Here is a 67532-nt window from a genome sequence, read left to right as displayed (position 1 = left end):
GATTTCTGCGTCCGCATGTCATCCAACTCCCGTGGGTCCAGGTTAGCGCGAAGGCTCTCTGAAGATCTTTTCATCATGCCGGAGAAAACCTGTCAGTCTACTCCTAATCAGAAAGAAGTTAAACATAGTGAATCCAACCCTGGAACTTTAAACCCAACTCAAAGTCCTCCTGCAGAAGTGACTGAGAGGACAGAGGTACAGCAGGAGCAGCAGGAGCAGCAGGAGCAGACGCCGCCGCCCGACCCCCCTAAACGTCTTGGTTTCTTCCGCAGACTAAGAGGAGAAAAGCCCAAAAAAGCACCCAAAATGCAAGTCCCCAAAATCCTGATTCAGGACTTTAGTGATGGAACAGGGATGGGGAAGCCGGTCGCAGAAGAGAAGGAGGAGGAGGAGGAGAAACTGAGCTCCAGGGAGAGGAGGAAGAGACGGAGGGAGCAGGAGAGGAGGGAGAAAGAGGAGGAGAAGTTGAGAAAGAAAAAAGAGAAGGAGCAAGAGAGAGAGAGGAGGAAACCACAGACGAGGGGAAAAAGTTTCCAGGCGCAAAGAGAGAAAGGGAGCAGTGATGCGACTGAACCTGCAAAGACGCATAGACATTCTGTTTCTCATGCTGAAGCTTACTTTTGACATCCTTATCAAATCTGGATCCAGAGGGATGAGGAGGTGTTTTACTGAGTGCTTCAGACTTCCACATCCTCTCATTGGCCTTTCTGTTGTGCAATGTCCTAAATATTTGTCATACTTGAACCTTTTCACGTGTAAATAAATAATAAATAATGTTAACATAGTTTGAAAAATATGTTTCTTTTATTTAGGAGCCTTTTTTTGAACCTTGATTACAAACCGAACAGACTTTGAATGAAAATAAACAGGAAGTGCTTCATGTCAAGTTTCACATAATCCCATATTTTAAAGTCCAATAAAACGTTGGAACACACTCACATTAGCTGTCCTGTTGTGTAATGTACACTGTCTTTGCATGTTTTTGCCAAGGAAAAATCCCTGTACAACACTTGTACAGGCCGTTGATTGGGAAAGTAAAAGTTCAACATGTCCATTTCTTTTTTAGTGCTGCAGGTGGCATGTGCGTAACAGTTATATAACACACACTTTAGTCCATGTCTCTCCTCTCATCCATCAGTCCACTGTCACTCTATTTCACTGTTCGTCATCCTCGCTGTCACTGGCCAACACTTCCTGACTCGTCACTGGTTGAGTGGTCATCTGAGACGACGGGGGGAGCACGGATCCAAAGAACAAGGAGCAGAACTGTGAGAGAAAAAAGTCTTTTAAATACAAAAATGCAAGTAATCTCTGCACGTTACATCCAGGAAATTGTTACCAAAAGCCTGACGTGATTTGTATGAATATACTAATGATTTGCTTCATTCAAAGATATCATGTATCATAGATTAATAATCTTGTAATCCCTGTAATGCTGCTCATGGTTTCAACTCCCCACTTATTTAGCCTAAATAAAAAAAATAATAATAATAACAGCATACTGTATCTCCAGAATTAACAAACTGATCCTCAAACTGCTTTCAAAGAGCTAAATAAGATCTGTGAGAATAAACATGATTAGTTTAGCCTGATATCTGCTTGTTAGCCTCAATTAGCAGCATTTGAAGAACAGGGTCCTGGACAAGATGATGCCTTTTGAAATGGATTGCTTTAATGGTCAGTTTGTGATTAAATCAATTCCAGTAGAAACACAATGCTGTATGGAAATGGGAAGCTGTTCAGCTGGTCCCATCTCCTCCTGTTATACATTCATCTTACAGCTTTTGTTTCCATTTGGAGTCTTTAAATGTGTTCATGTGACGACTGAACCGTACCTTCTTATTAGGCGGTCGGCTTGAATCATCCGGCTCTTCTTCCTCTTCATCCTCACTGTGTGGCCTCGTCCTGTGATTGGCCTCAGCTTTCTTTTTTAAACATATGGAATCAGCTAATGGGGGTGTGGGCGGACCTGCAGTTGAGGGACCTGGCGCAATACTGGTATCCATGGCAATGAGGTAGGAGTCCATGTCGTCATTCATGAAGTCATCAGGAGGGGGCGGAGGCAGCTGTGAGTGTGCTCTGAGGAGACAGACGGGAGGAGAAATATGACATGAATGAGGAAGAGATGATTAAAAAAATGTCTGACTCAAAACTGATCTTCACTGACAGCCCACTTTGTGCATGGTCATTATGTCTGAATGGAGTATATCTGCTTATTTACTGTACTGTAAAAAATTAAGAGGTTTCCCCATTCATCCGAATGGCTTCTTTCATCCTGATATCAGGCAGGAAATCTTTTCAATTTAACTTGCAGAGAGGCCACATCAACTGGTGGGTGAAGATACAAATATAGAAAGACACTTTTGTGCTGTCCCTGTTACCCAGAATGGATTGTGCGTTGGAGAAATTAGTTGTACACATTTTCAACATCAAAGTTTGTTTTAAAAAGAGGCTTACTATCCAAATACTTCCTCTCAAGACACTAAATTTACAAAGCTATACCCTAATGTTGCCCCACAATGCCCTAAATGTCATTATTCCCCAGATTCCAAAGGTCATAGGTTTTGGTCAGGCCAATCTCTTTCTAAGGTTTGAACCTGTTTTTTGATTTGCTTTCAGCAAACAATAATGAAACAGTAACTCCAAACTCTCTGAGTTCAATTTTTGGTGTGGTCAGGAACAGGAAAGGGCTTTCTCGCCTCTGTAAAATGCAACTGCATATGCATCACAGTGTGCTCGCCGTGTTATGAAACATACTTCTTATGCTCCTACATTCAGAGGATCTGCGAAGAGATGCTACTGTTTGATTAGGAGAGAGAAAGGTACTTAGTACCTGGAATTGAGAAGAAATATATCAGAACCTGATGATATTATACTACACATGTTAAAAGCCTGACATAAACTGTTTTGGTATCCTCATGACTGTTGACAGGGGCACTGGCTGATAAAGGGTAATGCATGTAACTCTGAAAAGAAAAGAAAAAGAAATACAAGTTGAAGAAATTCTAATTAAAAATATTAATCAGCCCTGTTCCACACGTGTATTACCTAAGCTGATCTGCATTAATGACACATGGAGATTGTGAAAATGTTCAAAATTCACTCGCTCATGTCCAATACATCATACACGCTACATTTATGACAACTATACATTGTAAGATTTCATCTTATTAAACGCTCTCAAGGACTCTAATGTGTCTATTTATGAGCCTTTACTAGATTAGATTAGACTAGATTTTTATTTGTCAATACACAGAAATACAACAAAATTCAATGCACTCAGGTACTGGACTCATAAAAAAAGCATAATAAATAGTAAATAACAAGATACATTCTTATCATCTCATCTCAATAAATAGTAAATAGAAAAGATAAATTCTCATTCTCTCAGCACTTAGTATATTCATGTTATTCATTCACTGTACCATCAACTTAGTGCCATTGTATGCATTAAAACAATACTGTAATTATATAAATATATAAAGTGCAGAGCATTGTGTTAGGTGTGGATGTCCTACTACCAAACATTTAATTAGACTACGGCACAGACCAAATGTGCTACAGCTGGACAGATGTGTTGGCTTGAACACCTGCAGCTTGTAGTCAGAGGATGCCAAAAGTAAACAAGTAAGAGCAGTTGCAGAGGCATCTCTGCACAGTGAGGATTTCCTGTCTGAAATGATGCATGGCAAAACAGTCTAACTTTCCCTTTGTTCTGCCATTTGTCTTTTCAAACACTGACAGACAAGGAAAATTGTCGCTTGTAACATTTTTTTCCCACACATAATTTTATGCAAGCAGTTTTGTTACCGTCTCGTGTTGTTTCTCCGCTGGTTGGGGTCATCAGAGAGCGTGGCCAGCACAAAGTTCCCCTCCAGGACACTGTCTGTTACTGAAAGCACTATAGGGCTGACACACACACGTGCACACACACAATGTAAACATCAGGACATTGTAGTTACACAAAGGATAAACTTACATCTGTATGTGAGTATGCTTACCTGCCCGGTTCATCAAAGTACATAGAAATAGGGAGGCCAGTTGACTCTGCAAACACTAACAAACCCTGGAGGAGAGAAAACGAAAACTCACTTTAAACCTCCCTGATGAGTAAATTAACGCAACGTTTTTATAAATAAAATAAAAAAAGAACAACAATGGCATATTTTTGGTTCTAGTTATCCACATAGTTGAATGTACTAATTGTAAGATGCTTTAGATAAAAAGCATCAACTAAATTAATCCAAAGCGGACTGGAATTGCCCTTTTTTCTGCTTTCCTTCCTGGTAAATGTCCCAATCTTCTCCTTCCTGACTAATCCTCCTGCTCTGATGCTCCATCACCCCTCCCTTTATCCTCTGTCTCACCCGTAACTCCTTCAGACAAAAGGTGACGCTGTTGTGAGCCTGGACGGCAAAATGGTCAAACTCGTCTGAAGCCAAACAGAGCTCTGTCAGCATGGCCTTAGACTGGTCTGAGAGGGAAACAGAAAGAAAAGTATGAATAAATGGAGGCCAAAAGCAAAGATAATTTGCAAGACTAGTTTAGTTAACTTGCAGAGTTTAAAAGACTACCTCTATTAAACAATAAAAGCAAAGACTTCACAGTGCAATTCTGCCTTTCTACCACACAAGGGCACCAATGGGCCCAAATCCATCCTATTTCCTGTTTTTTTATTATTATTTCTACATGTCATTAATAGCAACAGTGTTGCATAGCCAAACCTATCTCCACAGTGCTGGAGAAAGGTCTGGCTGCACCTAACTCTTGTAATTCTTTAAGTCAAATATAATAATAGCAACTTTTTATTTTTGTAATGCAATGGTCTTTTAAATACACCATGTTGCATACAGGCTGTGTGCTATTTGATTTTTGCTATTTTTTTTTTTTTCCTGTTATAACATTTCTTGTATAGACTGAATACATCATGTATTATGACTTTGTAAAACAGTTTATTTAACAGTTTTTTAAAATTTAATTTAGTAGGTTTGTAACCTGCTTCTTCCTCCACGTGGTTCCTGAGCCACATCCGTTCATCACTCACTGACACGGTCACTTCTTCCAGAGACGGAGGAAAGTGTTGGACTGTGTCCACCAGCACCCTGAAGGTCAAAGGATAACAAAAAGTAAGCTGTGAGTGAGAAAAAAAAACCTCACACTGATTGTGGTGTTTGACCAATGTAACAGCGTATTAATGTGATGAGTCAACGCTGCCCTCAATACAGCTTCCTCTCTAACAACAGCTACATAATTTCCCTTAATTACATCCGCCAAGGTGATTATGTTTTCGGTTTGTTCTTTTGTCAGCAGGATTATCGAAAAAATTCTGGCCTGATTTTTATTAACCTTGATGACACATACATAACAAGATAGGCATGGCCTTGGCCGTGCCATTCTGGTTTACCAATATTTATTAATTAAATCAACCCAAAGTAATCCAAAGGTATCTGTGTCATCCTTAAAAAAATATACAGTACAGGCCAAAAGTTTGGACACACCTTCTCATTCAATGCGTTTCCTTTATTTTCATGACTATTGACATTGTAAATTCATCAAAACTATTAATGAACACATGTGGAATTATGTACTTAACAAAAAAGTGTGAAATAACTGAAAACATGTCTTATATTCTAGTAAGCAAAGGGTGGCTACTTTGAGGAATCTAAAATACAAGACATGTTTTCAGTTATTTCACACTTTTTTTGTTAAGTACATAATTCCATATGTGTTCATTAATAGTGTTGATGCCTTCAGTGAGAATATACAATGTAAATAGTCATGAAAATAAAGAAAAACGCATTGAATGAGAAGGTGTGTGTCCAAACTTTTGGCCTGTACTGTAAATATATATGAATATTTTTCAAACGTTAATTACAAGTCAATAGGTAAACCACATACAAGGGGGTAAAAGAGGGTTTAGGGCAGAAAGAGAAAGAAAGACCTGAGCTACTTTTATAACAAAAAACATATAAATATTTCACAGACCTGGGATTGGATCTAAACACATTGGCATAGCTGTCCTTATCAAACACTGCCTGCAAGCTTTCACTGTCCTGGAAAGACAGGTTATGTGTCTTTATGAGGCCTGCAGAGAAAATACCAACACAAACATGTTGAGTACACAGAATACAATGCAATGAATGCATGATGTGCTACAATGACTAAAACATGTGTCAGTATAAATAGGAGGTAATCCTTTCGAAATCATCCATGCAAAGCATTCTCAACCCTCTGAGCAGGAAGTGAAGCACAGATACCGTGTTTGCAGTGCAGGGTGAAGGTGAGGCGGTTTTTCTGCTCGTCCAGCTCGATGTGGCACTTTTCAACCGTCTTCTCCAGAGTCGCTAGAGACCTGAACACGGCCTGCACACTCTGACTCACACATTGGGGAACATTAAAAAAGGAAAAAGTAAATATACACAAGGGGTCAGAACCATGACTATGATAATGTGCTCTAAAATATTCTGGTATTAACCCAATAAAGCTAACACTGAAATGTTGTCAGTTACATTTAAGGACATTAAGACAACTTCAATGTCCTCAAAGTGACCATATTTAGCACAGCACAGTAAAGAATAAACATAAAGATTTAATGAAAACAACAGAGAAAAACAACTAAAGTCCACGATCATTACTCAACAATTTGTTCTAGTTCATACCTTTGAATGATTTATTACCATACCCACATACAACATATAATTATAATAACTAAAGAGATTTGTAAACTAGACAAAGGATTTTATAATCAGGGTTTAAAATATTCAATTTTCAAAGAAAATACTTGCACTGTTGTCCCTTGACAGGCATGCACCTTCTGTTATCTCCTAAATTATAAGTTTTCATGTTCAACAACATTCTTTATATGTGACAATAAAACTACTTGGTGACACATGCTCTAAATTATTGCCATGTACAACCTTTAAAACAAGGAAGCACAGAGGTTTTGCAAAGGTTGCACAAAGACAACAACAGGGTCATACTGTGGTATCAACATGGAAACAGAGCATTTGAAGTTAAGCACAGGGAGAAAACTCTGATTCATTCAATAAGCAGGCTAAGCTTTTACTAATGAATATGGGTTCAGTGATTCCCAATCACAGGTGGTGAAAGTACTGCAGTTGCAGGGGAGTATGTGGCAAGACCTGCAGAGCTCAGCTCATGCCGATACTAATATATATACACATTTATGTTTGGGAGGAGCAAACAGGATTACATCATATACTGTGATTAAGAGCTCATGGAAACTAGTGAGCATAGAGCAGAGATGTCAAAATAGATTGCAAATGAATAAATGGTTGAAACATCCAGCTTCTGCCTCCCAAAATGAAAGTTTACCAAGACTAAACCGGAACACCTCCAGGGTACCTGTGTACCGTATGAAAACAAACGATGTGGTAATATCAAAGGACAGGTGTTGTTGGTGAAGGAATGCTTGAGCTCATCTCAGGAATTTGTCTGCGTACGTCATACAAAAGAAGATTGGGAATCACCGACATGGATGATGATGTATGTTAATGTAATAGGTTCTATAACCTGTATAAAGCATTTCACTAAAGAAACATCTCTTTCTCTCACCACACCTTTATTGCCATTTTGCAGCGGAAGGTGTGTCCGTTGGGGATGGTGTACCTGCACAAGAATTGGGAGGGGAAGTTGGCTTAAAGCTCCCAAATCAAACACAAAAATATGACATTCAGTGACTCACACACTCTCTCTCTCTCTCATACACACACACACACACACACACAGTTTGCACCTGCTGAAGAAGAGTGGTGCGAACAGGAAACAAGCATATGCCGACCGAGAGGAGTTGACAGACCGCAGGGCCAGCTATAAGAGAGAGAGAAAAAGACATAATCAGTACCACTTAGAGACGCACACTGTGCACCAACAGGAAGCAACATATGCATGGCAGGAGGAAGTGGTGATGTGTCTGTGTGAGTGTGTCAGAGCAGCTCACCCCATCCTCCTGAGGCTCCACATACAGCTCATCGCCGATCCTGGACAGGGAGTGGATGGCTTTGGCCAGGACTGGACGGTAAACACACACATACACAAAACAGTTACTAATAACAGCTACGTGTTATCTCATACTGGTGTTCTAGTTAAAGATAGGGTTTAAAAAACAGGAAATGTTTGCTACCTTTCACGTTTCCTCCCGTCACCACGCAGTCCATCCTTTCAGACTAGATACAACTTCACCGTTAAGTTAGCAAACTGGGCTAAAAGTTAGCTCAAACTAGCGGCTAAACATCACCAGGAAGTGAATCAGCGGGGTTTTAATAGTTTTAACACACCGAGCTGAAATCTCTCTAAAGCCGAAAACATTAAGCCGTTTAATTAAAGCTTTACTGTAAAGTTTTATCTTCAGCATCGGCTCGACAACTTGTGTTGTTTACGCCGCCATTACCCGCTTCCTCACTGCTGACCAATCAGAGAGTCGGGAAGTCAAAGGGGCGTGGTCAGAACGAACGCATGCGCAAAAGGCTTCTAAATTGACATGTTACAGCTGTGTGTTTATCAGTAACATGTGGTCAGATGTTTACACTCTGCTTGGTTCAAAATGCATGACTGTGTCTTACTTTTGTTTGGATTAGGTTATTGTGGAGGACAAACAAATGTAATACTGGTAAATTATGATTATTGAAAGTAACAAAGTGCTTGTAATCAAGTTCCGGGTAATTCTTATGTACTTGTGTTTGACTTGTATGTATTTCCATTTAAGGGATTTTATATATGTACTGCTCTATATTTCAGAGGTAGATTCTGTACGTTTTACTTATAGTTACAGATTACTAAGATTTTAAATGCTCCACCTCAACCGGCATAATTAAAATGCTGCTTTCACATGAATTAATTAATTAATAATGATAATATGGTAATATAATATTCATATATAATATTATAGCAATCTGAAAAGGGCCATTTTGAACAATTACTTTTACTTGAACGTATATTTTATAAATTATCATTTCATTTTATTTACAAAAATAATAAAGACCAGTTTTTGTATTTTTATTCCACAAAAAAGAGTTCACAGAGTTTCTGTTAAAGGGGTTGTTCCAAAGGTCATATGGCATTTCATCTTTCTTTCATTCTACAGACATGTAAATAGCAGCTGCTTACTAAAAATGCCCTGTAATTACAATTCAATGGTCACGGTGGGAAAGAAAGAGGGTGTAGGCAGGGAGAGAAATGGGAAGGAAGGAAGGGCAAACCGAAATATGGGCAGAGTCAGAGAGAGAGAGAGAGAGGGAGAGTCACTGTCAATGCATAATTATCTCACCTCACTGGTCTTTCTCGTTGGTCTGCCTCAGTTTGAGGAACGCTGCTGTCCCTCCTCCCATCATCGCTGATTTGACTAAATGTCGGTTGCTGAAGAGGTGTGACTAAAATAACATTAGTACTGAAACCACGGACACTTGGTGAAAGAGAAAAAGACTGAAAAGACACAAGAGGACAACATTCAGGACTAATTTGGCTTAGCTTTGGGCCAAAACAAAAGACAGAGACTGCTGCTGAAACTTTTGTGGATTATGGAGGAGTGGAGGCAGTATGGCCGCGAAACATTCATGAGGAGAATCAGCCTGCACAGAGAAAAAGAAGAATTTCTGCCTTAGAAGTTAAACCGTAAGAAATGGACCTGTCTTAATATTTGTGTTGAGAAACTGGTAATATCATCATGGAGAAAGATTGGAATATAAAAACGGAAGAAAACAACCATCAGAGGTGTCATGATTGACACACAGCTATATTTTCTGTCATGTCTCCAGTTTCTTTTTAAGGCAACACATTACATAAGACTGTGTGGAATACCTCCCTGTTTAGAAGACTATTTTGTTGTCTTGCACTCATTTTTGCCATGCTTTTCTGTGTCTTCTGGATTTGATACACAGCACTTCTGTTCCTAGATGTCTCAGTCAAATAAAGACTCTCAGGCCTTGCTGCAGTCTATGCTGCAGAGACTGAAGCTCCAGCCAGGAAAAGAGGGTCAGGCATACCTGCACACACCTGTATCCACCACAGCTGCTTCCACATGGGGGCAAGACGGAAAAGGAGGAGCCTCCAACTTCCAGAAAGTGAACAGCAAGGACGTAAATGGATTTGAGTTTGGTACTAATGGTGTCAGCTCAAAGGACTTTGGGATCTCTGCTGTGGACAGTAACTTTGGCCTCAAAGGTGGGGAAGTACATCAACCAGATAATGGCAGTGAAGTAGACAAGGGTCTTGTTTCCTTTCCCTCCCAGAAAGACAACATTGATGGTGAGGACAGGGTGTTGGGACAGGCCACTCAGCCTGGGATCACCCCAGCAGGAACAGGGCAGCTGCTTCCTGCCAAATCACTTAAGGATGCTGAAATCACTTCCTTTCAGAGGACTGATGGGGCAAGGGTGAGTTTTGGCAGTTCAGCAACGACAACACACATCCCTAGTAATAAAAATGCTGCCACAAGCGTTGGACAGAGTCAGGACCAGGAGCAGGTCCAGAGTTATACCCCAAAAGAGTATGCATGGGCCTCAAAGCCTACAGATGCAAATCTTGCCAGTCAAGAGAATGAAGTGTTTCATATGGGAAATGGAGGTTTTGGGGCTTTGGCAGAAAGTAAAGACATGCAGATTGTCTCGAGAAGAAACCAGAGATCATCTGAGACTAAAACGAGGAGATGGACTCAGAAGATCAAGGAGAGATGGAGGGACAGGCAGGGCAGTTTTGGCAAAAAGGGAAAAGAAGGAGGGAGAGTCGACCGGAAGAGTGAGCAAGGAACTGAAGCTGTGAGTAGTGCGTTTTTGTTGTTATTATCCATTCTCAAAAATATGAATTGAAAATTGAAACTGAAACTTGTTTAATTCACAGATTTCACCTGAAAACCACCTTCTGAAGACAGAAAATCTCACCAACACATCAAATAAGGAGGAAGAAAGGCCCCTTCTTTCACTCGGTCGCAGCGATCCCAGTAACATCCCTCCTACACACACAGAGGGCGGCACTAATGAGGGATCTCTAAGGTAATCTAATGACAAATTGTCCTAAAAATGTGAAAAAAGGTACACTCAAACCAGCACTGACGTCAGCATTACAGGCTAAATGTTCTCACAGTGAGGTTGTGTTGATCCGTCTCTCAGCGTTACAATGACATGACTAAGATATGTGAAGTATTTTTGAGAAGTTTCCAACCATCGCTGTTATGTTGTTTCGGGCTGATATTTGTGGTCTGATGTGTCAAACACACCCCTGTCACTGACAGCGTCTATCATCAGATATCTGCAGTCTCACTTTCACAGTGTAGTAAGTCTCATGACATTTTAATAACACACAAGTGACAAAGGATAAAGGAGAAGTCTGGAGTTATTCTACATTTTTCTGCCTTAGTCTTTCTATCCGCACATTTCTTCCTATCTTTATTTATTTTAAACACCAACACCAATCCCATTCTTTCTGACTGAAGACCGAAATCTTTTAAAATGATTCAAAAACGTATAGTTTCATTTTTTTTTTTCAAGGTTCAGTATTTTTCTCAAACAGCTGGACACTGTAGTTTTTCCAGAAATATAACTTACAAAGGAGTAAATAGAGCATTTCCTGGGGACTATTTTCAGTTGTGGAATAATACACATGTGGTGTGCTTGTGAGTATTTACAGCAGCAGGACAGTATATGTGACTAACTCAAAACAAACCACAGTGCCCATGTTGGATGTACATGTAGTACTTTAGTTACTATTTACAGCAGCATTAAGGTGTATGTGCTATTCATTTAAACTTAATTAAATTGACTTGACTGTAATTCCTGATTGTGCGGCTGCAATTTTACATGCTTCACTTACTTCACAGCGTTATTTCTCTTGTTTCAGGTCGACCAGTGACTTTGAGTTTGGTCTGGGTTCGTTTAGTTTGCTGGATGAGATCGTCACAGGTCAAGAGTGGGCCAAGTTCCTAAACCCCAGTAATTCTGCTGCCTCAGCCAATCAGAGACCATCAGAACTCCAAATAACGCCGAATCCTCATGATAGAGGTCAGTCATCTGTGAGTGTGAACCAACGTGGAGCTGTGAACAACCAGAGGAGCTTCAGGGGAACTGAGGCATCACCAGATTTAGATTTCAGCATGGCGCAAATATCGCCTGATGCTTTCCAGCCGGTCAGTATGGACGTTATAGAAGGACAACAAACTGCAGTACAGGATGTTCACAGTGAGGTGGACCATTTGGAACCAATGGAGCATGGACGCGCCCGAAGAACTCGTCCATTTGTAAAGGTTAGACCTAAATTATAATGCATCATTTAACATAATTAATTTGATTAAACATAAGCTCCTAATGAATTTTACTTACTCATGAGTTGTTCAACCTGTTTATTTTTTATATACTGCAGCCTGCAGATATTCTGGACAGCTCAGCACTGAGGAGCAGAGTCCAGCTCAGCAGGAAGAGGCAGCATCAGTCAGCTGAGAGGCTGCAGACAGACAAAACAAGTGATGGAACAGAGGCAAACAGAGGTCAGAGCAACTGCATACTCTGCATAATCACGTGTTTCAGCATTTGAGTTGACAGAGGTATGATAGTGTCAGTTATAGCCATGGGTGGATTACTGAACTGGCCTACTAGGCTCAGAGTCTCCTAAGCCAAAAACAAGTGGCTGTAAATAGCTGTGCATTTCTTGTTGCATCATCGTCATTCATGTCAATAAAATAAGTGCTAAAAAGTAGTGATGAAAAACTAGAAGAATAGCCCAAACATTCATCTTGAAGGTGTCACAAGAAAGAAACCACCATGATACATTTTAAATGACTGTTTCACCCTCAGTTTATGTAGTTTATTTAGCTCAAGTTATATCATATTTGTGGTTGAAAGCAGAATATTTTCTTTACGCGCTGTTGGCTTTATTTGAGTGTGCCTGCGCTGTAAATTATGTAATCATGCAAGTCAGTGTCTCTGCCCCGCAGAAAGATGAGTGAAATGCTGTTTTTTAGAAGTTGGAAACTCAACTCTCTTATCTCTCATTTCACAGAGGCGTCCATATCTTCAATGAGCCCAATGAGCAACCACGTGATGGAGGAGACGGGAGAGTCACAACATGATAACCTCGTGCCTCTGTACACCCTCAACTCTCCTCCTCCGCCTCTCTCTCCATTTACTCCTTTCACTCCTGCGCCCCGGGGTGTCCTCAAACACTCCATTTCCCAGGATTCACAGTTCTCCATGGAAACAGTGACAAAAAGGGTAAGTTTAAAAAAAATAATAGATTGTGCATAACACTGCCTCCCTGTGGTATAAACAGAAAATACACCCTACATGCTAATTCTAAGCAGGCTTAATGATATATGACATTAATGAATTACACGCAAAGCATTCATTGCAAAGATAAAAAAAAAACACTTTTTATTTATTTATTCTTATCCGCTCTTTTGCCATTATCTGTTCATCTTTACCTTTCTCTTATTCCTTTCATCATCCTTTGGATCAGAGGCGAGTCGAGGAGAACCGGCGAGTTCATTTCTCAGAGGAGGTGGTGACAATCCCGCCTCCAGAGATGGATATGGATGCTACGGACTCGGAGGAGGACTCAGGAGCAGACGAGGACTCTGTGATAGAGGAGGGTGAGGAGGAGCAGGCATCGATCGAGGAGGTGGCATCGCCAACACGCCGGTCTGTTCTCCCTGCCTGGATACTGGCTCTGAAGAGGAGGAACACAGGCAGGAAGCTCAGATAGGAGCTTTTACTCTCACAGACTTGTCTTTCTTAAAATGAGTTACTTCTGGACACTTAAAATGCTTCTGTGTGTTTTATCATCCCTCTCCACACCACCAAATTATAATTGGTGCCGTGTTGAGATTATTTCAAGTTTTTACAAGTTGTTTTTTTTTTCACCTTCAAAGGGAAACTTTGGTATTTTTAAACCATTTACACAACTATTTTCTACACCTTTGTTTTCACCGTTTCATAATGAGAGTTCTCCTTGAGCAAGACTTGGTTGGACACAACAAACGGACTGGATCAAGTGAAATATAAATAAAATGTTTTATATCTCCTTGGTGTTCTTTTCATACTGTTGTCACTTATAATAACAATCTAAGCCTGTCAGTGACTAAACAAGCACGAAGTTGACGTACATGGACCTGGCACAATTGCAATTACATTGCAGCACTAAGTCAATACTGGATCAATTTCGAAATTGTTGCCCCTATTAGAGACTCAGACATGAATACAGAAATTAATTTAATTCAACAAATTCATCCAGGTTTAAGAATACCAAAGTTTCCTTTAAACAGTTTTTGTCCATGCTCTGGATATATGTACATACACACACACACACACACACACACACACACACACACACACACACACATATATATATATATATATATTATACATCACCAGTGACACATCAGCTGCATATGTTGATTAAATTGGAGTAAGTTTTCTTCCCGCCAGCTTTTATCAGAGATGTTGTTTTCGGTCCCCCCTCCCTCCTTCACTCTCTCACCGGCTCGCAGCAGACTGTCTCTTGGTAATGGCTCCCTGTCCGGCCATCCTGGGAAATTAATCCCAGAGGAGGAAAGAGAGTTGGAGCTGAAGCAGTGGCTGCAGACTATTGGTGGTTTCTGACAGTCTGTTGCTCTCTGGTCAGCTCTTGAAATGTTGAAACCCTGTTTTGAAGCCATTTGCTTGCTGGAGTCAGAGAGACGAAACTATTATCATGGTTTAGGGCTCACATCAGTCAGCACTTAGGATAGTACACACTGACAACAATATCAGCCTCTGTTTAAATTTTTACAGATTGGGCCTGTTTGCTACAGTGATGCTCCCATGTCAGTGGAGCTACAAGACAAACATTAAAGGAACAATTTGACCTTTGACCCAATTTGTCACAATTTGACAATTTGGCTTGTATGAGAGCTGCACAGCTCTCATACAGGCATCTCTTCTGTCCTAAAGGGAAAATTTCCACCTTTTATGTGGATGTCCAATCAGTGTTGATGGTAAATGTAGTCCACTGAAACAATAAATCCCTCAGTGTGTAATATATATTGGCTGCTGCCTACATGTACCAGGATGCATTGCACTCAAGCTTCTGACGCCCATTCAAAACATTTTTAGTATGTATTTCAGTGGTGGAATGTAACTAAGTACATTTAGTCAAGTACTGTACTTAAGTACAATTTTGAGGTACTACTTTACTTGAGTTTATCCATTTTATATTAATTCATACTTCTACTCCACTTAATTTTAGAGGCAAATATTGTACTTTTTACTAAATTTAGATGCCAGCTTTAGTTACTTTTCACTCAGGTAGAGATTTAACATAAAGTTAAAGTGATTAGACATTTTTTAAAAAGGAGGAAAAACTAGCTAAATTAAAATGCTAGTTACATAAATGAATCAATACAAATAATCTAATAACATATTTAGAATATATAAAACAATCTGAGTGGGTCCATTCTGCATAATAAGTACTTTTGCTTTTGATATTTTAAGTACGTTTTGATGCTGATACTTTTGTACTTTTACTTAAGTTTTGAATGCAGGACTTTTACTTGTAGTGGAGTCATTTCACAGTGTGGTATTAGTACTTTTACTTAAGTAAGAGATCTGAATACGTCTTCCACCACTGACGTATTGTAACGTCTTTCCAAAGCTGGAAGTCCAGGATTGAAAAACTTGGCTTGAGTCCACAAACCAGTGGGAGACGTCACAATAATCTTTTACATCAGTCTTTGCATTTACCATCAACACTAATTGAACATCCACATAAAAGGTGACATATTTCTTTAAAGTTACCGTCCTATGGAAAACCACAACATATTTCTCTTAATAACATCCTCCAGCTACCTCATTGCCCCAGTCACATTAATTTTTAATTCTTCTAAATGGGGATCATCTGAAGAAATAACATTTTCTTCTTTAGAAGACAGAAAACTATTTTTTCATTCTGTCTGTAGACAAGCTGCAGCTTTGCTTCAAAGAGGCAACATTTAGAGAGATAGAGTACTTTAAGGCGCTGTGTATCATATTCTATCATTTCCATTACACGCATTATACTGATTTGTGTGATTGAATTAGTACATCAAACTTTGTGGCTAACTGCTGTCAATTCCTCTGCGGCCTCCCTTCACAGCTATCTCCTCTCGTAAGTCACTGTCAGAGCCATTAAGAGGCTCTTTAGCTGATGTATTAGTGCCCTATTCACAGTTTCTAGTGGAACAGAGAGCATGTACAGCATGTGTGAGACAGAGAAGAATACACAAATGTCTGAGATGCAAAAATGTGGGAGTAAACCAGAGAACTAAAAACAGGAAAAGAGAATCATAATATCACTTGGGATTAGAAAAAAAGAAAAAGATGAAGTACAAGAATCCATTAGTCTGTACTGTAACATCTACTGTGCATCATCTGCCAGAAGTGGACTAATAATGGCCCATTTGTAAACCTCAAACCACACACACACACATTTACCCCACTGCAGCCCCCTCTCATACCATACACACACACACACACACACACACACACACACACACACGTGTCATTATTAACCGTGTCTTTATACCATTACAAAACTCTTCAGTGCTATTATTTGTGCAGGGCGGATAAGAAGAGCGGTTGGTGAGAGTGTGAACATGACAAGAAAGAGAAATTCTCCAAAATGTTATGCAAATAGTTTATTATCAGCACTGTTTTTTGTGTATTAAACATGTTTTTTTTGGCTTGTTCGAGCAAAGCTAACAGGAAATGAGAAGGGGGTTTATTCAGCTTTAATATTTTTGGCTGAAAAACAGGAGGTTGCAGTTTATTGTAGCTCTAAAATGTCTTGTAAAATGAAACTGCTTACAATAAAATAACATGTTTACTACTTTATGTTTCCCTCTGAGTTTAATGGCTGTAGTATTAACTAAGCTCTACCTTAATGGGGAAGAGTTGGCCTTTCACTGAGTTTCATCTTTAATCTTTCTCAGGAGAACTTTGCTTGAGTTCTGCAAACCAGGAGCCTCCAGTTATTCTCATGAGCTAAGTGCCATTTTTATTGTCTTCTGACTCGCACTTTTACAGTTGCAAAATTACTATTGTCCTTTTTCAAACATGTTTAAAGCAATACAATGTCTGTAATTTTTTAATTTCATAGAATTGAAAGAACCAAAGCTCTAAAAAAAGAGGTCTTCAATCAGATTTTCATCCCAAGGCAGTACAGATGAAACAAAAGGGAATAAAATTAACCGGTCCGCAACTTGTTAGTATTTAATTGTATTTATTAATATGTATTTTATTCATACAGGGGAAACACAGGGAGACTACTGACCTTTTTTGAAATTTATTTATTTATTTTTACAAGTGAAGCAATATTAGAGAGAAAAAAATAAATAATACTTAAAGCATTAAAAATGACAAAGGCCTACACGGCCAGGATTAATGTTTTACATTTCGGCAAACATTTTACATTTCGGCAAACCACATAGTTACATTTACATTTACATGTAGTCATTTCGCGTACGCTTTTATCCAAAGCGACTTACAGGAAAAATGGGGAACAATCAAAGTATAGTGCAATAAGAGCCATTAGTGCAGCAATAAGTGCTAGTGACAATTCTTTGAGGAGTAGAAGTAGTTACTCTGAATTATAATCAACAAACAATACTTGTTGAATATGAACGGTTCTGAACCATTGTGATGTGACGAGTGATGCTTTCAACCGGTTGCAAACACATGACATCCGGAAGACATTGTAAACGTGATGATCGCTCTTTAGCAGTTTAAAAACTGATTAATTAAGGTTAGGCACCAAAACTTTGGTACGGTTACAAAAAAACAACTTCCAAAAATGGGGTATGAAACCAGTCTGGATTGTTTGGTGCCATCCCAACAGCAGATGTACACTCACTGGCTACTTTATTAGGAACACCCGTTCAACTGCTCATTACCGCAGGTATCTAATCAGCCAATCACATGGCAGCTCAATGCATTAAGACATGTAGACATGGTGCATTGTGAGTATTTCAGAAACTGCTACTGGGATTTTTTCCTACACAACCATCTCTAGGGTTTACAGAGAATGGTCTGGAAAAGAGAAAATATCCAGTGAGGGCCAGTCCTCCTTGTTGATGCCAGAGGTCAGAGGAGAATGGTCAGACTGGTTGGAGATGATAGAAAGGCAACAGTAATTCATATAACCGTTATAACCAAGGTATGCAGAAGACCATCTCTGAACACACAACATGTCCAACCTTGAAGCAGATGAGCAGCAAAATACCACATCGCTATTTTATTAGGTACACCTTGCTAGCTAATAAAGTGGCCGGTGAGTGTATACGGCTTTGAACAAACACATAACACATATTTTTCATCACCAGACAACAAAAGTGTTTTAGATCAACATATCTGTGGTTTGCAGAAATGTAAAAAATATTTGCTGAAACCGGGCTGGCCTACAAGGCAGGGAATATTTTCCAAAGGTAGCAATGTTTATTGTTAAAATTATAACAAATGTGTTGGTACGTGTTCATCAACATTTCCTGTACGAGCACGGCGTGCAGTTTGTTGCATTTGTTCTATTCTATAGGACTTTTTTCTTTTTGGTATTGGAAGAGGTACTGATTATTGTTTTTTTCTTAAGCTAGTATTTGATTAAAGTTTAACATTCTGGTATCATGACAACCTTACCGCAAAATCCTGATAATCAGAAAAGGCATAAAGAATCTTGTCACAAGACAAAAAGGGAAAGAGTTGGAGAGGAAAGTCCATTTCTTCATGTCGTCGTCAGTCAGATAGGTTGGTCAGAGGCAGCGAGGGAAATGGCTCCGGAGTCGTAGGAGCTTTTGATACCTGGTTGGAGTGACAGCTGGCTGCCTGGGCTCTGAGCAAGAGATGCTTCTATCTGAGCACTCGACACCTGGATGGACACAAGGATGAAGAAAGTCTGTGATGGAGCTTCGACAGGAAAACTGGATTCAGTGCTCTGCCATCAGTGTCTATACTGTATGCAACTGTATCATATAAACAGACATTACCTCTTCAAACTTCTTGGCTTTGTACTGATCCGCCCCTTTCAAGAAGTTCAGGAGGATAATGTCACAGAGAACAGTACCCTGCCAACACGGATAAGAAGAAAAGTGTTATCAAAGCCGACAGCAAAAAGGTAAAAAAACTTGTATATCATCTTTGGTCTGTTCACAAATTCCTACCAGTCCAACAGAGGTGAAGGCAGCAACCAAGCTGATCAGTGTTGGGATTGTGTCAAACTTTCCTGCCTGGAAGAGACAGAGTCAGTTAACTTAACACCACAGACAGTGGGCCACAAGGTTATTATAGTTAACGGAAACTAATGAAGTAACGAAAACTAGAATTGAAAAAACATTTTTGTTAACTGAAATAAAAATAAAAACGAGAGTTTTTATGAAAACGATAACTAACTGAAACTGTATTTTGTGATTACAAAACTAACGAAAATGTCCTTTGTTTTCGTCTTTTTCAACTTTTTTCATACGTAAATCTTTTTGGTTGATATGAAATCTATTTCATCTATTTGGTTTTATGACTTAATAAACTTATTGGGGCTGAGATGGATCAGACAAAGGAAATAAAGGAAACATTTATTGTGACCTTATTGAACCTGGCACCCAACAAATACCCTATTACAAAAAAACTAAAACTAAGCATTTTACAAAAAATAAAAAACTAATTAAAACTAGCAAACTCACTCTTAAAACGAATTAAAACTAACTGAATTTGAAAACAAAAATTTACAATGAAATTAAAACTAAAACTAATGAAAAATGCAAAACTGTTATAACCTTGGTGGGCCATAGTCCCAATCACACTTGTGTGAACCAAGTGGGACACAATAACAACTGTATAACTTTCCAGCAGTTGAAAGTATTGTTTCCTTTACATTACACAAGAGATGTATGTTGTAATGATGTTATGAGGTTTTGTTTGTGCGACTGCATGTGTGAAGTGGGCGGGGTTTGTTAGATGTGCAGTTAATCCTTTGATTTTATTACACTTCACTTACTTGATTGTCAGGACTGGTGCACCTTGTCGGTTACAAGTTACATGTTAAATGTTAGCATAGTGTTCGAACAAATTGATGTTACATGAATAATTGAAAACTTACATTCAGCATTTCTGTGTTTTGTGTTCATATTTCAGGTTTACAACCTAACAAGGGGTCTAAATAACTTTCTGTCCATCGAGCTAACCACTGACTATGAGTATCGGTAGGATGGTGTGTGGATGTTTGTTGTGCGTGTTTATGCAATAAACGTAAAAAGAAAGATCTGAGTTGTATCTGGCGTACTTTTCCTGATATCCCTTCCAGATGGGAGTTTGCTAAACACTAATAGTAATTTAGTAAAAATCTGGACAACAACCATGTTGCAAAAAATGTCAAGTGCAACCTCTAAAAAAAAAAAGAAAAATATAAAAAATACAATTTTAACTTATTTATACACACATGCTTCTGCAGGGTGCCACAGTTTCACACAGCTCACCTTGCCAGTGACCATGACATCAAAGCGGATTGCGTATGCTTTGTGAAGTGTCCGAAACTCAGTCCCATTCTCTGTCTTGAAATATTTAGCAAATCTGCACTCAAAGAGATAAAAAAAGAGGCCAATGGATGAAAAGAAATAGAAAGCTAATGAGTACACATCAAGAAGATCAGCCTCCCTACCTGAAGTTGTAGCCTTTGGAGACGGCATTCTTGGCAAATGGTGCATCCAGTCGTGTGAATGAATACCTGGGTACACATTTCTCAATGTCCAGGTCCAGGTTACACTTCCACTCAATGTTTATTCCTATTTCTCCACCCTGAAAAAGAAGGATGAGGAGAAGAGAGACGCACCTTGAGGCTATCTGGTGGTAAATGAGAGAGTACTGTTCAGAATTTAGCTTTTCATTTGCTCAACCTACAGCTTGGATTAATCAGGGTTAGTTTGCACCAGAAAGTAGTACAGTGAAAATAATCAAAAGTGTCATTAAAAAATAAATGTTTCTAAACTGCTGAGGATTGTAACTGTAATTTTGTGCGCCGTGGAACATGATTAAAAGTTACAAAAGAGGAATTTTGTCATTTTAAACTGATGTGACCAGACTAAAGTGAGGCAGGGGAAACTGTAAACTTTATTTAAATTAAATTAAATTAAAACAGTACCACCCTCTTCCTATTTCCACACATGTCAACAAAACTGTCTCTCTGTGAGTAGTTTCCTGTGCAGTTGCAATATATTTCAGCCACTAGGATGAAAAGTGAAAGAAATTTTGATGAGGAAGAGGAAAGAGGAAAAGATGAACAAGACCTTATCTGCCAGTGCAGATATGTTCTGCCCGGTGTACTTCAGCACGTCCCCCACACGAAAGATGGGGCAGGAGGGGTTGGTTTCCCGGTCGTAGTTGCATCTCTTGATCATGTCACTAGTCATTTTACTGGGAAAGTTTCCTCTGAATGACAATGATTAGAAAAAGGAGCATGTGTGCAGTTTAAGTGTGCAATCGCAGATTTTACACATTTTCTTTTCAGCTGCTTAAATTTGAGAATGTGTGTGTATGCAGATGTGTGTGTGACCTACCTGGTGACATCGAAGAGTGGGAAGCGAACGCTGTTTTTGATGAAGATGGTGAAGTTGTTCACATCTAGCATTGGTTCTCTGTGCAGGATGTTGACAGAAAAAGGAGGCGTGAGGATGACAATGGAGGCCTTCAATGAGGGAAGTGTTGTCTGATGTACAAGCTTGTGTGTGTGTGCATGTGTGTGTGTGTTTGTTTGTGTGTGTGTGTGTGTGTGTGTGTGTGTGTGTGTGTGTGTGTGTGTGTGTGTGTGAATCGTACATTGTAACTTCGTCATTTTCAGCTGGACACCATCCATAAATCTCACATCGACCGTCTGTGCTGTTGTAAGGCCGAATGCAAACACCTGTTATCACCCCTGATGTGTCAGACAGAAAAAAATAAGAGTTAAAACTGATGTCAGTTTACCAGCAACTCCTGTGTTCTGCGAGGTAACTACTTATTAACTTATTTTGTTTATCGATTCTGGTGGCTTTGAAAAAGGCATAAATAAAATATTCTAAATATATTGTAATAATCTAAATATAGCGCACACTTAAACTGATATTGATATTTTTCAAATTTTGATTCCAAAACAGTTACAACGTTGTCCAAAATATAAAATAAAAAAAATAGAATGTGATATATTCAATGGAGAACTGTACAAATACATACAGTCATGGAAAAATTATTAGACCAATCTTGTTTTCTTCAATTTCTTGTTCATTTTAATGCCTGGTACAACTAAAGGTACATTTGTTTGGACAAATATAACGATAACAACAAAAATAGAGTTTCAGAGTTTAATTTAAGAGCCATTTTTCATGTTTTTTTTAATAAGGATTTTGGTTATCATCAAGAAAACCATGGTAAATAGCTAGATATCAGCTCTTAAATTAAACTCTTGTGAGCTATTTTTGTTATTATCACTATATTTGTCCAAACAAATGTGCCTTTAGTTATACCAGGCATTAAAATGAACAAGAAATTGAAAAAAACAATGGTCTAATAATTTCTTCTATGACTGTATGTTATGTACAATCTGATTAACTTTTTTTTTGTCAGTATACACACTGAATTCTAAAGTTGATTTATTCTGTTTTTATAAGCGGGAATCATCAGTGTTTGTAGGAGCATGATATCAAGCGTAGTTTAAATAGTTTGCTTCTACATTTTCAGGTTACATCTTTAGTATTGACGTGAAAGTTTCTCTTTAAGGAATTAAACTCACCGTTGGACAGGACGCTGCCTAAATGCTTGGTGCAGTCTGCGTCTGTGGTGCATTTAAACTTTCTCCCAAGCTGAAACACACACAAACTTAAAATGTGACATCAACCATATGTTTAACCCTTTTTTAAATTCCATCCATTCACAGGTACAGTAAAATATTTCAGTGAAACACATGGTCATACAGTAACCTGCATGAGTGCTAGTCGTTCATTTCAGTCATCCTGATCCTGACTGTGATCCTGATGCCATTATAAAGTGGAAATTTAATGAGAATAACTGCCCTGTTTTATTTGCAGACTTGTTACTATAAAGGCCTTTTAAGATGACAGAAAGGAGAGCAGAAGGTTAAACTATTAGCAACATTTTCTCTCCATTCGGAAATGCTTCACTGATTTTATTTTATTGTGTTTGTTGTCAGGCTCTCTTTCAAATAAGTCTTTCTTCCATTTTTTTGGTTGGTTTACTGTAGGTGCTTCTCAAAATCAAGGAAGGAACCTCAAACAACTAAATTTTAAGGATACTACATCACTGTTGGGAATGGCAGGAGCAAGTCTGATATTGGCAAATATTAAATATTAAAATCAATATCTAATAATAATATTTAACAGTAATATAATTATTAATGTTAATTAAATGATTAATAATCAGTTATTAATATTGGGGCACCACCCTGTGAACAGGGACCAATAACCAAACTGTGAAAGATAGTCTCATAAAAGGGGTGTTCACTATAAAGAAATATCAATATTCTAAACTATTAATAATTATAATAGGAACATTGAAAGGTGAAATTCAAGCACTGTCCTTCACAACCAGCTGTTATTACAACATCACTGACACCCGCCAAATGATGTCCGATGTCAAGGGTCCTGAGAATTCAACCGAGGACAGGGTCCTTCTTTCTGTACATTTTCAAGGATGCTAGTATGTATCCTCAGGGCTCCTTATGCACCCATAATACTTTGCGCACAATGGTCTCCCAGGAGTACAGGAGAAAAGGGCGACCTGCGAAACGTCTACACTGGTGGTGCAGTATACTATTTATTAAAAAAGATATTATAAAATAAATTTTAAAAAAGTATTTCTTCCTCCATTTCAACAAAAATGTTGAAAAACACTGATGTGAAAACCAGATCCTTGTTGTATACTTGTTTTTAAATTGTTGCGCTGAACTGAATGTAGGACCTGTCTAATTACACACATCTGCAAGCAATGATTGGAAAAGTCTTCTGCCTCTGTAGGAACCAACTCACGAGGACCTGTATATCAAGGAAGCATCCTTGACTTTGATAAGCACCAACTTTAGGCAGTTGTTTCTGCCAATGTATTCGGCTTTCACCATCTGAAGGAACGTGCAAGCACATCTGCATTTGTAGAACGACCAATCGGAGCTCTGTGGTTGGCCAAAGTCTAGTTTTCTCTCAGACCACTTGAATTACAACATGCTGAATTGGTATTATCAAAATCTTCCAATGACACCAAAAATATTTATAAGTTGAAAGAAATGGTTGCATTTCAGTTATGACTGGAGTTATTTGACGTTAGACTAGTAAAATCCTGTACACAACTAAAATACAATAAATATAGACGCATAAAGAAAGCATTTGCAGAGGGCTTTAAAACAAGGTTTTAAGAAGTGATTTAAAAGATGTTCTTACATCAACAAGTACAGGGGTGAGGAAAGTGTTAAATTGCACTGAAGCTGACTGGAACCAATGATTTGAATAAGTCCTTACCTCAGGACATCTGTCTTGAAACTGATTTTCTGTGATGATGATCTTGGTCATGATGCAGAAGACACCTGCACCCTGAAACACAGCAGAGCGTTCATGCTCGACTGTATTATTGTATAATGCAATGGTCAACAAACCAAACCAACAAACTAAAGAACACATAATCACAGTGTCTGGATCAGCAAAGATAGTTCATTGAAAGCAGTGTTTGCATTAAAAGGTCAAAGGTCATGCTTATTTTTTGTGGGGACGTGAACCTCGGGTTATCAGGGTCACACACCTGTTGGGGGAAGACATAGTCGGCCACATCCATCACACGGTTGTTATGAACACCGAAGCCTTTTACTTTGGTCATCACGGAGGACTCGATGGCGGTGTCGATCGACTGATACGCTTTCTCGTGGATGAAGACCCAGCTGCAGGGCACAAATGATGAACAGCAGGTCAAAAGTTATATCAGATTCAGCTGTAAAATTTGTTTTTAAGAAAAAAAGAGGCTATGATGTAACCCATAGTCTAAAAACACATTTAACATTTTTTTTATTTCAGTTCAGCATTATGCACATTTTACGCTCACATGTAGGCGGCAGGATAGAAGATGAAATGAGACAAAAAGAGGAAAAATATTCTGTGTGAAAAAAGTAATGATTGCTGTTCCAGACAAATGTATGTAATATTTTCAGTTTTTAAAACTTTTACTTTTTACAATACATTGTTTTTTTTGCATTAGGAAATAGTTAAAAATCAATTTTAACTTGCAGCAAATGAATTATTTATTTCATTCAGATGGTAAAACATCTTGTATCTAGAAAAACTTTCAGAACAGTGTGAAGTGTGAGCTACTCTACATCACTGTCCAGAACACGGTGGTTGTCTCCACAGAAACCGCCAAAAACCTTGGCGTAACTCTTGACAAACAACTGTCCCTCTCCACAAACATCACCACCACCACCAGATCTTGCAGATTCTTGCTGCATAACATCAGGAGAATCCGCCCGTTTCTCACCCAGAAGGCAGCTCAGGTCCTGGTCCAGGCGCTGGTCATCTCACGCCTGGACTACTGCAACTCCCTCATGGCAGGTCTGACTGCCAAAGCCATCCGACCTCTACAACTCATCCAGAATGCAGCTGCTCGATTGGTCTTCAATCTCCCCAAATTTTCACACACAACACCCCTCCTCCGCTCCCTCCACTGGCTACCGGTGGCTGCACGGATACATTTCAAGACTCTAGCTCTGGTGTACTCCGCTGCTAACGGTTCAGGTCCTACTTACATCCAGGACCTTGTCAAACTCTACACCCCTGCCCGTCCTCTACACTCTGCATCAGCCAAACAGCTGGCGACTCCCACCCTGCGTGGGTCAACTCGCCTCAAAACCACTTCCAGACTTTTCTCTGTCTTGGCTCCCAAATGGTGGAACGAGCTCCCCACCGACATCAGGACCTCAGACAGCCTGTACATCTTCCGCCGCAGGCTGAAGACCTATCTCTTCCAACAATACCTCGGTTAAGTCATGGTCACCTAACATATATATTTAAAAAATAAAATTAAAAAAAGCTCTTATTCTTTTCTTTTCTCTTCTTTTCTTCTTTAACATATAGCACTCCTTTAGCGATGACAGTTGGCTCTTAAAGTTATGTACCTGTGGTCTATGTCTAGTACCATCAGGTTGAATGCACTTATTGTAAGTCGCTTTGGACAAAAGTGTCAGCTAGATGACATGTAATGTAATGTAATGTAATGTAAAAGTGTCTTACATCTCACAGATGGCCTTACTTTTACCTTTTTATTCTTTAAATTGAATGCTTGACTTTTAAACATAATGGTAAAACGCAAGAGGCACCAACTGGTGCATGAGATACTTTTATTCAACACAGTAAAGATAAACATAGGAATTTATTGTTTAAAACATAATTAAAGAGGTTTTATTATCTATAAATATGGCTTATCTTATTTATAGAATATTATTCAAACAAGTGAAATGACATTTTTTTGTTTCATAAAATATTAAAAATGAATGTTACCAAATGGTTTAAGATTGACATTATAAAAAATTATTTACATTTTTTACATTTTGCCTGCAGCTTTCTGATCTAAGGTACATTTTGGTGATTAAACTTATGTACAATTTTGAATGCAGGACACTGTAATGGAGTTTTTTTTTTATATTGTTGAATTGTTATTCTTACGTAAGTGAAAAGTCTGAGCAATTCCTTCACTGCTCGTATCACAGATTTTTTTGCAGCACTTAACTTTACTGTATAACTGCACGTCTCCAGATAATCTCTACTAGAGATTAAAATGTTTTAGAACATATTTTGTGCTCCAACAGTAACTAACTTGGTACATTTACTTTTCTGCAGTCTGCTGTGAATGCATGACTTTTACTATAATGGAGTATTTTTTACATTGATGTGTTGCTACACTTACTTGATTAAAACTGTCAAACTTTTTTGAGGGAATGTCAGAGTCTAAAATTAAAGTAAAAACTGAACATAAATGTGGCGACTAGATATTTGAAAAATGTAAAGGGTTTTCACATGAACTATTCCTTCTAACGGTAGTTCCAGGGGAAACTGAGAACCGGGGGATTTAAAAAGATAACAATAACAACAATAACAAACATTACTGACCCGACAAAATATGAGATGATGAGCACTTGTACGACCCGGTTGATGATGCCCACGGACCAGCTCTTGACCACCACAGACTTGGTGGTCTCGTAGGTGAAAAAGTCAGTAACGCAGCCCCACACCATGCCCATGGCTGCTTGTCAGGATAAGTCAGAAAGAGACAGACGATGGGTGGGATCCTCCTAAAACTGAGAGAAACTCCTGTCCAGCCTCAACAGGTGCCTCCAGAGAAGTGGGGAGGTAAAACTGTAGCTCCTGATTCCGATGAGAGAGATGTGGTCTTTATTTTTGCGTTGGTCGTGTCTTGCACTCACTTGGTGTGGCCTGTGTTCATCTGCTTCTCTGCATATTTAACGGTCAGAGCTCACTGTCTCTCTCCTCTTTGTTTCATTGGTTTATGACACAAACTGGACCTCCCCTTCCTGATCCCTAATGAGCATGAGGACAATGTGAAAGTGTGCTTCTGTCCCTCCCTCACCCTCTTCCTTCCTCCACCACAAATCCCCACGTCCCATGCCACCTCTCTCTCACCATCATCCATTTTCATTTACCCAAGACAGGTTCCTGAGTGTTTTCTTTTAACATTTCTTGGATGCTTTTATCAGATCTCTTTATTCTTCTGTCCGTGTTAGTGACTCAGAGGGAATCTAACCCTCAAACCTGCGCTTTTCACTCACAGGAGACAACAACTTAAGCTGTTTAACAGCAGCAAGCTGTAAAACAAAAATCATTTGTGCATTGCACTACACTGTAATAAATTATTCTGTAGTCATTTAATTTTACTGAATATATTTGATAAAATGTATTAAATATAAATGCGTCCTTGATTTTGAGGCAGTTGTTTAAGTAACTTTAATATAAAAATGTTTGAGATAGAATCTACTTATTTTGATCACATTAAATAGAATCTTTGTGTATGTAATTCTAAATCAAGAGAATTTTGAATGAAAACAACACAATAGAATTAGTCCTTTTCTATTTTATTCTTACTGACCGCCAGAAGCGGTGTTTTCATCACTGGATATTCCATCTCGCGCATGCGCAGGTCGAGTAGTTATACCAACAAAGTCACCTGTGACCCCTGGATGACCCGGGAACATCTATAAGTTTCGGTGTCACCAGAGGATCTGTTCCTTCTATCTTCTCGCGATTGCGGATTGTATGAATGCAGGTCATACACATATTCTAATAATCTATAATCGGCTCGTCGCTGATAACTTTGTAACCCAAGGGTTGGTGCTTCGGACGTCATCTGTCCACCAGAGGCTGCTGTTTTGGAACGTCAACAGCTGCGATGCCGCCGTGCCGGCTCGTGTGTCCGCTTACCGTCAGCACTCGGCTAGGTGTGGTGTGTACTGCATGCTTGATCATTGCTCTGCCGACGGGTGTTTTCGCCTAGTCGTGGGCGTGCGTGTGCAAGTAAGTACGTGCGATCATAGCCTGTTTGCTAGCCTTCGGATAGCACGGTTGTTAGCGCTACTCTCCCTGCTGTGGGCGGTTGTCTCTCGCACCGGGACTTTGGTGCTCTCGCTGTAACCCGGTTGCGTTTATTCATTTCTGAACCTGGGCTAGTATGTTCGCTAGACCGCCTTGTGTTACATTTTTGCTACACAGTGCTGGTTGTACGACGGCTGTGTGCGGTTCTCTCTCAGGCTCACAAGGCAGTCTAGCGAACACACTAGCCTAGGTTCAGAAATTAATAAATACGCAACTGGGCTAAAGCGAGAGCACCAAAGTCCCTACCTGCTCATGGACTTCCTGAAGGGAATCAGTCCTTCCTACCAAAGCGGTTATCCCCCCGACAGGTGAACCAATCGGTAGAGCTGGAGGCTTTCAGTCCCCCAGGCTCACCAGGGGGAGCAGACATGACTTCGGACCTGTTGTGCCCGGCATGGGCACTTAAGGCATATGTGGAAAGGACCACCAACCTACGCAGGACAGACAACCTCTTCATATGTCATGGAGGCTACAGTAAGGGGGATGCTCAGTCTTAACAGAGACTCTCCCACTGGGTTGTGAATGTGGTCTTGCACACTTATAGCACACAGAGGCTTCATGTACCCGGGAAGGTTAAGTGCCATTCTGCCAGGAATGTAGCTGCATCATGGGCTGCGTTGAAGGGGGTTCCTCTTCAAGACATCTGTACTGCTGCTACCTGGTCTTTGTTGTGCACATTTGCTCAATTCTACAGAGTAAATGTTGCTGCTCCTCATCCTGGGTCGACTGCTGTCCTGTCGACAGCTTCAAGCCCCTAGGTGGTCGGTATCCTCGTGACCTTTTTGGAAAAAGTCATCCAGTGCTGAAAGCACCGCCTCTGGCGGTCAGTAAGAATGTAAGAATGTAACTACGGTTCTATGAATTCTGGATGACCGCCAGTTCTCTGTCACTCGGATCTCTCAGTTTCGCGAGAAGATCCAGTTGGAACAGATCCTCTGGTGACACCGGAACTTATAGATGTTCCCAGGTCATCCAGGGGTCACAGGTGACTTTGTTGGTATAACTACTCGACCTGCGCATGCGCGAGATGGAATATCCAGTGCTGAAAACACCGCCTCTGGCGGTCATCCAGAATTCATAGAACCGTAGTTACATACGTAACTCTCGTTTTAATTGACACTTAACACTTCCTGTTAAGTTGTTATTACCTCAACTTGTAACGTAGTTAGATTTAATAAATAATATTGCATGCAATCTGTTGCCTCAATTTTATTGAGTAGCTATTGTTTATCTTTTTTTACAGTGTACCTTATTATGTGTTTGCTATATTTATTGGTTTATTTCACAGCGGGCTCTTAAACAGGCATGAAAAGAACAGCTAGCAGATGAACCGAGAAACAAACAAGACTAACAAATTGGAATTATCTCTTTTTATTTAGCTCTTTGATTTACAAGCACATATAAAGAGGTCAGATTATAACCAAAGAGGTAAATCAGCCAGACTAATACACTGGACAAGATATATCAGTATCTCTGTATTTGTCAACTCATTACTTGTATGAAATTGCAATACAAAATGCCAAATATTATTTAAAAATTTAGAAATAGCACTGTTATTACATGGTTTATCCACCAGGAAGCACTGACAAGTTTATCTTTAAACTGAAAAATGTTACTTATCAAAAACGTATGTGCATTTATGACAATTTTTTTAAATACAAAATTTGGGATATTGCTGTCTAATTGTGTTACATGTTTATTCTGACTCATTAATTTTTTTTTTATTCTTAGGTCTACAAACAGGCCAGGTTGGAAATGAACCTGGACCAAGTTAATCTGAGAGCAAGTTTCATGAAAGTAGCTGTGAAAACTTCTGAAAATATCGGAACTTCAAATGTAACCACTCAAACAAATACAAATGTTCAATGTGCCTCCATTAAACATAATTTTATTCATTAATGTACAGTAACAGAACAGAAAAAAATATATGAGTACAGGGTCCTATAGGAGGCTTGAAGCACTGTAATAAATTACAAACTGTGTTATTGACAACTGTGCAATAATTGCGACATATGATACCACCACTTCTCAACACACTCACAAGCACCATCAGCATTACTGCCTTTCACATCAGAGATAATGTAATGAAGCAATGACAGTGTGTGTGTGTGTGTGTGTGTGTCTGTGTGTGTGTCTGTGTCTGAGTCTGTGTGTAGATGTATGTGCCTAGAGACTTTGTCATTTCTTAAGTGGGTCCATTATGTTTGTGGTCAATTATTGGTAATCTAATACAAGACAAGATAAACACACATGCTCAAGCTTTCAGGATGCATGTGACTGTAACATTTACCACAAAGACCGTGAGCATTCCTGTAATGGTCAACGACACTGAAACATATACATCTACTAATTAGAGACACCATTCATCAGATGTCTAGATCTGTGTAGGTACAGACGAGTGTTAGGAGGAAGTGGACGATTTTTGATGGATTACTTTGTGAAAGGGGAAACCATCGTAAAAGTGATCATCATTCAAGAGGAAGGGATCCATGCAAACACATTCACACTCAATCTGTTGACCGCTACACTTAGGACATGCCAGCACACAAACATCCCAACGTCACGTGAACACAACCTCACACATAAACAGCTACATGACTTATTTTTGGCTCTATCAGATGGCAACGACGGTCAGTCAACCAATTTGGTTTAAACTGAAATATCCCAACAATTATTTGATGGATTTCCATGAGAATCTGTACAGACTTTAGTGTTGTTCTGTGGATGAATCTAGCAGATATTGGTGACTTCCTGACTTTATCTTTACCGGCATCATCAGGTCAGAGTTTTTAATGAAATACCTCAACATTTACAAGCAAAACTGGCAATATATAAAAATAAATAAAAATATGAAATAATGAGTTGATTTCAACAAATTACTGCAGGAATAACAACGCATCATAGAAAAGCAGCAGATTATTCGCCCTCTTTTATGCCGATTGACCCCAACTGCACTAAACATACAACTCTCCACAGTAGATTTGGATGCAGAAAGTGGACAATAAAACGTTAATTGGTCCAGTGAAGGAAAATCTACAATCTGAAAAACGTTCAGATGGAATTGTTGATTGTTGACTGTGCAATTTCCACACTTAGGAATATTTGTACCATCGATGTACCTCAAGCCTGAAGGATCAGCTCAAGGACAAGCAACCGTAGGTCTCCCTGATGCTGTCAGAACATATCTTTGAGGGTACAATCAATGGTGGAAAAGGAAAAATTATTGTAAGAAACATATAACTGACAAAAAACACAAGGGGTTATTCTGAGGACATCCAGTCAGTGTTACTGCAACAGGATGTGCAGGAAGAGTATCTTATCATCAAACCAACACCAGCCAAGTAGAAGTCAACCACACATCCGGGAGTGTTGTGCTCTTAAAAACCACCCTGCTCGACCCTAATATAGCAGCCCTTTTACAAACCGCTGTGTACTTAGACCTCGGCTTACGTTTCCAACCACTGTCTCTGCAACATGCAGTAATGCCACCATCCAACTTCCCGTGATAACAAACACTCCCAAACCACCCAGCCTGGTTAAATGGGACTGAGGTAAGACACCATAGTGGATATGAATCCTACGAGACAGCTGAGATCTCCCTGAGCTGCAGTAGAAAGGTGGACACCTTCATGTTGTTAAAACAGCAAAATGCAGAAATGAGTACTTGTGCAGTGAGTTTTAAAAAATATAGGCAACAGTCAGTCTGCCTGGATTTTAGTCAGTGAAATTATAGCTTGGTAAGCTACTTCAGGCTGAAAGAAGTTACTTTACGGTAATGCTACACACATCAGCCCCGTCTGCTGTTTTTACATTGTATGGATTGCACACAAGCTTGTTGGTTGATGTGCCAATTAACATGTCAATAGTTGTGGTCCTCAGAAGCAAAATAAGTCAATATTTCGCCTCCCTGTGTGTTGTTATGATGATCCAACTCCATGGGTGAGCAGGCTCGACAAAGTCCGGGTTTCTTCTTCAGGCTCTGTGCAAGTCCTCATAAAAGGAGGCATTTGGAGCGTCATTTCACTGAACGGATCACGTTCTGCCCACAAAAAACAATATTGTTTCTGCAAATAAGAGTTAATTTATTCACTGTCAATGACACTGTTTATTTCTAACGTGAAAGTGGCTGTAAAGCTATATTCACCTTACACTGATGCAGCAGATTTAAACATTATTCTCAAGATCTGCATTTAGGTCCGACACTGTCCTATCATGAAGGTTACATTAAAATCTATTAGCTGTAATTAAAACGGACCTAGCAAATCAGGACCAAGCTTAACACATAATGTGATGTTATGGTTACGCATTTCATATGCAGGTCAACATCTTACTGATTAACAATATATCAAAATACCATGTTAACCCACTAATCTCACATCGTGGTAGAGCCCTCTTAAGCGTTAGGGTTTAGCAGTGTCCAGTTCTTCTTAATGGCATAAGAGGCTGTAAAGAGCTCAGTAAAGTTGCCTCTGGTAGTTATTGGTTTTGATGCTTTTCTGAATAATTGATGTTCCAGAAGAGGACTCTTGACCCATCGGCGCCGCCGACTGAAGCTTCTGCCTGTGGGTGCTCAAAACAGTTGACCGGCCTTCCCCCACGTCCGAGGTAAATCCTCTGCAATAACCACACAGGCCTACATGTCTTGTTGATACATGGACTTGGAAAAAGTACTCAAACGCATTTGTTTCTGTACCCTGGAAATTACAAGCAACAACGAACTTTCACACACATACGTCTCGCTTCAAAATCCCTAATAAGAATCAGTTCTGACAATTTCTTTGTTTCTTCCTGACACCTCCCCTTCAGTTAATCTGGCCACGTGGATCGGATATGGGCAGAGTTTCAGGATGTGTAACTAGGGAGAGTTTGCTATAATGTCTGTGTTTATGAATTTAGCATGGGCCACGAAAAACCCACAGAATCAGCACCAATGCCTTGACCCAGATGAAGTCAGTCACTTACGCGACATGGTTTGGTTTGAATAAAACCTTTTTTTGTTTTAGTTTATCAATTCTCACCCACTAAATGTATTACTAGTGGGGCGGCATAGCTAACCTATTGTTCATTTTGTGATAAAAGCACCAAATTTGGTACATATATAGCTTAATATATTTAGAAAAAGACTGGATATTGGGCCATCGCATATTCGTACTCTGATGACCATGGTGGCCATTTTGGAAAATGGCAGCCAGCTGTTACAAGTAGATAGAACCTGGGCTACCTCCAAGCTGTTGTTCACATGTTTTCAACACCACAAATATTTAATACATAAGGGTTCAAGTGAAAATAAGTTTAATGACAATGTGAAACAATCAAAAAAACAAAACAAGTAAATGCAACTAAATGGGGAGATTGCCTCTGCATGTTACAGTAATAAATGGAACCCCTTGGTGTTCCGATGTTCCGCCTGCGGTACATTGGAATGATCGGCCAGCCGGCGGGCTCACGGGGCTGTAGCGGGCTTAATTTTCACATCATATATATCTATATCTATATCTATATATATATATATATATATATATATGTGTGTGTGTGTGTGTGTATATATACATATCTATATCTATATCTATATAGATATATATATATACATATATATACATACATCTATATATGTGTATATATATATATATATATATATATATGGAATCCAGTTGACGTAATAAGGCTGCAAAGTGAGGCTATTTTTATTTTTTTTTGCTAGGGCAATTTAACATGACGATTTTCAAAGTGGTCTGGACATGCCATCTCAACGAATGGGCTCTCTGGGTTCCCACGAGTCTCCTCTTTACAGACAGGTCTACTTTATGCTGATAACATGTAGTTTAAGGCAAAAACCCCATTGTTTTTTTCATGCATTAACATTTTCTTGTACTTTGTTGTTTTCTTGAACTGTATGTGAATATTTGTGCACATTGGGTTCCCTAAACAGGCTTTAAATTACATAAGCTAGCTATCACTGGAAAGCTGAGATCCTTGTGGTTCCAGTGAGCCCACTTTAATTCATGTCGGATGATGTCAGTTCCCATAAAAGCCCATGAGGGAATTTCTTGAATCTTGACCTCACTGTATAAAATGAGCTACTGTGACCTCTGGGGTAATCACAGCATCATGAAGGGCTTTCAGAAGTTGTTTATATCATAAAAAATGTTCATTTTGTGATAAAAAGAAATAAGAAAACAAATAAAGAAAGAAAACAAATTTGGCAGATGTGTTCATAGATATATTGGGAACAAAACTGGTTATTGGGCCATCACAAATTCAGACCCTGACTGCCGTGGGGCTGAGGGTTTCTCAGCACCACTAAGAACATAAGTGATATCCAATCATTGAAAATACAGAAATCTCCAGAATGACTAATGACTAATGACTTTTCTGTTGTTCCAAAGCTCTTGGTGTATTGATGTAATATTCTAAAGGGTTTTTGATCATTTTTATACATTGCTGATATTAGAAAAATGTCCAATTCAGCAACAAATATGTGTAAAACATGGTATCACTTTAATCACAAAATTGCTGCAACGACTTATGGGACATAGTTCAGCATGAAAATGCCTAGACTTCAGAAAGCAAAATATTTTATTCTGAACCCAAATAAACATTAATAGGTTTATATCTTATAAACCTATTAATGTTTGTTCACAGTGCTGAGCTGCATCTCAAATTAATCTTCAGGTTCACAGCTTTCAGATTATGTACACCACTTTTATGTGGCATTTACTTACTGATACAATGGTGCGGGAACTTGAAGCGGTTTTAACTGTAGCACCTGCAAGTACAGTTGCGTATTAACAGTCTATGGTATTAACATAGGCCATGTTACACTGTTGTAGTAAATGTAGTGACACCATTATGAACACTATTAGTTATTTGAAAACACCAGTTGAACACTAAAATGTTCCTGCTTTCAACATTCACTACCAAATTTTGCTTTTTAACATCAATGTAAAAAATTGTACATTGCAATGATATAGAGGATAAATAAAGATAAATATATGAATGTACCATGTCCCAGTTTTCACCACAATTAAAATAATAATTGAATATATAAAAACATCTTTTCTGTGCTTAATCAATGTATCATTGTCATAACTGTTGCTTGTGGCTGGACTGTTGATGCAGGTACAGATTGTGAGGTCGATCATGTTTGCTAGCAAGTGGGGGCGTATTCGGCTTACTGTTCAGTAATGCCCCAAAAGTGGATTCATGATTTCTATTCCAAACTCCCCTCTGAGACAGTTAGCGCCAGAGAGAGATGCAGAAACTTCACTTGACAGTAGCACCAGCAGTACCTCGGAGATCTGTGCCAGTAGGCCCACAGCTCCAGGGCTGATTTGGTCACCTTTGTTTGTAAACAATATAGGAGACTATTTCATATATTTATGTGAACAAAAAAATGATAAACACATTTTCATTTGTCTTCCTTGTCATACGTTCAGCAGGTGTGTACAGACTAGGCTATTTATTAGATAATTGATCCTCTTAATTTTGTTCTCAAAGTGCACCAGAGTGGTGCATTTCACTTTAAAATGTTCAAAGAATTTGACCCCTGTAGAGTCTCTGAGGCCCACAGCCCCCCCTCCCAGAAAACAGTTCCAACGTCCCTGTAGCCACAGGTGATCTGTACCTTTAATACTCAAATTGGAAGTGTTTTAAGTTGAATGGGGATGTCTGTAAACATGCAAAATATAGTGAATACATAACACATATATAAGTGAGTAATTACTTTTAAAAATAATCTACCTCATTTGCACCATCTGACAAAAAACCCCCCCAAAAATATAAGTTTTTACTGATTAATGGCACTATACAATCACATTAATTTATGAGATGACCAATTACTTTGTAAAAGTCTGTAAAAAGTGTGAGTATTTAATTTGTTCTTAGGGTTATAGGATCTAGATTATGTCCATTATAGCATGTGGGCCCATTGTGAAAGGAATGTTTAACCAACTGCTGGTAGCAATTTAAAAAAACGGCTGCCACGGCAACCAGGGTCTGAATTTGTGATGGCCCAATATCCAGTTTTGTTTCCAATATAATCAACACATCTGCCAAATTTGGTTGCCTCCCCACTATACAAGGTTCATACTTTGTAAGCGTAACATCCAAGCACTTTCACAGTACCTTCACTGCATACATTTGGTAAATAAAAAACAATCTTGCCAAACCTTGATTCGACATGCAACTTAATTAGTATCTGCCATTAAAAAACATTTAAAGCTGCAGGTTTCCGTATCATCTATCTCATTCAACAGCATGACACAAAAAGTTGCATGTAAAATACAAAACAAAAAGCAACCAGTGACTTTATTTAAAAATGATTCATTTATTCATTCAAGCCTGAAAACATGACATGGTAAAACACACAAAAAAACACTTAACTGTGGTTTTCAAATGCTCTACACAGAAGGAACAAATCATCGTAGCATCTGTTCCTCTCCGTCTTATCCACATTTAATCAACTAATAACTCCTATACTCCTCAGTGCTATAAAACTACAACCATCCCCGTGGGTAAGATGACAAAAACCCTTCAAGAATTTTCGGAAAGACAGTACACCACCGTTACACTGCGCTGTCAGCAAGAAAACCCATTCGAAAACCAGATCTTTCGTGAGCTTGTTTGTCACGGCGTGTTTGTATTCTTAAAGAAAAACATGTAGAAGTAAAGAAAATTCAACTCAAGTTTGTTGATTTGTCTGTCTGTCCATTTGTGTGAGATCAACATAGAGTATAAATGCTTGGTCCTTGGTTTGTGTGTCAGATGAGCAAAAGTGTGTATGTTTAGTCTGAGTCTTCCTCTGAGCTGGCAGGGGTGGACACAGCCTCTTCCTCCTCTTCCTCTGATTCCTGGTTCAAAAAATATAAAGCAAATGAGTAAATGTACCCGTGTACTGTGTAACAAAGAAAATATGGATTTTATTCCCTCTGTAATATCAACATTAAAATGCTGTTTTTTTTTATATTTCATATTTAAAAAAACAAAAACTATTCACTGTATACCATTGAATATACCTATGAGATTGTATTAAACCCTTAAATATTATCAGTATCAGCCTGGGAACAGCTGTATCACACACACGAGAAATTTCACTGACTTTCAGATCTAAAAACGCTCAACTAACAAGAATTAATATTAGCCACGCAGTCACTCTTTCCCTCTCTAGCTCTTACTTCTTCTTGACTTCTCCACTTCTCTTTTTGTGTGGAGTTGTGGTAAAAAAGTATTTTCTGGACTTTTCCTTTTCCTCTGCAGCTGCCTCCCATGATCAGACCTGTCGGCTCACTTATTTATTAAGCGATCTCTCTCTCACTCGGCCTCCTACCGTTAGTCAATCTGGACGTCCATATTATTTCCAACATAAAAATGTGTTTGCATCTATTTATCGGTTTTACGTCAAGTTATGCATTTAAATGTACCAATTAAAAAACAAACATTTGATACAATTTATGTTTCAAAACATGTTATTTGCTTATTTATTTATTTATTTACTTCCTTTTTACCTTTTTATATTTATTTTGTAAAAATGGAACTGATGAATTTTTGAATTGATGAATTTTTGTATTTATAAATGTATTTATTAGTTTGTATTTATGTACTTCTGTATATTTTTTTTGCCTAATATTTGTAGCATTGTAACATTGTAGCCTAATAAATTGTTTATTAAACAGAAAAACATGACTAGAAGTTGCAGGGCGGGTTGCAGGGCGGACTACTGAGAGAATTCCGGCATGATGACGTTTAATATCCTTGACAACCACTGTAGTTCCATTTAGCCACTTGTTAGCAAGCAACCACCTTTTTTAGGACACATAAAAACTTTCCCAGTGGGGGGGATTTACTAACATATTTTATGTTGTACAACAAAACACAAACATCTCTTCAGCTTGTGTCAACCACAGAACCTATTTCGGTGCATCTAACCAAAAAAAAAAAAAATAAAAAAAAAAATCCTCATTGAGTTTCAAAGGTTAGACTCAAGGGAGCTAAAATGCTAATCTAGGACATTACTGTGGCGTCCTAGCCTAGGTGTACCCATACTGCCTTGCACGCTCTAATTTAATTTCGAACCCGCAGGCAGTCTGGCAACTACGGCCGTTTCTTAGAAATGAGCATTTTAGTCTCAAAGTAGAGATGTCTAGCTAGTCCTGCTATGTAAACATTAATTTCTGTTGCTCTACATACGTCATCTGGTATAACTGATACGATTGGCTAAGAGCTACGTACAGACGCTTTTGATAGACATTCATAGCGCCCAATAAACTGTTCTGGAGGATCGTAAACCACGCCTCCTCTACGGAGAAATGAATTGCTGGTTTCCAGACTAATCTCATTTGTGATTAGTCTGGCGTTAGCCAGGCTAGTGGCGTCCTATACTGTCCAATTACTAGAATTTAAAAGGTCACCTGATATTCAGTCAGAACCAAGAAGTTTCATTGACCATCATATACGAGCAAATAAACCACCACTTTATGTCGCTCTATGACTCAGAACAATCTCTGTATTGATCTGTAAAATCAATGGAAACAACGTTGCACCATGATCGTTTATCATTTAAAAAAAAGTATATGACAGACACTCACGCATTACAGGGAGTGATGTCTGAATGTTGTGGTGACCATAGACTGAATAATGTTAATGGATGCTGCTGCAGCCCATCTGAGCTTCATAATTACCTTCTTTGCCTTCTTTCTCTTGGACTTGCTCTTGTGGTCAGAGTCTGACGAACTCTCGCTGGTCTCGATGAACTCTTTACTCTTGAAGCTGTCGTTGCCTCCTCCCCGCTCCTTGTCCTTGTCTCCCCCAGCGGACTTCCTTTTCTTCTCGTCCTTCTTACCTGAGGATTTTTTACTCTCTCTAAAGGGGCAAGGGTGGGGAGAAAAGAACACACAGATATTTAAGAACAATTGGAATACTATCAAGGAAAAAAAACAACAAATGGGAGTTGCAAGCCTTACTTCTTGGAACTTGAGGTTGCTACTCCGCCACCGCTCTCTTTATATTCTTTCTTTGCTTTGTCATACTGCCTCTTTGCTTCTCCTGCTTTTGTATCCCACTCCTGAAGGAAACAGGTGTAACGTAAAGGAATAAAGAAAAGATCATTGGAAAAAATGAATAAAGACCAGGACTGGGTTTTCTGAGATACTGCATTTCAAAACGGTTTCATGTCCCCTTTCTTTCAATAATTTGCCAAACAAAATGCATTTAGTTTGATATGCATGTTTGCAAGCCAAAAACTACTGCATATTCTACATTACCTAACATAAGCTCCCTTCTGACAATTGTGAAAAACATTAAATTGGGTTCGTTTTCCATTTTCAATAACATTAAGCTAGAAGTACCGCCTTGCAGTTCTATGCCTTCATCAGCCAGCCAAGCTGCAGTTAACATCTGCCTGTCGAGACTCATATGTAGCTATAACAGTGTATATGAATGTTGCTGCAAAGAAGCTACACATTCTAAAAAGTGGGTCTTTTACACACATCTTCAACCCGCAGCAGAGAAGGTCTTTACAATCACCACAGTTTCAAAGTGGAAACCCAAGATTAGTTCCACCACTTCAGTATCTTATGAAATGTGAATTAATTCGCAATCTTCCTGTGGTTGCTGAGTCATTGTGTTGAATATTTACCAGGAAAAGCTTTTTGCAGAGCATTATGTTGTCACAGTGAATTTGACCTTTGACCCTTTTTTAAATATAAATGTCATCACTTCCTCTTTTATCCTTCTAGACATTTGTGAGAATTTATTTTTTATAATTAGCTTAAGAACGTATTTTCACCTTTGACTTCCAAAATGTATCTGAGTCTAACTGGACTCCTGTGCCAAATTCGAGGAAATTAACATTGAACATCTCGTGTTGTGAGAACAGAGTAGTAAAACTTAAGACAATGCTCTCTTCTCCTCCTCACTCACCTCCTTCTCATCTTTGCCCAGCTGTCTCCACATCTCTCCGGCCTTCTTGGAGATCTCTGTGATGGAGATACCCGGGTTCTCTGACTTGATTCTCTCGCGGCTGGAGTTGAGCCACAGCATGTAGGCACTCATCGGCCTCTTGGGCCCGCCGGTATCTTTCTGCTTCTTCTTCTACTCAGAGTGATGGAAGACAGGGAATATGAAAAAGAAAAGTAAGTGCAATTATACAGGTTTATACTGTGCATCTGTTTGCAATACTAGAGGCAAAAACTAACACTGATGAATCTTCTCTTTTTCTAACCCTTTCTCCTGTCCGACCTGCTCTCACCTCTTTGCGGGGTTTCCTCTCTTTTTTCTCCTTCACCACTTTGACTTTCTTGGGCTTCTTCTTCTTTGCGCTATCGTCATCACTATCGTCCCCGTCTTCGCTGCTGTCGCTCGCTGAGGCATTGCTGTCGTACCTGATTGTTGGAGGTGCAGAACAGGAAAGGAAGGTTAGCTGAATAAAAGAAGCCCCATTGGAAGAAAACATGATGAATAGACTCACTCAAATTTAAGAAAAAGTCACTTACTCTTCTGCAATGTCATCATCTTCTTCTCCTGGGTTAAACGACTCATCTGAAGAGTGAAACGGGACAGAAAATCAAACCTACTGATGTTCTGATCCTAACATGTATTATATGTCATACTGTGACTGATACTCACCGCTCTCGGCATCCGATTCATCGGTGTCGTTGCCCTCCTCTCTGATCTTGCCCTCAGCCTTCATCCTCTCCAGGTAGGCATCGTGCTGGTCTTCATCAGAGTCACTGTACTCGTCAATTTTACCCTTCATGCCCTGAAAGTAAACTGCAAGGTTACAACCAAAAAAAACAAAACAATATTGCCCAAAACACAACATATCCACTGGAGAGTCTTCCATGACAAATGACACATTATACAATCAGGCTTCGATTAATCAGTGCTCTCATAAATGACACATCATTTAGTCAATGAAATATAAGAAGATACGGAAAAATGCCAATCACAATTTCACTGAGACCAAAGTGCAAATTCAAGTTGCTTGTTATTTCCAAACAATCCAGAAACTACAAATATTGAAAAGTATTAACATATTCCACATACTTGTGTAAGTGTTAATATATGTTAATACTTTTCAATATTTGTGGTATTTGGGACATTTGACTTAATAATATAGTCTGTTTTCCTTCCATTGACTAAATGATTATGTAACAAATAAATAAAAACACACACACCATGTTGGGTTGGATTTCATGATTTGTAAGCTTAAAAACACCTCATGTATGACCATCTTCGTAGTCTTCATTTTTATCTCTCTTACTGTTTTGCGTGATGCTCGTTCATCAGAGTGGTCCGAGTCAGATTCTGTAAACTCTCTTAAGTGCACCACCTTTTAGTAAATAACAAATAGCTACCTGATGAGTGACATCTGATGTTTGTGAACAGGAGCACTTTTGCTAGATTGGGTTATCAGAATAATGCAGCCTTTGATTTTCTATACAATGCTACTCTTTATGTGTGCCAAGTTTCTCGAACATAAGATGTCACCCAAGAATAAAAAGAGGAATTTCCAACCACTGCATTGTCGCTCAGCAGGTGAAAACACAAGCTGTGTTTCCATAAATGTATTCATGTGCATTTTAAAGCATTAAAGCATAACCCAAAATACAACTTTCTTTTTGCGCTCCCTTGAAGTGTTAAATAGAATATGTGAACACCTGTGCTGCAGAAGTTCTGACTAACATGCCGTTTCAGCTGGCTGCATCTTCCTGGATATTCCTACAATGCATTTAATAATGATTTCTTTGACAGCATGAAACTGGCTGGCATGAAAGAACAATTAACACTTGCCAAATTGAAACAAATTCCTGATGACCTCTGTCCATTTTTCTATCATACTTTGGTAGATGGCCAAGGCAACTTGTTCCGTTTCCAGTTTCCAACCTCTACTTCTTTTATTCTGTTTAGCAGCGGATTAAAGCTTGCATAAAAAGAAAGCATTTTACCCCTTCAATGTCTGACCAAACTACACTTTGCGTAGCCAAGTTCATTTGCTCCAAACCAGTTGATGGGAGCGTGATATGGACTGGTGTAATACTCAAATGGGAGGAGACGCAACATTTGTTAAATGCAATATGTGTCAAATACCTACATATTCTACAGATTTAAGAAAAAAATCTCTGTAATGTACAGATCTTTACCATACAGTACAGGCCAAAAGTTTGGACACACACCTTCTCATTCAATGCGTTTTCTTTATTTTCATGACTATTTACATTGTAGATTCTCACTGAAGGCATCAAAACTATGAATGAACACATATGGAATTATGTACTTAACAAAAAAAGTGTGAAATAACTGAAAACAGGTCTTGTATTTTAGATTCCTCAAAGTAACCACCCTTTGCTTACTAGAATATAAGACATGTTTTCAGTTATTTCACACTTTTTTGTTAAGTACATAATTCCACATGTGTTCATTAATAGTTTTGATGAATTTACAATGTCAATAGTCATGAAAATAAAGGAAACGCATTGAATGAGAAGGCGTGTCCAAACTTTTGGCCTGTACTGTATATCACACAGTGATCATTTTCAAATGATGATGTTAGAATGATCATTCCTTCCAAAATCATGAATCATAGTGCGATTGAAATACCAGTCAAATAATTGCAATTAGATTTTTTTCACCCAAAATCATGCATTTCAAAATTTTGCTTTGCAAATTTCTTGTTAATTGAATGGAAACACGACTGCAGCATCACTGTATTGTTATGTTATCTTATCTTCAACCAAAACCAGACAGTTTTCTTCTCCTCCCACATGGTCTTTACCGTCTCCATGCATATATATTTGAGTCTGCCAGAGGATTGACAGGCAACACATCAGGGAGGATCTTATTCACACACCAACAGGAAATGGAGAGCAGGCCCATTCATTTTCATTGACCTGCTCGGCTGACCCTGTCACCATGGCAACAGATGGCCTTGTTACCAGAGAAACCAAGCTGGTGCTCAGACCGAGTTGTCAGACAGACGGGAACTTGTATCTGTCAACAGACAGCATTAAAGCAATCAGCACTGCCTGTATTAGGCAGCGGTCTTCATGCCGACAGCTGTGTCGAGTGTTAAAGCACACCAAAAGCCCCCGGGCCGCACATTAGTCAGCATGATGCAAACAAACGCACACATACTCACTTAGTTATCACACTCCTTCAACCCTCCCATGTCCCATGATTAGTTACAAATGAGATTTATCAGGCTTTAACACAGTATTGATAACCTCCAACCAAAAATCAAGATGATAGGAAACAATCCTCGGTAACGCACACACACAGCGGCACGCCATGCAAGCAGAAATCACTCCACACCGATAAAAATCAAGTGTCTAGTTCACACGTGACGCCCATGACCATACCCACCTTCTTCTACAGAGGTACAAGGACAGACACAGAGGAGAAGGGCAACAAGCATCAATATCTGGGATGGAACTCTGACAAAAACTCTAAACATGTAATTTCTTGCTTGAAAACGGTTTAAATGATTTACCTCTTTGAATCCTCTGTTCTTGATGTTGAGCTTCTTGGCGTTAACGAAGTCAAACAGTTTGCCGTACTCTTCTCTAAAGGAAAAGAGAAAAGACTGGGGTTATTATTGTGGCTGAAATTCAGGATATAACTTTAGGGCTGGATGATATGATCAAAAAGCTGCATCTCAATAAAAGTGGATGCAACTTTATGTATTTTCATCTGCACATTACATTTCTTTTCTCATGCTCCCTTACGTTATAGGTGTTTATGACCCATTTAGTTTGTGGCATCCTCACCTTTCAATGCTGCTGAAGGTGTACTGATTTCCCTGCTTGGTTTCGATCTCAAAGTCGAAGGATCGCGTTGTGGTGGTGCCTCGGGCGAAGTTGACGCAGGAGATCTCCTCGAAGCGCAGGTGCACAGGGGGCTTGTGGACGTAGATGAAGCCCCTTTCCAGGGGGTAGAGGAGGCCTGAAGAAGCCTTGTAGGAACAGGTGATGCACTGAGCGCCAGAGTGACTGTGGAGGAATGAGGCACCTTTACCAGGATTTACTTTACTAAACAAGAAAATGTTTCCCATATGTGTCCATAAGGTGCTTACCCCTGGAAGTTTCCAGGCACGGTGATCTTGCGATTGACCAGGGCTTTCATCACCCTGCTGACCATCTCATACAGAGACCCAGACATGTTTTTACTTAGTTTGCCCTCAAAACGGCGCTCCACATCCTCCCTGTTAGACACACAGAAGATGATACAGGTTTACCAAATTGTAATGAAACAGCTGATATTAGTGAGCAACAAGCCAAAGAACAGAACTGATGTACTGTCAACTCATCTAAATGACTCGTCCAGACCATTGCTTCCCCCTAGTGGATACACGCTTTTTGTATTTTGCCAGTGTGACATGGAAACTTGCTCAAACCGGTAACAAATTAGACAAAAGATGAACAAAATTAACATTAAAACAAGATGTTTGAAATTTAAATGTGGTACACGTTTTTGGTTGTTTTTTGTTTCTTCTTAAAGACTAGAAGATAAATAAATGGTAATAACAATGATGTGGATAAGTTATTTCAATAACTTATGAAATGACAAAGTCAAATAAAAATAAATACATATTTTCAAAAACAGTTATAATGGATACATGATGTACAACATGACAAAGTGACCTGTGGTATTATTAACTGTCTGTAGCTCATGGAGCCCATAAACTCATGATGTCCTTCCCAGTCACATACTCACTCGCTCATGTTGAGGGTGAGGCTGAGGTCCTCTTCCTTGGAGAAGAGCAGGATGAGAAAGTGATAACGTGTCTGACCCTGCTTGATGGGGGGATCCAGACTGATCTATAAAGACAAAACAATATCGAGAAACGTGAGAAAAATGTGAGAAGGAACGAGAGGAACATCAAGGCAAAAAAAGAGGGACAGACGAGACACAAAGGTCCAACTCACCACAAAGAACATCTGCCTCTGATCCTTGTGTGGCAGCAGGAATAGACGGAGGACGGTGGTGTAGGGAATCTTGTAGTCAAAGGTCTTACCATGGAGGTGAAGGAAAGTCGGGTAGATACGGATATCGTATCTGAGGAACACAGAGAAAAAAGAACAGTCCAATTATAGTTGAATGGTGAAAACATCAGCACTGTAGTTAAGGGAGGTGAGTATTAACTCTGTCATGTTCAACATTTAACTACCACTGTGGCTTCTCATGCCAACAATAAATTAAATAATTTAAGTGCAACGCTTTGAATAAATCACCCACCAAACAGTTGTGTGTAGAGCTGGGCAATCTATCCATAATATATTGATATGAGACGTCATATTGTCTTAGATTTTGGATATTTTATTATCATAAGTGACGCCCTTTTTTTTTTAAAGGTAAAATATAAGTGTATATAAGTGTAAATACTTAGTGAAAGCATCCATAGTCAACCATACAATATCGCCAGAAGATCAATATCAAGTTATTTGGTCAAAAATCGAGCGAGTTGATTTTCTCCAAATCACCTAGCTCTAGTTAATGTGTTACATACATTTTAGGGTTATTTTTCAATTGATGGGATGAAATTAATGAGAAAATCTGTGAGTGACTTTTTTGTGTTGATTTCCTACCTTCCTCTGGGTGTAAGACACTGCAGCTCTTTGAAGATACACACAGCGTCTCCTGTGGCCTGGATCACATCAGCCTTAGACAACACGTTCTCTGCAAACGCCTGTTGGAAAAAAAACACACACTTTTAGTACAATTATCACACAATTATCAACACAGTTTTTTAAGCACCTTATGGAGAAAGAACTTGAAGTAGAAAAGGAAGTAGCCCATCCTTGCTCACCTCCACAGGGTCTTGTCGTTCGTCAGACTGGCTGGGCGGGACGTAGAATCGGACCTCCATGAGAGAGACCTCGGTGTCGTCATTCTGGTGAAACTCCAGTGTGACTTCGTTCTTCCCCGTGGCGCACTGGGACACGTTGGACAGTGGGACCTCAAACGCTGTACTTTCATTTACTTCAAATGATAGCAGCGGCCCTGTGGAGGGAGGGAGAAACAAGAAAACTTGGCGTCAGTGGCAACTTATTTTTATAATCTTTAAAAGTCTATTTTGTTTTCACCGAGGTGCCTTTTAGTTAAAAGCTAACAAACATCAGTTTCTTCTTGCATTTAATACTTTTTACATTTTATAAATAAATAGTTTAATGAATTGAGAAAGTAATCTTCAGATAAACTGATGATGAAAGTAATTTAGCATGCATTCCTGCCTTGACCCCAAAACTAATCTTGCAGCAGCCTGCTGGTGAGGACATTTGAGTTGTGTTTTTGTATCTTTACCTGAGAACTTGGCTGTACCCCAGTTCCATCCCTTCACACACATGTCCTTCTCCGACAGCTCCACCTTGTAGTTGACCTTAAAAAACTCAGAGATCTTCTCAAAGTCCTGATGAAAAAAAGGTAAGAGGGGGGGGGACAGAGAGGTGGGGAGGCACGATGTAAAGCAGAAGACGAAGTTGACAGGAGAGGAAGTGATGAAAACAAGAGGAGGAAATAAATGAAAATGAGAAAGGCTTCAGGTTAGAGAGGCAGTAACATACTGGCACTGCATGGGTCATGGTTAGAAAAAAAAACACGCTCCAAAAAGAGTGAGGGGATGGAGGGCTAATTAATCACGACGCAATTATAACCGCGCCCGCCGCTGAGGCCTCTTGGGAACACTGGAGGTGAATGTAATCCATCTGCCCTCTCTGTCCTCCTCCCCTCCACACTGCCGCTGACAATCAGCCTGTTTATTTATCCTGCAGGCCCGCTTACAACTAGAAAGGACACACACACAGTCACACGGCGACAAACACACAGGCACCGTCTCAGTAATACACACACATGTGGAAGTGATTGCGGTGTACGAGTGTGTGCAGGGTAGAGACTCTGTGGGAAACAGAGTTTACGCACCTGGATATCTGCCTGTCCATAAGGTTATTACAGCCAATTAGAGCCCAGAGAGTCAGCGCACATATGTGTGTGTGTCCATCACTGTGTTTGTTAGCCTGGATTAAGGCATTGTTTAGATAAGAGAGCATGTGTGAGCAGATGTGTAAAAGCATAAAAAAAAAAAAAAAAAAAGTTTGTACAGAAATGGCCTGTTTTTGTTGAGTGAATGTGTGCATATGTGTTCATTCCCAGTGTGCTCATCAGGCCTGCTGAGTGTTTCTCTACTCCTCATTACAGTTTTGGCAGATTTGTTGTTGTTCAGCTCATTTAATCATAATAAACACAGACCCCCCACTACCTACCACGGGGACACACACACACACACAGTCATTCTTGCCCAACATACCCGTCTGTCTTTTATTACAACATTTTTCAACAATGCTCTCTCAACAACCTTCAACCACACATTTGTGAAAAAACTATGAATGTATCAAGAAAAACTTGATAATCTGTTCCCGCTTACACATTTTTTTGGCCTGTAGAGCCTTGAACTTCCTGCCGCCTCCCCACACACACAAATGGCATAAAATAATTGAATAATCTTTAAGAAGACTTCATGATAAGACCTAATGAATCAAATTCAAAAGTATACAAAAAGTTATGTTGCATCTTTTGTGACCAGCACTGCTCTTGAGAGCTTGATCAATATTCACTGACCAAATAAAGATGGGTATTTACTTGCAAACATGACAGTAAATATCGCAGATATTAGCTTGAGTTTCAGCACTGACACAAATACAAAACATTTTCTATTTCCAGCACACAACTGCTTACCTGCCAGAGCATTCCCCAAAGAATTTAAAATAAGTGTTTTCTAAAAATGCTACTGAGATGACTGCCAGAATTCAGTGCAGTCTGCATGTCAGAGCAAAAACCATTTTATTGATTATGATAATAGCTTTCTTTACATTTTTTTAACTGAATTATTGACTTGTAGTTTAATTGTTTTGCGGTTCAATACCAAGCCATATAACCAAGATGCAACCACAACAGGCAGCTGTGACCAAAAAATGACACACTCTCAATTCAAACAAAGAAGTCTTTGGCCAGTAACAAACTACACATATAAGCAGCATAAACAGTAAAGATGATCCTCTAGTAGACATAACAGCCTCTCCGGCAGAGATTCATCGCCTTGTTCAAGGACATTTCAGACGGACATTTCAGACGGACAGATGCATTAAAGCTCCTGTACACCTCGCCAGCAGCTAAACCTCCAGCCAACTCCCGATTACTGACACTGACTGCAGGATAATAAACAATGACATCACACCCTGTGCTCTGGGATGAGAGGATCCATCTCCAAAAAAGTATGCTGATTAACCCCAGGAGACGCCACCGCTCACAGCCACAGATTCCAGATTATACCCGCTCCTCCATCCCAGTTTTTTACTTGCGTGCTGACATTCTCCATACACTCCAAGCAGCAGGGGAAAGAAAAAAAAATAGGGTGATAAAAAACAAACACAACCACAATTTTTTTTCTTGTCTGTCTTCTGAGCCAAATTGTTTCAGTGGATTGATATAAACACTGACTCACATGAGCCGATGATTACACTGTTTATGGAACACACATGCTAGCACTGGTTTCCCTCATTAATCCCATTAGGAGCTGTAGAGAGAAGAGCCGACACACTCGCATATTTTTGATAGCAACACACATTCACTCAAGAGGTGGCCTTTTCGCAAGATGGTAGCGTTTTTCTGTGGAAATGTCAGACACGCGATGGGAGTTGTTTATCGGCAGTCCCCTTGCTTGTGTTACATCCCTTGTCATAAACACAGAGCTGAACAAACTGGCAGTGTGTGTCCGTCAGTAATATTCCACTGTTGCGTTGTTCTCTTTCTGAGTAAGGTAACAATTATTTCCCAGAAACAGAGAAATACAACCAGGGAGAATGTAGTCCGTTTAGGTATCAGACTGAAGCTTAAGAGCCTATTCTTAAATACTGTAAAACCACTGATTCATCAAAAACACACTTACTGTGTCCCTGAAGCCGTCATATTTGTAGACATGTCCTGAGCTGGTGCTCAGCTTGATGCCGTGACCTAAACACACTCGTCTCCACTGGGCGAGGTTGAGCTCTCCAGCTGGGATGTTGTCCACCTTCCCCGTCTTGCTGCTCTTATAAACCACATTCTGTTTGCTAAAACGCAGCCGCCCGTCATTCTGCAGCAACAAATGGAAGAGATACAGACACAGGACTTGTGTTAAATGATGGAGTGAAAGCCCAGAGAAAGAGTTTGCTTATAATAAGGCTGTAAAGAAATCGATTATTTAACTGACAAAGACTTACCAGACATATCTGATGATAGATTCATTGATTCTAAAGCAAAAATTCTCCAACTTCACTAGTACCAATTTCTCAAATGTGAACATATTCTGATTTTCCAAGTTTCTATATTGATAATAAAGTTAGCCTTGGTTTTTGGACTGCTGGTCAGGCAAAACAAATCATTTGTAGTCAACAATTTGGGCTAGGCTCTAGGCCACGGACTACTTATGGAAATATATATGTGCATGACTCCTAAATGATAACAGATTTTAGTTTTTACATATTTTGTCAACGTCGTAGCCTCACAACCATGCCACATAGAGTCAAGAAACTGAGATCAAATTTGCGGCAAAGTTTGAAGGTAGGTATGGTCCAAGCAAGGGCTCCAGAAAAATGGGAGTAAAGGGTAGAAAGTACCCCATCAATGGCCCAATATAGTTTCTATTTCAACATTGTGGGTCTTTTTAGTATTTGTAGTAGTACAGCGCCAGATCGTAAAGCATAATAGTTATGTTTTTAATGACAACTGTCTTTATAAATCTATGATAAAGCTGAATAAATAATAAATAAAGAGGATATCAGTGTGTATATTGATAACATTTTGAGCTGTCTTCGTATACGGTTCTTCTCCACACATCAGTTTAGAGAGCAGAGGTAGCTGATGAGGATACTCACCCAGGAGCCCTTCACCTCTTGGTAGATCTCGTTGAACTCCAGTGTGTCTCCCATCTCTGCTACAGGCGACAACTGATGCTCTACAGACAAAAGAAAATGCATTAGATGGAACTAAACATCCACAAGGCTTATATCAAGTACTTTATTATTTGTTTGGAGCATGAAGCTCATCTTATCCATAAAACGCTGATTGCATCAATGCTACTGGTAGTTTGAGCTCCTGGTGCTGATGAAAACTTTATGGGTAGTAAACGAGTCACTGAAGAGAGAGGGAAACCTGCCGTCTTGTTAATACTAAACACAGCGCCATATTTATTAAAGTTAATTTCTGTTTTTCTTTTGGATATTCACATTTCCAACTAACGCCAGCTAATGTTAAGTGAACGTTAACTCTATGGAGTCTGGGGCTATTTTGTCCATTTGTGAATCCTTTTTATCCTGCCTGTATACACCACTTAAAAATGTTTAAATGCCATGTTGGTCTATTTTTTTCAGCACAACCTCACCTATATGACTTGCTAATTGTTTTTTCATCCTGACTTACTGGATCACCAGTTTGAACCCAAAAGAAACAAAGAAAAGCCACCATAAAATGTGATTTTGAACCAGGTTTTGTTTTTTGTTTTTACTTCCAAAGCACTATCATGCTCAATGAAGAATTTGAAATGTTTCAAATGTGAAAATATGTTGCAAATATAACATATAAGAGGGTTATATCCAGTTCTATAATTTTATAGAAAATATATTTGACCTAGTCTCCAGTTTTACTTGGTATATCATCATCAAACTGAAACTGGCCTTATGGAGTTTACAGCCAGAACTTAAGAGGTAAATTTACAGTAGGGCCTCTAGCTGCTTTGTTTTCTAGTCTGGATGTCATGAAGAAGTCATGCTTTGGTGCTTTTGGAGACTCCAGAGGGTTAAAGGAACGTTAAAGTGTTCTCAGATTAAACAACCGGGGAGAGTTGTAAGCTAACGTTAGCAAACAGTTGGCTGTTAGCCTTCAATAAAAAACAGTTTCACGAGCATTTCAATCGTTATTAACCCTGCGATATACATCCGTTATAAACAGTTAGTTCCAAATGTTCAGTCCAAAACAATAAAAACGATTAGAAACAGCCATGCTGCGCCACTAACAATAGCTAGGCTAACTTAAACCGCACAAGGTGCGCTTCTTTTTAATATCGTTGTTGCACTGAGTTCGACTATTTAAATGCAACAAGCGACACGCGCTCCAGCACCGCCCCAGCACAGACACAGCGTATAGCAAATCAAGCGCTACAGTAGAGCTAGGCCGGTGGAAAGAAATCAAATGAAATTCTGAGTTAATTTTGCAAACGGGACAGTCAAAAAATATGCGTAGGCGGTATATACCCACATTTACCTGCAAATATCTCAAAGTGAGTATCTAACAAGCGATAAAATGCAGTTTTAAAACTTCATGTCTTACTGTCAATGTGATGAGCAGCTTCGCCTGTTTCCCGCGTGTAGCATCGGCAGCTAGCCTTACGTCACAGGAAAGAGTAAGGGATGTTTGTATTTACTTCCGGTTTGGCGAAATGCTTTTATTTTCATCATCATCTCCATTAAATAATTTAATTTGACAAGATGGACATATTCTGTACAGCTGTTTGTGTTATACTTGAACTATCCAGTTGGTCATTGCAATTCCTCTGTGAAAAAAGAAAATTATTGCAGAGAGCTCATGCAAGGCAGAACAGACTGCAGTGACCGCTCATCACCACTAGATGGCACACAACACATCTCATTAAATAGGCGAGTTGAATTTATTTTATTGTCAAATTGAAGAAACTGTACTGAACACATAGTACACCAGTACAGGGGAAGCATATCTCTAATGGTTTATTTATGAAAGTGAAAGGTGGATGTTACACAGGCAAAACTGCTTAAATGTACTTATTTACAATGCCTAAATATGTATTTATTCATTCATTTAGATTTTTAAATTGCATGATGCAGAGCAGACCCTGGATAAGAATAAATAGGATGCTTATGGTCAGATTAATTTGCTAGGAGTATTGGGACAAAATACTAAAATTATACAGTTTGAACCCATAAACCCCTCTGTTTCTCCCACACTCCTAGTAGAGTGTGCAGTTTTTCTACTAGGCTCTATATTTGGTGGATAGAAATTTGATCAAACAATTTAATTTAAGAAATTGTTACATGCCGTGACAGCACAAAACTGAGATAAACACATTGATCTTTTCAGAATGGGGCCTCATTATATTAGATCGTCATCCCTTTAGGGCCTTATGTAAAATGATAAAACTCCCTAAAAAAAATGAAAACATATTTAATAAATAAATAAATAAATAGTTCAGGGCAAATTGACAATCAACAGTGATGCCTCTACTTGAATCTCTCCCCTCGTGCGCGCGCACAAACCTGCGCGCTCCACGCTGCTGCTGGTATGCTGAGTGGCAGCTGGAGGTGAGAGAAGAAGATCACTTTAATCCAAGTGTCAATAAAAAACTTAAACCCGAGGAATGAGGTGAGAAGACAGGAGACGCAGTGGAGCAGGCAAACACTTGTCTTTATCCTCTCCCCTTTCATAGAAACAGACAGAAAAACAGACGGAATATTCCCTTGTAGGGACTCAGTGTACATGCTCCATTGATAACTTGTGTCGTAACTGTATCGCAGTTTATGGGAGGCCTCGAAATTTATAGGCCCTAGTGTAAAATTCCTGTCGACAACTATTCACATGGCTGCTCTATGATTTTTTTTCAACCGTTTATTGTTGGGCTGAGGGTTTTTTGCCGTAGCTATAGAGTTCCTTAATATTTGAAAGTTTTCAGTCAAAATGTATATTAATTATTTTAAGATTACGTCGGGCCTTTTATGTGTAAAGGCGAGGAAAATGATAATTGCTCTTAATTTTTAATTGAGTTTTTTTTTTTTATTTAGCCATAAAGGCCCATGACTAATAAAGTATTAATGGAGAATTAAAACAATTTACCCTATGTAAAAACCAAGGCGAGCAAACACCAGATACGTTGTGGAGGAATAAAGTCAAGAGAGAAGTAATTCCTTGTTTCCTGGATGATTTGAGGGTCGCAGGGTTGCCGGGTTGCCGGGTCCTGCTGGCCCGCACTGATCTGATCCAGCCGGACTTACACCATATTAAAGAGGAGCAGATTAAAGATCAAACGACCGCAGTCAGGTTGCGTTCAGGAGGAGGACAAGCGGAGGGAGACAGAGATGAGTTGTGACAAGTCCCGTGGTTCAGAGGCTCTGTCAAGTTGAGCTGTGATGCGTCAACCCGGTGAATCACCGGCAGCACCGAGGAGGAGGAGGACACAAGAGGAGAGATGGGAAGGTGGGGAGGAAAAGGAGAAAGGGGTAGAAGAAGAGGAGGAGGAGGTAGGCTACAAAAAGGCTCCGCCGTCAGTCAGTCTGTCACACAGACCACACACACCAAGCCAGCGGAGCGTCAATATTTCAACTCCATCAGTTTATATAATCAATACATCCATTTGTAGGATTAAATCGACATCACCTGCATTTTTTTAACTTTATCTCCAACAGAGTGGTGTGAGGGTGGAGAGAAAAAGTTTTTAGAGCGCGAATTGATCTACAACAGGAGAGGAGACTTTATCATCGGTTTATTTCAGCTCTTAAATTCACCACTGGATGAATTTTTGACAGCGAGCTGAAAGGAATAAAAGGACTGGGAGAAAAAATGACAAAGTTTTGCCGAGGTAAGTCAATTTAAAAAGAAGTTTAAAAAAAAAAACTAAAAAAAAAAACTTTGGACTACTTTTTTATTTTCATCATCTGTCCCGCTTCGGGCTATTATTATGCAGTAGCAATTTTCTTGTCATTCGTGTGATTTATTTTCTTGCAAATCAAATTAATAGGCTACCGTAAGTTGTGTAAAATGTGAATGCTGAATATTAACCCGTTTTATTTCTGTTTCTGCAAACTTTCAAAATAGCTTTAATCACATCACGTGTTTTAATTGTGCAGGTAAAACTAAATCACCTAATGATAATATTTTCCTATGTTTGAGAAATTATTTTTTTAAGCCTTCAAAGAAAGAAATAACAACATTTTAAAAAGTTGTATTAATTTGTGTTTTTTAAATATCCCAAATTAGTTGGCAATTAATAATCTCTTTAGGTTATAAAGATTTTTGATGAATCAACAGAAGGGTTTGGTGGCTCATCAGCAAACCTCAAAGGTCAAAGAAATAATTGACACAGAAAAAATGAAATACGGAATGGGCTTGCTCAACACAGAGGCAAACTTTTATTCATTTTTTAGATTTTTTTTGTCATGTATTCCTCGAAGAAATTTGAAGGCTGTGTGAGAGGAATGTGAGATTAACAGACCTCAAAGAGAGCGAGAGAAGAGAGAGAGTAAAAAGACTGAAAGAAAGTGTGAGTGTGTGTAAAGTAGAGAGGGGGGGGGGGGGGGGGGGGTGATGGAGGGTGGCTCTTATTCACAGTAAAAAATGACAGAGGTTGAGGGGGTCAGAGGCAGCTAAAGCCCCTGTCTAGTTAGCTGTCACCGATATGAGAAAGTACATGATTCACGTTAGTCAGGGTGTGAGAGCACACACGCACACACACACACACACACACACACACACACACACACGCTTCCCCCTGGGACGGCTGGTGCGGCTGCTGCTTCATGTCTATGAAGGAAAGGAAAAGGAGGTGAAAGAGAGACAGTACTGAAAAATGATGCGCTAAAGAAAACTTTACCAAGTTCCTCTCTTCCTCCCTCTCTCACCCTCCTCACCCGGTCTTGGTGGTCACACCATGAGGCCAAATTTACTGATGGCTGGTCGGTTCACATGATGTGACCACCGCGACAGAATATACCACAGAGCTCCTCATCTATGTCCCTTAGAATAATATAAAGTAGTCTTGTTTTACACTTCTGCAGTCTTGGTTATGTGAAAGAGCACAAGAGAAGACGCATGAGAAGATATTAGACTTCTAAAAAAATAATTGCACCATCAAGATAGAATACCCATAAAACAGTGCAACTGCCATTAACTTGAAACAAACTCAAATTAAGAGAGAAGGGTTCATTTTATGTGTATTTCACAACACACACACACACACACACACACACACACACACACACACACATATCAAGACCATTGTGAAGTAAAGATTTTATATCATGATAGATTAATATGAAAACTTTGCATGGACCGCCCAGGCAGAGTGCCACAGACCCCTGGGGGTCCCTGGACCCCACTTTGAGAATGTCTGGCCTACGGGAAGAGAGCTGAGTGCAGAACAAACTGTTGCTCCCTCTGATACTCAGAGCAAATAAATACACAGAAGGCTTAGCTGTCAAAGAACACAACGCATTTGACATACACACAAACACATGTCCACATTTCACACGTTCACATTTAAAAAAAAAAAGAGATATTCTTCTCTCTCTCTGCAACAGGAGGCAACAAGAAATCAATGTTGTTTTTTTCCTTTTGTTATAAACTAACGTCAGATATCGATATTTTTTATTAAAACACACAGCTGCTCTTAATGGATTCCTCTGTCAGTTTGACTAAGAGTCACAACTTCACGAGCCTTTGTACATTTTAACCTCAGAACTTTTCTGCTTTCTACCAGTTCAGCTTTTTGCCGGTTTCAGGCTTTTTTACATTGAAATGATTGCACACGTGGACGTGGACAAGTTGCAGTAAGTGTGTGTATGTGTGTTTGTGCATAAGGACTTATAGCATTGTTGTACATTGTTTTATTTGAGTGGTCAAATTCTGAGAAAATGACAACACAGTGCAGTGAATTAATACAAAATGTTAAACTTTTTAGAGATATATTTCTTCTGCAATCACACCGATATTGCAACATATTGTAAATTACTGCCTTGCAATGTATCAAGTATCGCAGAATCGATGTATCATGATACAATCACCATTGTGGGCAACTTATTGTGATAATATCGTATTGAGAGTCTGTGTTTCCAACACACATGCACACACACACACACACACACAGACATGGCCTGTTATTGCAGAGAGGGTTGAATTAGTGTCGGTGTGTTTCACATAAAAGCGTTAGTGTGTGTTAGACCAGTGAGCTCAAACACACCCACCAATAGGAGGAAACAAAGGAAGAGTGAAAAGAGAGAGAGACAAAGAGGGAGAGAGAGAGAGAGAGAGAGAGAGCAGGGGATGTGGAAAAGAGACAAAAGTGAACCTTTAACATCTTTTGATTCGCTCAGCGCCATCCTCAATTCTTCACGGTATATATATGGATGTCAGGAGGATTTGTGGAGGTGGGGGGAGGCTGTGTGTGTGTGTTGCGGGTGAGAGAGAGTAAAGAGAGGTAGAGACAGATAAAAGTAAATAGAGTGAGAGAGAGAGAGAGGGAGAAGGAGAGAGGAACTGGCGGTAGAGGGGTTAATGCAGTGCAGATTCCCGATTGACAGAAGTTAGCAGCACCCAGAGGGAAAGAGAGAGGAGAGAGTAGGGGGGAATGATATAAAATGAGTCGGTCACGCTTTGAACAGTTACACATGCTGTTTACATTTTTCCCAAATTAACATGGCCCCTCGCTTCAGAAAACTCTCCTTCTCTCTCTCCCCTCCACCAACTCCTTTTCCTCTCCCTCCTTCCTTTCAAATCCTCTCTTCCTTCTACCCTCTGTCTCTATCCTTCAAGACCCCAAAATATCTTTCCTCACTCTCCAGATCCAAATCCCTAATACCAAATTGTAAGAATACTATTAGATACGGCCCCTTATTCCAAACTTTACTCTAAGTGCATTCAAAGTGACTCATTATGTAAAAAGAACTGCCCCTGTTACTGATGGATCAATATGTGACCAGCATTTTAATGTGTTTAAGTTTTTATAAACTCTCTAGTATAAATGGGTGTATAACAATGCATCGTATATTTTAAATTCTCATTTTATATGAATAAAATCTTAATTTGATGAGTAACTACCTGTCAAATAAATATAGTGGAGTAAAAAGTAAGATTTCTGCCTCTGAAATATAGTTGAAGGAAGTACACAGCAAATACACAAATAAGATGACGAGCAGCCGCTAAATTTAAAGACGATATGTTGACACAATGAATTTAATAATTATATATATAATATAATAATATAATATAATAATAATAAAGACCCTGATGTACCTAAATAAAATGACTAGTAGAACAAGTGATAAATATAAAATCAACAATTTGACAATTAGCAAGGACAAAAAGATTACATTTTTAAAAAGACTTACAATACCACAGCCACTAACAAATGTTTTTAAAAATAATTAATCTGACAATTTTTTTGGTCAATTTATTGATCAGATAGTTGGTCCACAATGTTAGATAATATGACAGAAAAGCCCAAAAATGTCGACCTAATATCCAATATATTCAGTTTACTATAAAAGAAAAAAAAAAGCAGCTGCAGCAAATCCTCTAATTTCTAGAGCTCCAACGAGATCTATCTTCCATTTTTGCTTGAAAAATGACGACGAATCCATTATCAGAATAGTTGCTGATTCATTTTCTGTCGCCTGACTATTTATTGGCCAGTAATTTCAGCTCTATGCTTTCCCCCGGCGCTGCCAGAGCTCTGCTAAAGTGCATTACTGTGTTACTTTTAACTGCTGCTTGCTCTTAAAAGCAGTGACAGAGCAGAGGCCATGAAATTCATTAGCGCGTTCTTGTCTGATTCTATTTTGAGGAATTGTTTAAGAGAAAACCATGAGGTGGAGATGGGAAGTAGCCGGGGTGAGGGGTGGGGGTTTAAGAGGTAAATTAAAAACCGAAGGTCTGAAAAAGGGGAAGGAGGCAGTGAAAGATGTAGATGGAGAGAACGAGTGGAGCCAATTAGTGAAAGGAAGAGAGGGGAACAATAATTAGGGAGAGAAAGGAAGGAGACTTTAAAATAGAGGTTTGATGTTTCAGGAAGATTTAGGGAGAGAGGGGGACAGATGAAGCGACAACAAAATTGAAACCAAACATGGCGATAAAGCTGGGAGCGCCTGGAATCCACTGATTTTAAAAAAAATAAAAAGGGAATGGATGGATTGGCTTATAAGGTGAAGAGGGAGAGACATAAGAAGGCGAAACAAACAGAGGACGCCGAGTTTACGACTAGTGAGAAATAGTTTCACAGAGTTTCTGGGCATAAACAAAATTTTTATTGGATTTTTTTTTCTAAGTTGTTTTCTTTTAGGTTTGTTTTTGGGTCATTGATGTTGTTTGGCAACCCCAGCGTGTGTCCGGTGCCAAGTGGATCAATTTGAAATTCACTATGAACAAACTTCAGAAGGAGTCTCATGGGACGAGAGATGGGAGAAGTATGTGTGTTTGTGCATGACTATGTGTGCGTGTTTGTTTATATGTATTTATTCAGGATAATGTGTGCGTGTACATGGGTCTCCAGTGCACAATCTGGACACATGTGTGTGCACGTTTGTGTGTGTTGAGTTAGTAAAGGAATGCACATTTGATTGAGTACAGACTGCATATAAATCTGGCCTTTAACTGTACACAGACACACAACACCGACCCTGACCCCAGACTGTCAAACCCCCTTTACCCCCACTCACCCAACGCGTGTCTCTGTCAACCTCCACTGTGGCTTTATCCCCCACATCATCAGCCCACAGATATGTGCCCGTGGCGACCTGAACAGGTGTGTTTACGTTTAGGGTTTGAGTCTTACGATAGAAGGCAGAAATGCCACCAGGTACTGTGTAGCAGAATGAATTAAAAAACTATGCAAGAGACAAACAGCTCCTCTGAGTTTGGCTTTGATGGGTCTTTTCTGTCAACAAAGCCACAATGAGCCTCCGGCTTTGACTCCGACACGTCAACTACATAACAAGAAATATGCAAAACAAGTCAGAGGACGGGTGCATGTTCTCAGAGAGACACTTGTGAGGTTAAAAAATAGGTAACAAAAAGTAACTAAATATACGAATAATCAAAGTTATCACATGTTCTAGTGATATTGAATTGATTTTATTTAAAGATTGCGAGAGAATAATTGTTGACATGGGAAAAAGATCTCTGATGAAAATATTCTGTACTACACTTACCAGATTTTTGAAAATTCATTTTCAACCATTTCCCACAGCCTTCTTCGTCAAACGTGAATCTGTCAGGTGGTGCCAGGTGTCACTGCAACTCTGATCTGGATGGCACATAATCAAACTACAGAACAAGACTCTAAAGATACAACATAAAACTCTGGGAAAAGCTACTAAGTAAACCTCAAGTTTATAGTCGGAGTCACAGTGTAGGCATATTGGAAGGATAGTAAAACCTACTTCTTGCTGTGATGTTACCTAATTTAATAAGCCTAAATTAGTCACAGTTTTGTTGTTGTTTTTGTCATAACAGTGGCTTTTTCCTTTAACAATGTGCATAAGTAGCTAATATAGAGACGGAGACTGCGCTCAGATCGTAATCACATTACTTTTTATTAAGTCTTGATAGAAAAGAAACACATTAAAAACACATGAGTAAATCAGATTAACAGGGGGATGTGTCTGTATTGTCTGATTTCAGACTTTTGGATCAGTCCACTCCACCAAGTTACTGACTTAACTTTGAAAAAAAACAAACAATGGCAACCGCTATAAACAAGATAGACACTGCTATCAAGGCTGTAATGTCTACTCAATATCATCCGACATCATAGTTTGTTCTTACTTTGCTTCGCTCAACACTTAAAACACTGTCAAAACCAGGAATATCAAGGGTAGGGAATATTAAAAAAAACCTCCCTCTCCAAAAGCATTTAGAGTGGAGGCAATGTCTGATTGAAGATGGAAACAGACTGTAACAAGTAAGTCAAAAATTCTGTTTGATATCAGGCAATTGTCTGCAGACTCTGGGATTGAATTTAAATCTATTATAAAAATCACTCACATTACATTTAACGAGCATATAGCATGAAACACGGCTGGGAACATCAGCAACTTCTGCATGCAGCAGAGAGGTGCTGCAGAGTGACTAGACAACATTCATGTATGAGGAGTGAGAGGGTGTCGCCTGCAGCAAGTTGTTTTGATTCTGAAAAACACACCACAGATGATGTTTCAACTTTTTGTTCCAAAATCCGACTGCATGGCTTGATTAATGTTAAATCTTGTCAAAGTCTTACAATGTATGCTCACCAAAAGTATGGCATGACACACTGCAGTCATCCTAATCAATGGAAAAAAACATTGTAAATAAACATCTTAATTGACCGGATTCTAACATCTCGTACATTCTGATGTTTCCTTTCTGTTTAAGACCTCTTTCAAGTGGTTAGAGCGATGAAGGGCAACTTCTTCTGGCACTGGAGCTAGTTTTTCCTGGACCAGACTGGAGAGATTAACTTGCACATGGTTTTCCCACAATACCAAATTCTGTTTAAGTGCTTGTTTAAAACCTCAAATGGTGGTGCATGTTGGGAAAGATGAAATACTAGTCCTCTTGGATGGAAGACACCCACAAACTCTGAGTCACTGGTTTACCAAAACACCGTCTGGAGTCTAAATGTCAAGTGTGTACAAGGCTCCTTTTGCCCCTAAACACAACCATGTGCCCCAAAATTCAACTCTGAACCCTGACCTTGTGCTGGTGTTTATTTTTGACCTATTAGGAGCTCAGAAGCTCTGGCGCCCAAACCTCATGTTGAGCTCTGTATCGCACATGGCAGCCAGACTGCAGAGTGCCACATCTGACTGTGAACAAACCTGATATATAAAAATATGATCTGTTGTGAATAATGGAGCTCCCCTGTGCGTGCGTGTGTGTAAATCCTAATAGGTATGTGTGTAGAGATTCACACACACATAAGTGCACAGGGGCAGGTCATGGTCGGCCGTTGCAGGGAACCCCTGTGTTGCTGTAACGCAATCCTCCCACGGAGAATGTTCTGGTTTCAACCCTGCCCTGCGGAGTGTGCTTCCACTGCCAGGTACACAGCCCCAAGCCTGCAGGGCTCCCCTTGAAGTCGGGCTGTATGCCGACTATAGTGTAGTTGCTCAATGTAATATTATATAACAACAACATGGCTCAGGGTTTAAGTTATCTCAGTTTACATGTACAAAAGAGCGGCTGTTTTAAGCCACAGCGGAGGATGCTTTTTTACATGTCAACGCTCAATCAAAACAACAAGAGGCTTTCATGTCTGGCAATCATCTCCGAGCATGTGGCTGCAGACAAAAGAAAACGGTTTGGAACAGTTTGGGTTGATTTTTGCCAAGGAAACTTTTCTTTCTCCTCTCCAGCCTTTTTTTTTTGGTACCTGTTTATTCATTCTGAATGTGACCCTTTTGTGTGCGTCCTCTTCCTCCAGGGCTGTTTACTCTGCGATGTCGTGTTGATTTCAGGGTGTTTTGATGCTAATGGAGGATGTGAGGTGGGAGGAGCCCGTGGCTTGATGAGCTCCAAATGTTCAGGCGTCGATGAAAGATGCTTATTGCTTCTGACAGGTGATGAGGCTTTTGCGGTCGAAGAGATCGGAGAAGACTTGGTTGACGGGGGTTGTCCTAGTTGACTGATTTCAAGGTGTGTGTGGGAGCATGTGGGAGTTGCCAGGCCAAACTACAGTGTTTTAGAAAATAGTCTGGGAGGAAGCTTTGATGTGAAGCCGACAAACTCAGGGTCAACAGGTAAAGGAAGAGTTACCTGCTATGAAGGAGGCTGTTTTTTCCTTTTTATATCAGGGAGTTGTTAGTCCAGATTTTTTGATGACAAGCATTTCTAATCCTGTTTTAATTACAACATGTCAGTTTCCCAATCTGTCAGTCAATCCGTCACTAAAACCCAAAACAACGCAGAACTTTTTGAATATACAGTATGTAATCACAGTTACTAGTTGTTGTACTAGTTGCAATTTGAAACAATAATGAAATTAATTTACTAGACAGTAATGAGCTTGTGCTAAGTGTGTGAATATACTGGTATTACATGAAACTACAAGACCTAAGGAGTCTATTGATACTAGCCATGACATGATACCATGTTGGAACAGGGGCTAAAAAAACATTTCCAAGTTAGGCAAATTTTTGTTGAGGGAAAAACTGACAACCCCAGATAGGAATAAAACTAGGTTATTTGCATAACAACAAGTCTTCCCTTTTATAGACATGCCCACTTATTAAAAATGTGCATGCAGTATAAATGTATTTTAACGTTTCTTCAAATTTAGGTCCGTAAACAGACCTGGGATTAAATACATGTGGTATCACTGGAAAGCTGAGAGTCTTGTGGATTTAAGGAGCCAAATTTTATTCACATTGTGATAATGATTATTTTGGCAATTGTCAATACTTGGTACCCATAAAATTGCATGGCCCCAGCCTGGTCCCCCCATTTGAAATAGTCAAGAACTGCCATTGATTAACATTACTTGACAATGTCTTATGACTATTCGGTTTCTTTCTGATTCTTTGGCTGAAGGCACAGAAAAGCAAAAATAACAAAATATAACAATTTCAAAATCCGACAATTTCCTCTGTGACACATTTTACACATCTTTGTTTTAACCGACGCAGCAGACTACACATTTTTGTGTACTGAGTAGTATAGACAGCATACCATGAAGTTTCTACCCAACCCTTGTTAGGGAGTGCATACCGATACGCCAAATGTAAGTGTCTGAGTCAGAGGAAAAAGGTGTTGACTGTTTTAGGTCAGAACTTGTTTTCTTAGAACCACTGAAAACGTGTTGAAGATAAATGTTTTTCGAGTGTTTAAGCCAGTCAAGTTTTCATCCTGTGGGGCCCGTTGTGATGGATAGATGAAAGACGAAGGAAAAAAACGAGGCAAAAGAGGGAGAGTATGAGAGCTAATCGGGGTTAATTGGCTGCTGTTATTTTGACCCTGAGGCAGAAAAGAGATAAGAGAGAAAAGTGGGGAGGAGAAAGGTATGATGGGAAAGAACAAAAAGTTGAGTGCAGTGTGACAAGTTTGAGAGGAAAAAAGGATTAAATTGGTGCAACGGGAGCCTGAGGTGAGTCAGAGAAAGACGAAGAGAAAATAGGCACACGTTGTGCAATACATATTTCACACCTGTTGAACAGCAGCATGTTTTGCCCATAATTACAAGCATGAATTACTGCCTACCGTTTGGGTGTCAAGAGGATGAGACAGAGAGAGAAAGGAAGAGAGAGGAAGAGAGAGAGCGCTGAGAGGATGGAAAAGGATGACGGAGAGCAGAGACAATGAAAGAAATGTGTGTGTCGCGCTCAGGCACAGAAGTGTCAGGAGAGGTTTAGACAGTAAAAGGAGAGAGTGTGAAGGAGAACGCGTGCAGAGACAGCAAGCATGGGAGGAAGAGGAGTGGACGTACATGAAGTTCCTTAATGTTGAAAACCACCTTTCAGCTCCAATTTTCTCTGTTTGAAACCAGAGACAAGGGCACTAAAAGGTTCCCAATGTTACAACCCCCCTCCTCTCTCTCTCTCTCTCTCTCTCTCTCTCTCACACACACACACACACACACACACACACACATTTATCAGCACACACACTTAAATCGTTGTATAAACTCACAGAGAATTTCATCCACATATAAAATTACGGCTACAAACATTCTCACAAACACTCACACAGTAACATAAAACACCTACACAAACACTCTGAAGCCTAAACAAGAAGTCCACAGCAAACATACAACTGATACAAACACATTAATGTTTGTGATTGTAAAAGAAGCCACGTGTGTGTGTGTGTGTGTGTTAAAGCGGCTGTTTGCCTGACAGGCTGGTGCATTGAACATAAGAGCCATTTGTCTGACTGTCTGAGGCTATTAGTCGAGGTTTTATTTGAAGCCAGAGTAAACCTCCGACAGCCAGAAACCTCTTAAATTAGATGGGAAACGGAAAAAGCTTTATTGGCAGTGTCAGATGACTCTGACCTGACAATATGTAAACAGACGAGGCCATCGCCATAGAGACAAAGAAATAAACCAGATTATTGTAAAAAAAATTCCTATAAACAGTGTGATGGTGCAGCGAACAGTGCAAAGCTTGAAAACTGTAGCAGGAGGTGTTTTTTTTGTCTGTTGAGCTCTCGAATCATCAAATTCATTATAACCCAAGCATCCAAGTTAAATAATCACAAAATGTCTGAGAAAATAATGGCTGAGATAAATTTCACCTCTCTGTTATGATTAAAAATACCTCCGCAGTGTGTGTTAATTATCACTTGGACACCCATGATGTGAGTGTCCTTAAAGAAACACCTTACACTGTCTGTCTGAGTTTTAATTATTATTTTTTAATTTCTTCACAGTGCAACAACACCAGCTCGTCTTGCTGTTGGCCGCTGCCATGGCGGCAGCCCTGGATTCTTCACACAGCCTGGCCAGTGAGAGGAGTTCGATAGAAAGCACGTACGAGCTGACCAAATACTTGGAGTATCAGCTCAAGGAAATCAAAGACATATATGTGAGTCATGTTTTGTGATACCTTTCTGTTTAAGTATTTAATCACAAAAAAAAAGTTTCCATTAAGCCCCGTAAAATTGATGACCCCAACTCTGTTGTTGCAAAGTTTCACGCACTTGTTTCCTTTCCGATCTATTTTTATCGGGCAAAATCGACAGTGACATCCTGGACATATTTTCTTTCTGTTTTCCCTCCAGTCAGTAGTCAACATGGATGATGGAGGCTCATTTATAAGGTCAAGAGGTGGCACATCTTTTATGACTACCACTTATGAGCACCCTTTTGTACAAATCACAAAAAATAATTATTGTAGCTGATAAAATGATTAGATTTTAAGAAAATTGGTACGTTATGAATAAACTGGGACACAGGCACAGGGGGAAATTACAAAGGTGCAAAAAAGTTGTAGTATATATTTTTAATGCTCTATCTAAAGTACTTGACCTCGATTGAGGAATTATTTCACGACAATTGCTCTCATTTGCAGTTTAACCTCCAAATAAAATGCTTTAGATAAACTGGCTAAACTGTTAGCTTTTTTTACAACCTGTCTGATCTTGTGTTTCTTGGCAAACTTCACCGCAGCAATAAAGCTGCTAAAAGTGTTACGATGAATGACTGATGGCCCAAACTATGAACCTTAGTCATAAACCTTAAATTATCCATTAAACCCGCTCACCGTTTCTTCTCATCTCCTACAGCTCACCTACCTAGGCCCTCCATTCAACGAGAAAGACTTCTCCCCTCCTCGGCCCAACAGTACTGCTCTGTCCCTGCCCAGCGCTGCCACCCGTCTGGAGCTGTGGCACGGCCTGGAGAACCAAGCTCGGCTCGCCCAGAACCAGAAGGCCTACTCTGTCCTGCTGGCAGCAGTCAGGGAGTTAGCTCGCTCCACCCTCTGCCCCTCCCTCAAGACCTCTTTGCTGCACTTTTGCACAGGCCTGGATGGACTGCTGGGCTCCATATCTGCACTGATGACCACCCTCGGTTACGCACTTCCTCCTTCATCTGCCAACATGGGGAGTAACGGTGGAGAGCTGCAGTACCCTCAGAGGGGGGCAGGGGGGGCCCGACCTTCTCCACTGATGAGCCAGAGCCTTTACAGGTCCAGAGCTGGGACCAGGACAGAGTCTGGTCAGCGCAACAGCCAAAGAAGAAGCGAGACGAGGGTGGTCAGAGGAGAGAGGGAGGACGGCGTCACCGTCGACTTGGCGGAGAAAAGGAGAGGGAAGGAGGGGAGGAGAGCGGAGGCCACCGCAGCTGGAGGAAGGAGTGGCGGATCGAGGGAGAAGGGAAGAGGAAGGAGAGGGAGGAGAGAAGAGCCAGAGAGCGGAAAATGGACTGCAAGCACAGAGGAGAGAGTAGTGGGGGAGGAAGAGGAGGAGCTGGAGGGGGAGGAAGGGGAGGAGAGATGGGGGAGGAGAAGGTTGTTGAGTATCAATGAGGATGGAGAGGAGAAGGAGAGGCAGTTTGAACCCAGGGTGGAAGTGTCGTTCCCAGACACAGGAGGCTACATCCAAACAAACAACAACAACAACAACAACAACAACAATCAATACAGCTACAACCTGAACTCACATCAGATAGACACGCTCAGAAAAGAAGATGCATATATTGTGGAGAGAATTATGGAGAAGCAAACAAACATGGAGGGCACCTCCTCTTCCTCCACTTTCCATCATCAGCGTCGGCCTCCTCGCTCACTCCTCTCCCCCACCCTGCCCCCCCCTCTGTCCACCCTCTCCCTGCTCTACCAGTTCGGAGCGGGTGAGGAGCACACCGTCCTGTCCCAACCCGTCCCTCTGTCTTTACAAAGGGGCACGTCGCTCCTTTCACCTCCCCTGACTCCGCTACTTTCCTCCCCTTCCTCTGCCTCCTCTTCGCTGTTGTCGGTGCGGCCGACAATGAATGACTTCGCCAGGAAGGTGGAGGGGTTTTGGATATTGCGAGAGCTGCAGAGTTGGCTGTGGCGGTCAGCGAAGGACTTTAACCGCCTCAAGAAGAGACTCAGGGGCTGAGACACTGAGACATTGAGACACATGAGTGCAGTATATCGGACATCTATAATTTACACAAAATCCAAGTGGAGACAAATTGAGAGGCTAGACAGACTAAAGCACACACACATTTATACTTAACATGTTCATTCATACCATACTGGAACAAGTGAATGAAGGACTATTTGGCAGGTCACCAGGAGCACTAATGGAATATAACACACACAAAGCTAACACACTACCAGCACTGTCGCACATGATGCACATAGCAGCTCACTGAGCGAGACGTGCTGAGACTGGGCCGAGTTACTGGACTTCATGGCTCATAGATCAACAGAAATACCACTGTAGGTGGTGGTTAGACACACACACACCGCACACAGGGTTAGGCCGAGTGTCAGGCGCACAGACAAACAGTGCAGCCATTGAGTGAAAACTGATTCAGTGACCCCCCAGATGTGTGAATCAGCAAACATTCATTTTCTGGAAAAGGAAGCACATTTCTGAATGGGTGAAAGACAAAAGGGAAAGAGGAAATGGCCAGAGGGATGAAGAGGAGGAGAGGATGAGGCAAGAAAAGGAGAGGAAGGCGGGA

General features: G+C 39.7%; 5 protein-coding genes across 6 annotated transcripts; 2 read left to right on the top strand and 3 right to left on the bottom strand.

Annotated features, from left to right (window-relative positions):
- Positions 1 to 782: 782 nt before the first annotated feature.
- On the bottom strand, positions 783 to 8531 carry rad9a (RAD9 checkpoint clamp component A). Its single transcript, XM_059346877.1, has 12 exons — positions 8144 to 8531; positions 7961 to 8031; positions 7757 to 7830; positions 7581 to 7629; positions 6258 to 6372; positions 5986 to 6085; positions 4996 to 5102; positions 4368 to 4474; positions 4002 to 4066; positions 3811 to 3909; positions 1836 to 2079; positions 783 to 1266 (listed from the first exon to the last, which is right to left on the bottom strand). Exons 1-12 carry the CDS (start codon positions 8175 to 8177, stop codon positions 1156 to 1158), a joined length of 1176 nt encoding a protein of 391 aa, XP_059202860.1. The 5' UTR covers positions 8178 to 8531; the 3' UTR covers positions 783 to 1155.
- Positions 7926 to 14243, top strand: zgc:113229 (uncharacterized protein LOC550612 homolog). Its single transcript, XM_059346876.1, has 7 exons — positions 7926 to 8038; positions 9318 to 10772; positions 10855 to 11006; positions 11851 to 12253; positions 12370 to 12493; positions 13006 to 13217; positions 13462 to 14243. The coding sequence occupies exons 2-7, from the start codon at positions 9912 to 9914 to the stop codon at positions 13705 to 13707; spliced, it is 1998 nt and encodes a 665-aa protein (XP_059202859.1). The 5' UTR covers positions 7926 to 8038; positions 9318 to 9911; the 3' UTR covers positions 13708 to 14243.
- Positions 14244 to 17317: 3074 nt separating this feature from the next.
- p2rx3a (purinergic receptor P2X, ligand-gated ion channel, 3a) lies at positions 17318 to 27258 on the bottom strand. The gene is made up of 12 exons (XM_059346567.1): positions 27128 to 27258; positions 24774 to 24909; positions 24497 to 24568; positions 22762 to 22831; positions 21813 to 21909; positions 21554 to 21631; positions 21284 to 21425; positions 20659 to 20795; positions 20477 to 20570; positions 19169 to 19234; positions 18995 to 19072; positions 17318 to 18876 (listed from the first exon to the last, which is right to left on the bottom strand). The coding sequence occupies exons 1-12, from the start codon at positions 27256 to 27258 to the stop codon at positions 18748 to 18750; spliced, it is 1230 nt and encodes a 409-aa protein (XP_059202550.1). The 3' UTR covers positions 17318 to 18747.
- Positions 27259 to 36930: 9672 nt separating this feature from the next.
- ssrp1a (structure specific recognition protein 1a) lies at positions 36931 to 52049 on the bottom strand. 2 transcript variants are annotated; one of them, XM_059346761.1, is made up of 18 exons: positions 51974 to 52049; positions 50524 to 50603; positions 49557 to 49742; positions 46919 to 47024; positions 46425 to 46618; positions 46204 to 46304; positions 45544 to 45673; positions 45332 to 45435; positions 44691 to 44819; positions 44386 to 44607; positions 44109 to 44181; positions 41246 to 41378; positions 41113 to 41158; positions 40869 to 41001; positions 40541 to 40711; positions 39583 to 39683; positions 39301 to 39481; positions 36931 to 37473 (listed from the first exon to the last, which is right to left on the bottom strand). In XM_059346761.1, exons 2-18 carry the CDS (start codon positions 50575 to 50577, stop codon positions 37408 to 37410), a joined length of 2130 nt encoding a protein of 709 aa, XP_059202744.1. In that variant the 5' UTR covers positions 50578 to 50603; positions 51974 to 52049; the 3' UTR covers positions 36931 to 37407. The 2 variants fall into 2 exon arrangements, with proteins under 2 accessions (XP_059202744.1, XP_059202745.1); XM_059346762.1 differs by lacking the exon at positions 51974 to 52049 and adding an exon at positions 51908 to 51925.
- A 2124-nt stretch (positions 52050 to 54173) lies between these two features.
- clcf1 (cardiotrophin-like cytokine factor 1) lies at positions 54174 to 67220 on the top strand. Its single transcript, XM_059345711.1, has 5 exons — positions 54174 to 54248; positions 64787 to 64941; positions 65642 to 66287; positions 66318 to 66737; positions 66825 to 67220. The coding sequence occupies exons 1-5, from the start codon at positions 54230 to 54232 to the stop codon at positions 66956 to 66958; spliced, it is 1374 nt and encodes a 457-aa protein (XP_059201694.1). The 5' UTR covers positions 54174 to 54229; the 3' UTR covers positions 66959 to 67220.
- The last annotated feature ends 312 nt before the right edge of the window (positions 67221 to 67532 follow it).

The sequence above is a fragment of the Centropristis striata genome, chromosome 12 (assembly GCF_030273125.1).
Source record: "Centropristis striata isolate RG_2023a ecotype Rhode Island chromosome 12, C.striata_1.0, whole genome shotgun sequence".
Lineage (NCBI taxonomy): Eukaryota > Metazoa > Chordata > Actinopteri > Perciformes > Serranidae > Centropristis > Centropristis striata.
The sequence above is the reverse complement of the archived record's forward strand: the minus strand, read 5'-3'. Positions and strand labels throughout refer to the sequence as shown.

Bases quoted from the DNA above. Each gene is read 5' to 3' on its own strand.
- rad9a (XM_059346877.1), bottom strand. From the start codon at position 8,177: ATGGACTGCGTGGTGACGGGAGGAAACGTGAAAG. The intron at 8,032-8,143 runs GTAGCAAACATT...TTTACCGTCCAG, and splicing joins GACGGGAGGAAACGTGAAAG to TCCTGGCCAAAGCCATCCAC. The intron at 6,086-6,257 runs GTATCTGTGCTT...TTTTCTCTGCAG, and splicing joins CACCCTGCACTGCAAACACG to GCCTCATAAAGACACATAAC.
- zgc:113229 (XM_059346876.1), top strand. From the start codon at position 9,912: ATGTCTCAGTCAAATAAAGACTCTCAGGCCTTGCTGCAGTCTATGCTG. The intron at 11,007-11,850 runs GTAATCTAATGA...CTCTTGTTTCAG, and splicing joins ACTAATGAGGGATCTCTAAG to GTCGACCAGTGACTTTGAGT. The intron at 12,254-12,369 runs GTTAGACCTAAA...TATATACTGCAG, and splicing joins GAACTCGTCCATTTGTAAAG to CCTGCAGATATTCTGGACAG.
- p2rx3a (XM_059346567.1), bottom strand. From the start codon at position 27,258: ATGGGCATGGTGTGGGGCTGCGTTACTGACTTTTTCACCTACGAGACC. The intron at 21,910-22,761 runs GTGAGTTTAATT...CTGACACATCAG, and splicing joins AGGCAGCGTCCTGTCCAACG to GGGTGATAACAGGTGTTTGC. The intron at 18,877-18,994 runs GTAATGTCTGTT...GTGTCCATCCAG, and splicing joins AAGCCAAGAAGTTTGAAGAG to GTGTCGAGTGCTCAGATAGA.
- ssrp1a (XM_059346761.1), bottom strand. From the start codon at position 50,577: ATGGGAGACACACTGGAGTTCAACGAGATCTACCAAGAGGTGAAGGGC. The intron at 44,608-44,690 runs GTAAGCACCTTA...ATTCCTCCACAG, and splicing joins GTGCCTGGAAACTTCCAGGG to TCACTCTGGCGCTCAGTGCA. The intron at 41,379-44,108 runs GTAAATCATTTA...GTTTACTTTCAG, and splicing joins AGAACAGAGGATTCAAAGAG to GGCATGAAGGGTAAAATTGA.
- clcf1 (XM_059345711.1), top strand. The intron at 64,942-65,641 runs GTGAGTCATGTT...CATCTCCTACAG, and splicing joins AGGAAATCAAAGACATATAT to CTCACCTACCTAGGCCCTCC. The intron at 66,288-66,317 runs GCACAGAGGAGA...TGGGGGAGGAAG, and splicing joins GAGCGGAAAATGGACTGCAA to AGGAGGAGCTGGAGGGGGAG.